Source organism: Anopheles bellator, chromosome 2 (genome assembly GCF_943735745.2).
Source record: "Anopheles bellator chromosome 2, idAnoBellAS_SP24_06.2, whole genome shotgun sequence".
NCBI classification, from domain to species: domain Eukaryota; kingdom Metazoa; phylum Arthropoda; class Insecta; order Diptera; family Culicidae; genus Anopheles; species Anopheles bellator.
Window position 1 is genome coordinate 60,801,739 of NC_071286.1, and position 72,089 is coordinate 60,873,827.

The following is a 72,089-nucleotide window of genomic DNA, read 5'->3' on the forward strand; positions in this document are numbered from 1 at the left end:
TCTATGTTTTAAGGGCTGAGAGGCTTTTGTTTGCAAATATTTAAACAAAAGATAAAAATCATATGGAATAAGGCAAAAAACAGCCTTTTTCTATTATCAACTATTGCTCTCGAAATACACGAGCGATATTTAAAAAAAATAATGAAAGCACGGTTCTGATCAACGAAACTGACTTCGAGCCTTGAAACTAACGACCACTGAAAATCGCGTCACAAAAATAGGCACCAGGAACAACGACACGGCTTCAGTGTGGATCTAATAACCGAGCAAAACATTATTTTCGACTAATAAACGTCATTCCATTGGAGTAAAAAAGCGGGCTAGACTGTAACTAAACTTCCCCGGGGCTTACGCTCCGCCGGCGGGCCCACATCCATAGATCCGGCTTGCTGACAGATTGTATTAACAGCTAAGTGCTCGATAAATTTGTTTGACCGAGCCCGGGCCGGGTTATTGCTTCAGACGCAACGCGGACCGATCGACAACGGCGCACGACTCGGCCCGAGTTATGTGAAATTAATTAACATCACATACACACTGCACACACGGGGGCAGGAGCATAGGTACCCGGAGCCGGACACGATGCTGCCGGCCGGCCAGCCATCGACCTTATTATAATCGCGGCCTCGCGGTGATAATAATTGTGTGATCATTATGAATATCAATCAACAGAATCCGTCCGGCTCCGTCGAATGGCACATTGCGAACCAGGGACGGGTCGGGCAAATTTTACGAAAACAGCGAAAATGCATCCGATGCAGCCTTTTCGGTCGGTTGGTTGGTCGGTGGTTTGTATGTTTTCGTAATTGGACTGAAAATGGCATAATTATGTACCGCCCAGCCCGGTTTGGGGTCAGCACCGGGCGGACCGGACCGAGCCGGGCATCATTATTATCTGATTGACGGGAACAGAACGTGCCATTTTATCGAACGGCCTGGCCTGGCCTGGCAGAATGTTGCTGCGGTGGCAGTTTCGATTTCTATATTATCACTCACATCCATCCGAGGTACGGCCGCCGCCGACAGGTGAAGTGTGTTTGAGTTTAACATATTTTGCGAATGGCGAACCGATGGAGACGCATGGTGACGCGTAGCCCCGGTCGGGACGATTTTTGTGATCGAACTGCTGACCCACCCAGAACCTGCTTTTGCGTGTGCCAATCGCACATCGCAAACAGTAACAATTGGCATTGGGAGCATATTTTTTTGTTTAATGAGCGTAAGTCTCACAGCAAAACGAACCGCGCTCGCCGAATTAACTACTTTGCTAGTGGCCTTCCGGAGGCCTTGCCTTTCGTCGGGCTTCGTGCCTATTGGTTGGTTAGTGCCTCAACTCAACGACTTATTCTCGTTTCTTACTCAGGTGCAAATATGGTGCCGGTGAACGAAGTACTCTAATCTAGGACCGCTACGATTCGTGATGGATTCCTTGCTGTTTGTGGGTCGGGTGCGTGGATGGGCTTTCGTTACGAATATCTTACTCATTACCGGTGCCGGTGCCGGACCGGCCGTCCTTCATCACTGTTCGATCCTTCGATCGATTGTTTCGCTCTCTTTCGTGTGTGCTTCCTTTTACATCATTCGTCTTGGACCATGGCTCGCGTACAAAATCAAAGCCTCCATTTTCCTATCGCAATTTACACTTCCACTACACTATTTACAATGTCACCGAGCACTGAACGGACGGTGTGGGGAAAAAAAACACTCGAAACGCAAAAAACTATCCACAATGGGCGCGGTGCTCTACCAAATATTGCGCCGCGAGACGCGAAAGGACTCGTGCATCCCCGTCCGGTGCATTCGGACGACTGGGCTGGCCTGTTGTCTTACCTTTCCGGTCGTAATCGTTGGCACTACATGCAGATCGATCTCGCGTACACACGCGTACGTACACTCACATATACAAGGCGGGAATTACAGTATCAGTGTCCGCGATTTGTGCAGCACTATTAGCAGCATGTTGAGGCAGATTAGCATAAACCGGAAGCGTAGCTTCAGCGCTAAACTGCTCAGCGCGCTCGCGTGGCACAGCAGGTCCTCGGGGAAGATCTCCAGGAACGGTAACCGCCGCCCGGTCAGTGGATCCGTGCAGGTGCTCTTCTTGGCTCGCTGTGAAGTAGAGAACGGCATTAGTGCATTAGTGACTCGTACGCTATCGGAACGGCTAAGAGGTAAACAGTTACGCCATCGTTTACAACATCACCCATCCATCGCCCCCAGTGACTTAAATCGGGTTGTTGATATGCAAAGTGCACGCTTGACTGGGTTCTCGCATTGATAAGCCAGCAAAGGAACCGTTTAAGATTTGTGGCCCCATTCAGCCTTAGGTACCTTTTCACCAGCCAAGCGTCCGGAACGTCTGTTGTCGTCGTCGGGAGAATGTTGTATCTTCACAACACAAACAGCCGAATGAATGTGACATTTTGTCAAAAGTTTCGGTCAAAGTGACTGGAAAGTTAAACAGTGAAACACCTCGGGACTGGCCGTCCGGATCGCCCTGCCGGATACCTGGCCAAAGGACGATGCCAACATTAGCCTCTTCGATGGCGACACCGCCCGGGGGAGGAACAGGGTTGACGACAACCCGGGGATAGAATATTCTATTTACCGAACTTCTCACTCTTGGCTTTCGGGCTCCTGCCGGGCGCCGGTCTCGAGCGTAAGGCAAACAAACACACGGCGTGCAAACAGGCGAAGGAGCCGTACCTTTTCGCTGCCGCCGATGACGACGATGTCGTCATTCTGTATGCTTGAAAAACTTTCAAAACGCTCTCCCACGTTCGGCCACCGGAAACCGGAGCGCTCGGTCGCGGCTCAGGGGACCGAAATGCTGCCGAGAGTAGTCGAGGGCCGTGTGGCCGGGAACTTTTCCATCGCATTGGACCTAAACAAGTTTGGCCATACTTTTGGGCGGCCCAAAAGAGCAGCGTACCGGCAATGCCTTCTCATCGCACACTCGAGCACCGCCGGGTCTCGGAGAACGTATTCAAACACACTCGACTTCGAGACGGGTTCGGAAGATGTGACTAATTTTCCCGGACCGGAGAAGGCACAAGATTCAAAGGCGCCCGGTGGTGTACGGTGGTGTTTCGATGCCAAAGTATCGCTCAAGTTGTGTGTATGGGTGTGTGTAGGTGGAAATACCTTCGCAGCGCAAGAGCCAACCTAACAACCTCACAAGGACGATGTCGTCGATGAGTTGACAAAGTGAGCTCCAACAAGTTTTTTAGTGCACTTGCCGGGCCGGGCCATTGATTCGGACTTCTTCGGTGGGCGAAGCAAAACAGAGCGGGGGCATTGGAGAGTGCGATTGGATCAGCGTCAAGTTTTCCACTTTAATCCGTTCTAAAATCCTTGAATTCGCAGTGCAACTTTGTGCTCCGCCAATGAATAATTTGCTAGTAAGCTGATAATGCTTTCGATGCAACCGAGCGGTGCTGGATGGACCGATGTTGGCTTCACCTGACTTTGTGGTCTGAGAGAAAGTACGATACAACAAGTCGTAATTTCTTTTATACTGAGCACTACATTCCTGACTTTGACTCCTATTTGTAAGGGTTAAGGGGCATTTTATTTTCCCTTTCCATATCTAAACTCCTAACCTGGTGCATTCTCAAGTAATGTGGTTTATTTTAGGTTGGGTTGTACATTGAACGTTACCAATTATACTTCCAAAAACTCGGGAAAAAGTACAAGTCAATAAAAGAGGGTTGAATTTGTTTTTTCGTTGGACTACTTGTGCGCCTAGAAGTATGCAATACACGTTGCCTCTGAATAGTTTGCGTTACGTTCGAGGATCTCTTGTAAATCTCGTGAAGATTGAGACTCTGGAACTATGGAAAGGTACTTCAGAAGTGTTCGCCACAGTTTGCGAGTGTGTCAACGATAAAGTAGTTCTCAAAATGTTTAAACAAGTATATATCTAGTCCTTGCAAAGAAGAGCCCTGGCAGAGAAAAGCTAGATACAAGGTTAGCAAATTAGCGTGCATTTTTTCATTTGGTTATAAAAATAAAACGGCTCAATAGTTTTCGATGTATAAAATTTTATTTGAAAGGTTTATCTGCACATTTCTTTACGTAACACAATTTTGGTCAAATGTTCACCTCGATTGGCTCTGCAGTAGTTCGTTCGGTCGACATGTTTTGAAGACAAAAATCTACACGATGTGTAGATTTTTGGAGTCTCGAAAACGACAATTATGTTTATTAACATAACCACCGAGGTAAAAACGAGCTTCACTGAAATGTGCTTTCGACGAATGAGTTGACGACCTACACCTTTGGAAATAAATGTTTCATATTTTCCCTTTTTCTGCAACCAAAATTGTATTTTATAAATAAACGATAAGAATCAACCTTTCAAATAAAAGTTCAAACATCCAAAAATGTTCAGATCTTTTTTGTTTATAACCAAATGAAAAAATGCACGCTAATTTGCTCACCCTGTACATGCTGTGGGCTACGATTTCACTATGAACTAACACAATGAACCGCGTACCACAATTGGCGTATAATTACAGTGAACTGCAGCGAATATTGGATGTGCAACCATCACCCGGACAGTCACTCACAGCAAATTAGACACACTCTCCGTCACTGTCACATCCCGCAAACGATGAATGCCATTATCACCGTGGAGCACTTTATTGCTTCCCTTAATTATGATGCAATTTTCCAGCACAATGTCCAATGTCACCGCCCGAACCACCGCCAGTGTGGCTGATGGCAAATCCTTATTATCGCGAAAAAATGAGCGGTGCCCACAACAGCGAAACAATATAACATAGTCAGAGTCTCATCAGCCGGGGCGCACGCCCGTCGAAGGAAAACTTCCCGCTCGGCAGCAGCATAATGATCCGAAAGAGGCGAACGAGAACGGGGAAAAAACCCGCCCGATGTGAAGGAAAGCATCATCACACTGGGCGAGCAGCATAAATTATTAATGTCGTTTCGTATTAATCAATGCCAGAATAAAAGGTTATTTATACTGTGCCGAACCCGGAGCAAGGGAAAAAGTGTTGCTTGGCACCAGATTAGCTTTACATTCGTTGTTCGCTTCGCGGCAGGACCCAGAGCAGGGCGGCATAATCGCTACAAAGTGTGCCCGAAGTTTTTGCCCGGGAAGTTGAGTTGAGTGTTAGTTTTCCGGCGTGTTTCGCAGCGCAGCCTTTTTTGTGTCCCAGTTTTTCGCTCCTTCTCCACGGCCGAGACCGGGCTAGGATGCTAATGAAAACAGCACAGCGAGCACATCATATCGGCGCCAAAGAAGCTGCAGTTGATTGAAGCAGAAAGCGATGCGGTAATTAATCATGTCTCGTTGTCGCCTTTGTAAACAGTTTGATCATGAGCCCCAGTTTTGTATGCCTTGCGTCGCTACACTTTGGCGCCGCACGTTCCCGGAGCGATCGGAAGATGGAGGTACATTATTTGGTGATTGAAACTGGTCGCAATTTTTTTGCGGATAAGTACTAATGGCGCAACGGGTATTTATCAAACTGATCCTTGTTTTTTTTTCCTGAGCGTGAGAAGAATTGGAGACAGTGACTTACCCGGATCATTTGTTTCATCTCGTCCTTGGAGATGAGGTTGACTTGCGCCGTCTCGCGAAGCCATCGGCGTAGCCAGTGGCCTAGCCACACCAGGCCACACTCGCACTGGAGCGGGTTGTTGGACACGTCGAGGCCTCCGAGGACACTGCGCGTCCCCACCGCATCCCACGAACTGGTGTTGGGGTAGAAGCTGTCCGGAGCGAGCGCCGCCAGCAGGTTGTCCGACAGGTCGATACTCAACCTTGGGATGTACTTGAGGGCATAGAAAACCCCCGGAGGCAGATCGTTCACCAGGGTGTTATGGAGCCGCAGCTTCAGCTCGTGATTCCTGGCGAGTCCCTCGAAGGCGTTGCTGGAGATCGACACCAACCGGCGACCGGTGATTTCCACCACATTCAGCTTGGTGTTCGAGTGCATCCGCGACGTGAACAACCCATCACCCAGGTGCTCATCGTACACGGTGACGTACAGCTCCTGGAGACCACGCAGCTTCGAGATGAGATCACTGAAGTTGTGCTGCGCCCCGATCCGGAGCCGTTTCAAATTGTGCAGCTTGATGAACACGTCCGAGTTGGCAATCTTGATGTCCTCTATGAACAGCTCCTCCAGGCGGCGCGAAAGCGCAAAGTCGTGGAACGAGATCTTCCGGATCGGGTTCCGGGACACGTCCAACACCCGCAGCGATGGTGGCAAGTTTCGCAGCAGGTTCGAGATGTTGCTAATCTTGTTCTCCTCAATGCGCAGCTCGCGCAACAGGTACAGTTCCTCCTGCGACTCGATCTCCTGCAGGTTGTTCTCCCCAACATCGAGTGACGCCAGCTGGGGCAAAGCTAACGTCGGCAGACGATAGATGCCGGTCGCGCGCAGACTCAGCACACGCAACCGGGGCACGTTCACGAACAGCTCCCGGAAGTTGACCGGCATCAGCTGGTTGTAGCTGAGATCGAGCACGGTCAAATTGTTCAGATTCGCGAACGAATTTTCCGTGATGGTCTTGATCAGATTGCCGGCCAGGCTGAGCTCCAGCAAAAACTGGGTACTCGTGAACATGTACGGATCCAGAAACTCGAGCAGATTGTTGTCGAACTGAATCGAGCGCAGCGTGAACCCGATGTCGGCGAACGCGGTCGCCTGCCAGGTCGTGAACTGATTGTTCGACAGGTCCAGGTACTCGATGCGCGTGTTCAGGAACGAATCACGAGGGATCGTCCGCAGCCGGTTGTTGTTGAGCTTCAGGAGACGTAGCTTCTTCAGCGGTGAAAACTGCTCGATCTGTAGACTCTCGATCCGGTTGTGGCTCAGATCAAACTCCTGCAAGTTGGCGAGCCCCGCGAAGCTCCGTCGCCTCAGTGAGCTGATGTTGTTGTGGGCCAAGTTCAACACTTCCAGGATCTGGAGATCACCGAACGCGTGGTTCCCGAGCGCCGTTAGGTTGTTCCAGTTGAGATACAGGATACGCAGCGAGAAGGCCAACGCTCGAAAGGCGGCCGTTTCCTGTAGCTGATTGTGGCTGGCATCCAGCGAGTAGACGTACAGCAGCGAGTTGACGTCCCCGTCGAGAAGTTCCATCGCATTGCTGCTAATGTTGAGCCTCATCGGGGTGGTTGCGTTCGATACCTGGCGGAACACCTTGAGCGACAACACCGACAGCTCATTGTGCATCAGATCGACACTCAGCAAACTCGGGAGAAAGCTGAACGCACCCTCACTAACGTTCTGCAGCCCATTGCAGGACATGTCCACGTACGTCAGGTACGGCAGATCGTGGAACGCATTCTTCTGGACCGCCCGGATTTTGTTCGACGACAAGTTGATGATCTGAATCAACTCCAGACTGTCGAACGTGAGACTCGGCAGCTCCTCCAGATGGTTGAACGACAAGTCAATCTCGACCAGGTTTCGGTGGACTTCCGAACGGAACAGTGAGCGCGGGATGGCCACGATCCGGTTGAACGCCAGATTAATGTACGTCAGCTGCCCAAGACTGGCCAGCGCGTCGTCCGGCAGGGACTTCAGGTTGTTGTTGTCCAGCCCGAGCCACATGAGCTCCGTTAGGACGGAGAGTGCCTCACCCGGGTATTCCTGCCGGTAGATGCCGAACGACAGCTCAAGGATTTTGAGCGTCGAGGACACGTTATCGAACACGTTCGGGTGCACGTGGTGGATACCGTTGAAACTGAGGCTGATTTCCTTGATCGTCTCGAGCCCACCGAACGCACCGTACCCGAGGCTGGTGATTTTGTTGTTGCGCAGCAGCAACGTCTGTAGGTTGGCGCCCCAGGCCCCGAATGCGCCCTCCTCGATGTCGGTGATTTTGTTGTAGCCCATGTTCAGGTACGACAGCTCGGTGCAATTAATTAGTCCGTCCGTCGGAATGGCGGTGAAATTGTTGCCACTCAGCGACAGCACCTTCAGCGTGCCGGGGAGCAGTCCGTGCGGACCGTCCGGAACGCTGCTCAGTTCGTTCGATGTCAAGTAGAGGTAGCGCAGCCGGTTCAGAGTGCCGATGGCCGCCGGCACCACCGTCAGCCGGTTCCGCTCCAGGTCCAGGTACTCCAGGCTGTTTTCGAGCGTCGCGAAGGCGAACGCATCGACCGACTCGATGAAATTGAACGCCAGCACCATGTGGACGATGTTCAGCCCCTGGAACGAGTCGGCCGGTAGGTGGCGGATGAAGTTTTTATCGAAATTGATTGCCTTTATCCGCACGCTCCCATTGAACAGCTGCGGCGGCAGCTCCTCGATATGGTTCAGGCTCAGGTCCAGTTTCTCCAGCCTGATCCGCACCGGGCCGGTCGGTTCTAGGCCCGGCCCAGCGCCACCGCCGAGCTTGGCAATTAGATTGTCGCGCAGCGACAGGACGCGCAGATCGTGCAGGTGCTCCAGGAAGGCGGTCGGGAACTGGGTGAGAATGTTCTTGGACAGATCGATCGTTACCAGCGACCTCGGGAACGTGTTCGGGCTGATGTGGGCGATCCGGTTCGAGCTGATGTCGAGCCAGACGAGTTTTTTCAGCTTCGCGAACGGCTTACTGCCCTGCTGCTGCTGCGGCTGTCCCAATCCCAAGCCCGTCCCGGTCGGCTGGGTGGCGGCCGAGAACAGCTTCGCGTTTATCATCGAAGCCTGCGAGTTCGGAGCCGTGTGGTTCTGACGCTTCTCGTCGTGCGTGTAAAACGAAACCTCCGAGATGGAGTTGCCGGAAATGTGCAGGCTGCGCAGGGAGTCCGCCAGCCCGCCCCAGTTCCCGTCCAGGTGGTGGATGTTGTTCCTGGCCATGCGAGTGCAGGGAAGGAGAAGCAAACAATGCGAAATGAGTACGATGGCAGATACAGATTCGGTCGGTTTCGGTATTATCTAGCTGTCTGTCTGTCTCGAGCACGTCAGACCAGTGGTCAGCCCGCTTGTGGAGTTCTGAGTAGCGAAAACAAATTATGAACTTGTTACGTCTACTTCGAAGTGCTCCAAGGCGCTTCGATAAGCGTAGCGACAAAAACCACATTCAAGTAACCGAAATTCGAGAGTCTGAGCTTCGAACAGTGAAGGAAGTGTTATTGTGTTTATTTTAACAAGATTAATTCGGCAGGAGCAATTAGCCTGCGACAAGACTAAATAAACTATTCATCAATGAGATGGCAGGAACATCAAACATCAACAAATAGGAAATAAAAATAGCAATAGTAAACATACGGCATTGTGATTACTTTGCAAATAACTTATCCATTAAAAAGGTCCTAACTGCGAATTCACTCCACCCGATAGATTAACACCACAGAACTTCCGCCGTTTGAGTCGGCTTTCTTTACTTTACGAAACCGAATGTTATTGTTATTTTTTCAAAAGCCACGAAAATGAGCAAAAAAGTCACCATCCAGAAGCCAGGATAACGGTGCTTCCGTCGTCGGTCGCTGGACCGAGCCATATGGTCCGGTGTTGTCGCAGAACCTAACTTACTTACCTCTGGGCTACTAATCGGCTTAGACTGTGGACATTTTTCAGCGAATCCAGCGGCAAGCCCTGCAGTTGATTGTCTGAGAGGTCCAGCGAAACCAGCGAGTGCTGCATGAAGCTGTGGATGGAACCGAAAGAAGAAAAAAAAAAGTCCGAGATCGTAAGCGAAGCTTAGAAGGGATACACACAGCACAGGGCAATCGCTATAAATGGGCGCTTTCCCAAACTAAATGGCCCGCCCGGACAGCACGAGGAAAAAAACCGGGAAGCACAGAAAACGACTTTTAAACCCGCAGCCCGTCCCGCCCGTCCCGCGCAGATTGGTCGGAAAAATAAACTCATCGGCTGGCATTTGCATGTTGACCTTAAGGGCAGAGTTGCTGGAAACAGCTGCAGGCATCCAACTATTGGCGGTCGTCGTCGGGTAGACCACATGGCAAGGAAAAAGTCCCTCCGGCCGAGAGTGGTGGATAAAAATGGCCAAATTGGAAATTGTTTTTCTTACCGAACCGAAAATCAAATTTTCTCAATTTATTTATTTGAATGTGTGCACCGCTTCGACCGAATCGCCAACGCTCGGAAAGCCGCGCACATTCCGAGGTTCGATGGACAGCGAATCCTGAATCCGGCAGCGGCGGCCCACGTTTCGGACGTCTGCGGGCTCGGGCCGTTTGGAGGAATTTTATCTTTCTCACCACTCACCACGGGCCACTGCTGATGCTTAGCCGTGATAAAAAGATGAAGGCTAATTCAATCGCTGGCTCGACGGGCACAATCGACGGAGCTGACGCCGGCCAGGAGAGCACTCAGCCGGCAGCCAGGGGGAGGGTTTGATTTCGAACAGTAGCAGACAAGAATGGAAGATGCTTGTTCGGTTTTTGCTACGAATGCGGATCGTGAAGGACTCTCGAGCCACGGATGATGGTGGCTCGGGGTCCGTCTCGGACGACGGACGGACTCGACGCACGGAGTGACGAGGATTTGCTGTTATATTTATTTCTTGTCGTTGTGCTTTCATCCGGACCATTTCCGAATCTTGTAAACCCCATTGTTGTAAGCACGGCGAGCGCTTATCCGTCAAAATCTCGTCCGGGCGTTTGGGATTTGTGGAATCGCTCAAAGTGCATAAACTTTTACTCACTTTACTTATTTGAAGCACAAACCATTGATAACAGAATAAACTGGATCCACTAGTAATGTTAGAATTTGACGATGCTAGAGTTGAATGAGGCATTTTAAGCGTCCCTGTCTTTCTTTTTGTGGTCTGATGAATGCGGGCATCCCGGTGACGTATTCAGGTTTTCCGGCTTCAAACAATCGTCAGAATCTTTTCCTTCCCAAAAACTCTCACCTGTAGAGTTTGGTTCGATTTGATCAAAAACGACCCGAATTATACTGAATTTTATGTAACGTTTGTATGGGAGCCCCCGCCCTGGAGGCGCGGGAGGATCGGGTTGTCCTACATTCACTGCCCGGTGTCACGAAACTACGCTGTGCAAAATTTCACGTGAATTGGTTTAGTAATTTTTGGAGAAAAATTGATATGAATATCAAAAATAAAAATAAAATGAAAAATTCCCAAATTTGACTAGGGGAGCATGACCTGGTACTTGCATGCGAGATTTGCGTTTCAAAACATGTAAGTAATATTGCATGCTTTGTTATGTGCAATGTTGCACTAAATGTTACATGCAATATTGCATGAAATGTTATATGCAATTGTTACAAAAAGTGGTAACGACTGACAGATTAGCTACGCGAAGCAAGGTGCGGTGTTATAAATAGATGCGCTTGTGAGATGCGAAATAGATGCGAAATATAAAGAGAGTGAAATGCGAGTAAATCGTGGCAATAGAACAAAATAAGTCGGAGAATAAAACGTAAATTTTGTTGCTGCTCCGCTCAGCTTAACTAAAAAATACGAAAGTGACTTCATTCTTTGCCAACACCCGCTAGAAACCGGATTTTCTAAAAGCAATATTACATGCAATGTTGTATGCTAGATTCAGTTTCCGAAACCTGTATGTAATATTCTATGCAATGTTGAATGTAATATTGTACGTAATGTTGCATGCAATATTGCAGGCAAATAATGCAATATTTGCCTACCCAAACATGTACACAATGTTCCGTGCAATGTTGTATGCAATCTTGGTTGCGAAGTGTGCATGGAAAAATTGCGTAATAATATTGCATGATACGGCCAAACAATATTCCAGGCAATATTTCAATATTATTGCTTGTGAAATATTTTAGTGCCATTTTTCGGAGCAAGCTTGCAAGGAAAAATTTAATAATAATATTGTAGGATGATTTCCTTAAACTGAAACACAGTTGACCACCAGAATCTTCCAAAACCGTCAATGGCTCACACCCATAATCATTGTTGGAAATTAGAGGAACGATAAAATGGGAAGAACGTCAAACTGGAGCCTTGTGGGTGAACCACCCAAACACAAATTTGGTTTCCACAATCGATGGTGCCGACTCTCTAGCTGCAAGGCTATTCGGTGACGTGGTTTAAATTGGCTTACCCAGCCCAGCACGTAGCAGGTTCCCGGACCTGGGTACGAATCACAACATCATGACCGTCGCTGCGAACCATCCCGGTTCGCTCTTCTTCGAATCGGTGTAACGTTCGAACGGCAATTGAATTCGAGTCGAGAAATGCGGACGACGCTGAACTGCACAAACAGTCACCCAGCAACATTGTAGTGTGACATTGTAGGTGAAATATTAATATTTCACAACAGTGTTTGGACAATTTGGCAACCGTCGGCCGGTGGACCGGTGGATTTTTGGCTCATGGCTTGGCGCCGCAACCGAACGGCCCCCAAATTCCCTAACGATGGATTGTTGTTGATCATAAATTTTCCATTTCCGAAACTGCCGATACCGATCAGTGGACCGATTGTTTGGTTGCTCCAACGAAGGCTCCAACGATCGGTGGTGTCGTATGCATGAGGGAGAAAGTCAGAAGCCAATGTGGCACGTGTTTGCTGTAAGGCTTTAGTCGTTATCGCCAAAAACTGTGTTGGAAGTTGCATTGATATTTCAACTTTCAGGTAAAATGTTAGCAACAAAGATAGAAATGGTTTCTGGATAATGGGATGGATAATTGATAATTCAGGGAAATGATAAGAAATGTTCGTAAGATTTGTTCCAACAACCAGACTTCAGTTATGCAGTTCAGTAAGTTATCCAGAAATGGTGCCGGATTGTTGAATGGACGATTGCTGTTATTCCTTTGTGTGCCAAATAATTTAAAATTAAAACTTCTTAAACTGTGAAGCATTAGATAATAGAAAGTAATCTTTCGTCTTTACGACAATTCTATCGAAGACGTCAACATCTTTGAGCTGAAACTATCAGATGATTTTGAGTTATGGTTGATTTACTTTAGCCTTTTAAGGATTTAACCATGTTTGGCTCTAGCGTTCTTGTTCTCAATAAACCGGACAAACATCGTCTGGCCTGTCAAGAAAAAGATGCTGATAATCTGTTATGCTTCAGCCACCAAAGCGACTTCAAAAAGGTCCTAAATTCACCAACAATAGCCAGTGGGAACACTTTTCCAAACATTCCCGAGACAAACGACAAGCGAAAATGCGTCACTCTATTCACCACCAGGAACCTCGAACCATTTGCGGAAGGTATTGTCTAATTCATCAACTTACCGCAATCGGCCAAACGTACGATCTGCATTCACAAAATCAGTTTTAATTCCCGGTTCGCTCTCACACTCTCACTCTGTCCATGGGTGTGTGTCATTCGGACTGGAGTCCTTAGCGAGAAGCAATCGGTCGCTCGTTAAGCTGCGACAACCGGATCCTAAGCGTACCGGCGAACGGCGGCTACATCATTCCAGCACGACTCACGGTCCCAAGCCAGCCCAGAACGGGCCCGGCGGCAGCATCAGACGTCGGGCGCCGCCCGGAACACGTTCATCCGTCGACGCCGTCAAGTGGAAAGCGGCTTGCCGATGTTTCCGTTCGATTGTGACACCACCACCGTGGAGCGGGTGGCTCGAAGTACGGTGGCAAAGTGCGAATATCCACTACAAATGGTTTGGCTTTATCCCCGGTCCCGTCGCCGTCGCCGTCGATACTGTCCTGCGCCATCATTCATGCAGCAGGACTCGGCGATGCAGTCATGTAATGGAAATGCAGCACCGTCCGCAATTTGCTGCCCACCGCCCGGGCACCCAGAATGCATCAGCATATCGGGACGGGACCCGCAGCAGCAGGATCGTCCTGTCACTTAGCGTGCGGAACGGCACGGTACGGCCGGGACAGAGGAAGAATAGAGCAAAAACGGAGAATCAGGTTTGATAAATAAACCATCCCATCGAAGGACGATTCCCCGGGGGGCGGGCGGCGCTTTCCCGGGTTAGGGCGACCAGCAGCAGCAACAGCCTCCATTTTCCACAAGACATATTTGAGTATGAAGCATTGCGTTGCGCCGGGACTGGGAAGTGGGGCGGTGAAACGAGCGATAAACGACCGCAAAAGAGCCCGGAACTGTGTCATCCTCGTGCCATACGTGAGCTGGCAAGGCCCTCAACCCCGGGCCCAGAAACCGCACCGCACCGCATAATGTATGCCATCATATCTATTCATGGTTTTTATGCAAATTTAAATTGTATTTTAAATCTCCTTTATTTGATATCCGCCCGGACGTCGGATCCTGCCGGCCGGGATCAACCATCGGAGCATCGGAGGATTTTCGGCAGCTTGGCGTCGCTCTCGCTAGAGAGAAGGAGAGCGAGGAGCGTACACGGTGGACCTCAAATGACCCCAATGGACGGGGCCCGCCGAAGCAGAAGAATTGCGAACGGCCCACAGCCCATAGTTGCCGAGCATGGATGGGAAAATGCGAAATAGGAGACAAATTCTTTCGCTGCGGACCGACGGGCAGAAGCCAAAAGTGGAGTTGTAAATTGACAATCGACGTTCCGTCTAAATGAAATAAACTGAGAGATCGCTTGTCTAAAAAGGCGGCCTCACAGAAGCCAGAAACGGCAAGCGACTGGCGAGTGGCCCACGGCACAGGGATCTTGACTGATTTTAAAGCGATGAGAGAGAAGCCGCAAAAAGGCCCGCTTTGCTTATGATACAAAAATTAGTCTGGCCATTGACCAACGGGATTGACGGGAGGCCCTCTGGTTGATGGCATTCTAGCCAGGAATTCGTTTCGGTGCCATTCAAATTGCGAAAAGGATGAAAGGAACTCGATCAACGAAGCTTATTGTGGAGCAAATAGGTTTATAACATTAACCATCCTCTGGGGATGGCTTTTTTCGTCGCGGCACCTTCTCAAATACTTTCTGTTTGGCAGCTTATTGCCACTGGCGAGGGCCTCCTCTAAAAGGGATGTTGATAGAACTCAGGAATATAATCGAAACGCTCCTTCTTAAGTTAGTGTCCTTTTCTTCACGTTATTCACCAATTACGGGGCCATCGAATGAAATCGATGTTTAAAGGGACGGCAATAAACTATGCTCCCTACCGGTCCCGGCCGGTGACTTCACATGTACCTAATCAGATACTACAACGTGGCCCGGTGCCTTGACCACTGAGGCCCGACCCCACCCGATTGGCTGCATCGTTTGTTCGAAGTTTCGAACAAAAGTTCGAACACTATGTTGCCCCGTTCCTTGCTGGCCGCGGTGGCCCTGGTGGTGACAGACGACCGAAGGAGGAGTCAAACTTTGGGGCTGCAGGCATCGCGCTCTGCTGCACTTCTGTGTACGTGTGAGGGTGTGGTGTGCTGGCCACTCTCAACGAGAGCGTCGGAAACAAAAGGCACTCCGGAGATGTTATCCCATTCCCATGTTCTGGCCCGGCATCGCAGCATCGTTGCCATTTTTTGGGCTCCGGCATTCCGGGAGATGGCCTCCGCCCCGTTTTGGGGTTGTTCGGGGTCACATTTTCCCCGTTTTTTTTTTTTGGTTTGGGATTCTCGACGACTTTCCTCGACGCGGCCCCGGCTTGGGCCTTGCCTGCATTTGCCGCATTGCTTCCGGTTTTGCTCCCATTCCCATGAATGTTCAACTACAATTTCGTTTCGATTCACTCGAGTGACGCTAACTGCGTCAGACTCTGGCCCGAGCTGACCCAGAAAATGGGACGGGAGGATGGCTGCAGTGAAAGAAAAGCCCAGCCCCGGGACGGGAGGGCGGGCAGGAAAATGCATTCCCCCCCGGTGGGAGGCTGGCGTTTTTCGGTTGCAAGGATTTTTCATTTTATTTCTATTTTTTCAATTCCGCAACTTTATCGCCGGGCGCCGGGAAATGCGAACGACCCACGTGGCGTACACAGGGAAAAGTTCATCATTCCCGGGCCTGCCCCAACGCTCCCGTTCGTCCTGTCTGTGTATGTGTGGCCTGCGACCTCCAGTCTCGAGCTCCCGAAGTGGGTGCGCCCGAGAAATCAGAGATTGTACATCTTTATTGCTTTACAATTGAAAAGAAAGTTCGATTGCCTCGCAGAGATAAGATTTATTCGACGCTTTGCTACACTTGCACTACCGGCAGGCCTCGGTTGGCCCTTGAGGACCTCCTGAACTACTGCCGAGGGTCGGGCGAGCGTTGGTGGCGTTGTTTAGTAAGGGTGGCCGTCGGTGGCCTTTACATGTTGTGATCACTCGGCACAACGATCCGTTCGACAAGAGGCCACCCCAAACCAGCAGCGAAATGACAATGAAAACCTTTTTTTTCGGTGTCTTTTGGCGCGCAGATCCGGGAAGGATCTCGACCGATAACGAATGGCACCGAGCGTGCCCGTCTTGCACTGGTTGTTACAGTTCATGTACTCTGCAGCAACGATTGCATTTCGGCTTCCCAGGGAAAATAGTGCTTTTACGCGAATGAAGCACTCTGCCGGAGACGATGGCGTGGTTTAAGTGCACTCCCGTCATCAAAATACTTGAATTTCAAGGCTTAAAATTGGGATTCTTTTGAAAAGCTTTGCGTAAGAGACCAAAAATACAAACCAAGTATTAAAAAGAAGCAGTAAAACAACAGTAGCTGTCTCTTAAGTCTCCTCCTGTCTTATCTCTCAAGTCTCGGTCAAGTCAGTCACGTCAGTCAGTCTCTCAGTCACATCAAGTTTAATTCCACCGAAACAAAACAAGTTGCCTTATATAGAGAAATTGTTTTAAACATAACTATCACCGCTTAAAATGACCATTTAATGTTTGTGATTATTTAAGATTATTAGCAATGGCATTTTTTGTTTTCTTGTCATTCGTAATGTTAAAGAGTGTATATATTTTGATTTTTTTAATAGTTTTTTTCTTTTTGTAATATTGAATGCGTACATTACGCTGATTTGAACGACACTTTCATGTTTTTTGAATATCTATTTTGACAAATTCAATATAATATTTTACTTGTGTCAATGTTTCTTTCCCAATTCTCAAAGAACTTAAAAAAGGCAATAATCAAAAACAAGACAAGACATGCGTCACAAAATAAGTTTTTTAATATTCAACTAAGGGTTTAAAATGGCACAATTTACAGGTATACGTGAAAAACATGATTGTCAACATGAGGACACAACGACGACGACACAAGCAAATAGAAAACCCATAACCAAAAGAAATTCGCATGTCACTAGGCTTTTTGAGCAGCTCTCGTGGATGCTTCACTTCCATATGTAAAAAGGATAAGTTTTGTATTGAAAAATATTATTAGATGCTCTGCTCTTGCTGACTCCTCTTTATTCGGTTCCGCAGCAGTTGTGTCTAATTAGAACCATTTTCTTATTAATGTAAACTCTCGAATGAAAGGGCAGATTACATCCAAACTATTCATCATCAAATAAGATTATGTCATTATGTTTAGTTTTATTGCCTAGAAATCAAACAATTGGCAAGTATTTAGTAATGAAAGCTATGAATAAAATCTATTACTCTTAAGCTACTGCGGATGTTTTAGTACCATCGATTTGCTGCTACGTAACGCTAAACGATGTTACTGAATGTATGCAAAATATTTTTGCGAAATTTAAAGAGATTTTATCCCTATTAGGACCGGAATTCTATTTAAAAATGGGCGCAATTCGAAAGCCACCATTCACATTTTTTTTTCGTCCAATGCTCTTGGTAAGGAACCAACAGTTTTTCGTAACTTCCGCAGCAGATTACGGTACGCCATGGTGCCCGGACCGGGCGTCGCGCGAATGTTGTTGGTGGGGGGCTTTTTTTTGTTGCTTCGAGTTTGTGCTGCACCCGAGTGCAACCAATCACATTGTTCGGTGCAATTCTGTTGAATCCCGGCTTCCCGGGCGAACCGTTGCCGCAACAGGATTTCCGCAATCCGCCACGGTGCACTCGGCGCACAGGTACACATTTTTGCCCGCTGCATGCGCGCTTCATTTATAGTTTACGATGCATTTGCTTTGATTTCCCTCCCCACGGCCTGGCGGTGGCGGTTCTTCGCCTGCCCTTCGCGACCGCATCGAGCTGTGGCGTGCGGTTATGCTGCGTAGCAATAATGTTGCCACCGAAACGGATGTTCAATGTGTAGTTCACCGAGAGACCGGAAGTGTTTGTGCTGCTGGCACACGCCTGTGTGGCGTTCGAACGGAGTGTTACTGGGGCGGTAGAGTGTTGTTTCAAGCGGCGCAGTACACAACTTACGCTGGCGCATGGAATCCTTGCGGCCAACAAAATGCATTAAGAATTTGCAAACTTGCCAGGGCCGCATTGTGGAGCAGCGCGCACTCGCAAATGGATTGAGTGCATTAGCAGCGGTACAAGTCATGTACGTTTCCGTGACAGCTTGACAAAGTTAGTGACTGGCGCGTCAAACATAATAACGTGAAGTGGCTCCAATGAGCTCGTCGTAACTAATTCGGCGAAAAAGGAACAGAAGTGCCCTTCACACGTGAGAGTGGAGATTTCGCGAATCATACGAACTGTGGGTAGATTTCGTATTCATGAACTTGTAATGGATGCATTGAAAAAAACACAAATTTTGCATTGGAGTCAGAATCAGGTATGGAAGTTTTGTTTTAAATTGCTGAATTAGTTGAAAGTAAGGATAATTAGCAGAGACAGTCATTGCAAATGGTAGCTTTTGGGTTGTTCATTGATAGCGTCTTAGAATGGACTCTTCGACAGACTTACCGAGTCATTATAGCTCAAGTTAATCGTCGTCAGCTTCTAACGATCTTCCTTCAATATAACTTAATGCTTAATGCTTACCAAGATGATAGGGACTGTCGATCATATCAGCTCTCGAGACTTGTGTGTAGCATAACACTAGTCTATTGAACGAAGCGTGGTTTAATCCTACAAAGCTCTTTCGAATCAAGCACGGTGATATCTTCCCTTGTACCCATTTGGCTTATGAAATATGAAGCCCATAAGGCTGCATAACGAATGTGCACTCTCTGCACTGTGCACTTTGAGACCCTGATTTAAGCGAACGTTTCCCAGCACCGGCGTCTGGCTTCGGCCTGGGGCCGGTGTCAACAGATCAGGCTGACTATCTGGGGCATTCTTTGTATGAACAGTTGCGCATACGTACAACTTCAATCCAATTTTCCTCGGCAAACATTCTACACACCCACACACGAGCAATATAAGATGTAGTTTCTTGAGGCCATGGCAGTGCTCCAAAGACGCTGCGCGGCTGACGCTATCCGAGCGCACTTTCAAGACCGGAACGCACAATGGAACACTTCGACACTTGCAACATATTTTTATGCCCCACCTCATCCTCCTTCCGCATCATGCCCCGCGTGCGGGGGTGGTACAAAACGTGCGCCAAACGTCGCCGAACAAAAGCCGATTAAAGTATGCAAGAGCAAATAAATCGTGTCAAAGCACGGGATGGCAGCTCTACGTGGCGTTGCACCAGGCGCTACTAGGGAGAAAGGTCAACCGTTTGCTGAGGAGCACCGTCGCCACCGCCACCCGGTGACAGTGACAATAGCAGCGGAGATTTGCAAAGATCTGCTCCGTGTTCCATAGTTTAGAGGGAGGCAATTATGATGCCGGTATTCGTGTATGCTTTCAGACTTTTTAGCTGCTGCCTTCAAACGAGCGATGATGCGTTTTTAATGCAAAACAGTTACGGGATTAGGAAGACGCAAAATGTGGCGAACAATTCAAAGCGGATCGTAAACTGAATCCCGTATGATCTACTCTCTAAAATAAAGGACATTTGCCCCCGAGTGTACCTCTTTGTTTGGATACTGATAGAATGTCGCCTTCGCTCCCCGCATTTGTCGATCGCTGGCGCTAAGTTAATACAAATCCCCAGTCCCATTTGTTGCGCCCCTCGCTGGTACTCCCGAAATAATAATTTAATTTGTTATGGAAGAAATATGCTCCTCTTGCGCCACCAAATTCGTATCAATTGGGCCGGGCCATGTGTCATGATTACTTTGCCCTCCATTTATAACACCACTAATTGAAGACCCTCTGCCGGCGCCAAGACGCGTGCATTATAAATCATCTCGCAGCAAATAAAGCGGCATTTCGTCGTTTCATCGTTCGTGTTCGTGAAAAAAGAAATCGCCACGTGACAAACGCCCGTCCGCCGACGCTTAATTTAAATTTTACATCCTATTCATAACTCATCATCAACCGTCAACGCGACCTTCTCCCTGGCAAACGCAAGCCGGCCCGCCCGGTGAGTCCTTCCGTGCCATGGCTGATTGCTTCCTTGCGTCGCCTTGAGTTTTTCGCCATCCACCCCGCCGCATGGCTCGAAGCGAAGGTTTTCCTTCCGGTTCCTTCGTCGCCGGTGCTCCCGGGGAGTGGTAAATCATTATAAACCAACGATTGAAATTTTCCGTTTCCCGCGCGTGAGTGTGTGGGGATTGCGGTTGTCGGCGGCACTCTCGGCACCAGTTACACTCGGTCATTCATTTTTGCATTACACTTTTTGCTCTCCCCTCAACGCTCACTCGCTGTGTGTGTTTTCTCTGTGTTCTTTTGAACTTCATTTCACCCAAAAAAAAGAGAAAATACTGGACCACCATTTCCACTCCGAAAAGTCTCGACGTTTGGTTTGTTTTTTTTCGTTGAATGCGCGTTATGCAAGTGATGCGGGCGAGAGACCATTACCTGGTGGCTCGCTGGCATGCCTCATAATCGTCGTTCTCATCGTCATCGGTGCGGCCAGCACTAGGAGCTAAGGTAAAAACAAGATTCCCTGTGTGCACAGTGGACTAAAAGTGTGGCCAGTATTTAAAAAAAATTGTTCTCTCCAAATTGCGGTTCTTTGAAAATTGCGGGTATACATATCTAGAAAATATAAATTTCCATCCATTGAAGTCTATTTAAACTAAACATAAGGATTTGAGAGATTTTCTAGTAGAAAAACTATTTGGCAGAGTAGTACGCTCTTGGCATAGACAATTTTGCTTTTATCCTATCGCCAACAGCAATATTAATAGGCTTCGTTAGAAAACGCCTAAACATGGGCAGGCAAAATTTTTTTTTAATAATTGTTACATCATACATATTGTATTTTACAAGCATCAACATCGACGCTTCTTAAAGAAATTAATATAACGCATAATAATTGACTCTAACAATCTTTCAAATGTTTATAAAGTATCACGCCATCGATCATTCTCATTATTTTAAGATTTTATAAGATGTCTTATCGTCTTAGAAATAACGCTATAATCATTTACTAATGTCATGCTCGTCAGCAATTGTTAATCTTCTTTGAATCATATTAATTTTAGTAGATGTTTTGGCGCAGTTGAGACATTCAGCAAGTGCTGTAACGTTCTAGCCAAAATCTTTAAAAATATATCACACATTAAAAAAATATAGTTTTAGCATGAATAAACTAACAGCAATGAACTCATGACAGCGTTTTTACAATCATAGAGAGCGTTTTACTTAAGCGTTTTATATTTACTTAACTTGTGGCAGTTTCTCTGAATCTTAGATTAGTCAGTGTTGAGTCATTATCCCGACAGCAGTAAATTAAAAGCTGACGGAAAATACATCAAACCATTTTTGTCCGATTTCTCTGCGTGGAAGTCCCACTATGCGCAGGTCAGGATGGCGCAAGCTCCCCCAACACACACTCACCGCCGCGGGCAGCGCACACCTTTTGGCGGGGTCGCGGGCACCATCATCAATCAAACCGACCCTGACGTTTGGAGGGCAGTTATGTGCTTCTTTCTAATTTTCCCACACTCGCCCCTCTACTGACCAGCGAGGGGCCCACCGAAAGGAACTGCTGCCGCAGAAAACGGGGGCACCACGACCCGTGGATTGGTAGCCTGGAAGGGACCGCAGGCAGGATTGCGCATAACGGCGCTGAAGGGCAAGAGCAGCACTGCGGAAAAACTGGCAAAACCGTTTGGAAGTTGTCGCACTTTTGCTTTCAATTATCACCCGACGATGAGCGATGACGAATGGTCAGCCAAAGTTTTACTGCTCTCTTTGTGTTTGGCCGCCAGAGGGCCGCCTTTTTCTTTAGGCTCCATTTGCCGTGCGGCTCCTTGAGCCGCTCGCTCGTGTGCCGTTTCGAGAACGGAACGGAAGCGGAAACGGAAGTACCCGACCGCCGTCGTGTTTGCTGAGCTTTACGCCCGGCGTTCGTGGAAAATCATTTTTCTGTTCACTGCACGACGCCAAGTTCCACGAAGCGTGTTCCCCGTGCAGTGACGGCCCTCCGGGGGGTTCTGTTTACTTACTTGAAGCTCTTTTCGGAAATATCCTGTATTTTGTTGTCCACCAGCTTCAGCGACTCGAGCCGCAGCCCCTGGAACGTTTCGTCGTCCACGTTGTGGATGAAGGTGCGTGACATGTCGATGTGCTTTATCGTCCCGTGGAGAAACTCTGCGAAAGTTGAGAGAACGAGAAACACGAACGAGTGTGAGACAGAGAAAATGGAGAAAAAAAACGGAGTCGTTATTGAGTGCCGACGGAAACTGGAAACCCTGCATTAGGCGAATAGACGTTGCTAAATTAATCGAAACATAAATTAGAAAAACAAACCACTGGAAAATGGCACTGGGGCCGCTGCAGGGTTCTCCGGGGTTCTCGGGAACGGAACGATGAACGATTTATGATCGTCACGAAAGCAAAACAAATCCTCGGCGTGCCCTTGTTGGGTTGCCCGCCTTTCGTTGGTGTCGTCTGAATAGGGACCAGCGACATCCCGTGGTCGTAATGTTGTGTCTCGCTCCGTTTTGTTTAATGGTTCTACGAAGTATTCTTGTGAATGATGCAAATTTGTGTTGACAACGTGTTGAACGAAGGTCATACTTTACTATTGGTATGTTAAAACGAGCTAATTGCCTGAGCTTGAGCAATACACGTTCTAATTAACTCACTCACGGCACAGAATGCAGAATTTGTGTTGTTGGGTAGAAAATATGTTACTATTGTCAACCAACGGGTCTATAAAATATGATGTATTCAATGAAAATGAGTGTACTAAAGAAGTTATTAGAGAAGGTTGATCATTGGGCAGAAAAACGCCTGTTATATACTAAGGACTCTTTCGATTCTAACATTCAAGAATTATCCGAGCAAAAGTTTGATAAAAATTAGCAAGTTGTGATGCCAACCAATTTACTCTACTGTACCATAAAACTCCCAATTAAATATAGTCTCACAGTCTGTTCATTTGAGGAGAATAAAGAACTTCAGTGAGTGTTACTGCGTTACAATGAAAAGTATTAGAAAATGATCTTTCAATTAATTTCTTTTTTATCATCTTTAGCCATGTATGGAAGGAAAATTGTGCTACAATTGTTCTGTTTCGCACATGGACTATTTTTGCTATCCTATACCAGGTACTACCTGCTTGAGCAAGGAGAAAAAAATCGTCTCAGAGTCGTGAACGTTGTTAACTAATCGCTTCAAAGCTATTATATGCTTATCGCATTACAGTGTTGTTGTTACGGTGTTTCGGTTCCCGAACGAAAACGTGTTTCGGTTCCCATCAAAAACTAAAATCCATTGTTCCTAGTTTCACTATCGTTCCGACACGACCCGATCCGATAGCGAAACTAATTACACTTCTTTTTATCGTTGACCGCTTCTGTGTAAACATCATTGATGCATCGTCTTTAAAATTTATTTTAGGATTCATCGCGCCTCGCCGAAGAACATGACCTAATCCCGTCCGCCTAATGAGGGGTTAATCCTTGAATGTTTATCCGGAAAAACCCTACGTTCTACGAGGCCCCCCTCCCAGCGAAGAGCAATAATAGTTTCCCGAACCCCTTTTCGTAGGGTTATCAGCATCAGCTTTCGACCCATTGTCGTGCCACTATCAACCTCATTTTAAAGCACCCAAAAGCGGTTCTTCAAAGAAACCCCCGACCGGCCCTGGAAAAGGCTGACCGATTTTCCCATTATCACCTTTCGGGTGCTCTCGATCAACCCCCGAGAGTCGTTCCTTCGAGGCGTTCCTCATGAGGCAGTCACTGCACGTCCTCGGAGCCGTGCTAACGAGCCGTGCGAGCAAAACACGAAGCCTATCGCTGTTCCTTCAGGACGAAGCACCATCTCGGGCCCGGGTCCTCCCGGTTGGGGAAGATTTAATTTTTCATAATCCTTTGAAAGGCTGATCGAAGGTCTGGCCGGCAAGCAATCTGCCGTGTTTTATCGACGAGCAGATGCCGGCGGGATAAGTCGTCGGGCGGACGTCGTTGACGACGACCCTTTGTCCGGGGGAAAAGAATCCTGCGAAGCGAAAATTTAATTTTCACTTCTCCTTCGACCGTCGGGCGGTGCCTACGCCGTGCTGGGTTTCTGGGGAAGGCCGGTGGGTGACAGGGCTCTGGTTGTCAACATCTTCACTGACAATCTTTCATCTTTGACAGCGAGCAAGGAGTGCATTGTGTCGTTCGTCTCCGTAGGGCCAGGGATTTGAGGCCGGCCGAGTTCACGTTGTAGAGTTTCAATCTTCTGTTTCAATTGCGTATTGTGATGATGTTTTTGCTTTCGATTTCGAATTTTCTCAGGAATTCGCTTTCGCCTTGATGATTTGAACAGTGTTCTAATCAGGAATTTAAGCTAATGAATTTACAGTAAATTGAGTACACCCAAAACCAAATCGTAAAAATATTTTAAACGCCTTGACTATGGCTGTTTGTGGCATTCATTTGAACTCCCTTGAAATCTAGCCCCCTAATCGGAGTTTATCAAAAGTACAAGCAAAAGCAAGTCTCGCATTCGTTACATCATTTTGCAACAGATCCATAAACTAGTATCCGGGGAACTCCGAAACAGCTGAACTGGACCATAAATCTCCAAATGCCCCTCTGCCACGCGCCATTTCAATCAAGCGCAATGGCGTAGTTTAATTCTTCGCCCCCGGTGTTTGTTGTTGCCCTCTGTTAGCCGTATCTTTTCGCTGATCGTTGCCTGATTTTCATATCTTATGCAAAGCCGAACCCGAACGCTGCCGCCGCTGGGACCGCTGCTGGGACAATACCCCGGGCGACATTTGCTGCACCCGGGGGTCCTGGGAAGCGCTTTTTGAAGCGAACCGAAAATCCGACAATCGATGTGGAAACCGCTTTGGGCGAACGCCGGCCCCGAAATGGATAGCAGCTGTTCAGCAGATCGTGATTTTCTGGAGTGTTCTCCCTTTTTTGCCCCACGCTGCCCGAAAGGGGTTTTCCGTGGTATTCAAAGCCCCAACGGGTTGAGAAAACAACTTCGCAGTCCGTTTGCCGGACGAAGAATGCATTCGTCGGCGCGCAGAAGGCTCGCCCCGGCACCGGCACTGGCACCGAAAACCGACAAACCGAGATGCTATTCATCTCTTTTATCTCAAGCTGACAGGACACAAACAGCAGGATAGCATTTGGGTGGCTGCGAGTCAAGTCCGTCCAGCTGCTGCTGCTGCTGCCAGAGCGTTGGCTATCCTGGCCCCGGGTGCAGTTCTGTCGAAGAAGAAACGGAAACCCAACATTATGGTCCCCGGGTGTCGTTTATGCTCCGCTTTTTGGCTACGGCGAACGTCGCAAGAAGCAGCTTTCGGACGGTTGACGAGTCTGGAGATTTTAATCCGATTTCATCACCTCGACCGCACCGTAAAATCCGACCCTCGGGGTGGCTGACTCGACTCGGTTCCGGTTGCAGCCCGGCATCAGCGAACCGGGTAGTTACGCTAAATGGTTGGCAGTATTATGATTGAATTTATTTCCAAGAAAACTATAAGACACTCCGGGAAATTTGATAGGCCAATTTGGGCCAAGCTAAGGGAGGGGCCACTCGCCTGGTTGAGTGGCTAATGGGGCCTCGCTTTTGTCAGATGATTACGACATTCATTGTTTAACTCCAACTAATTTTTGGTATTACAGTCGGCATGCTGATTTTAAGGCATGATCCGTCATGACGTCTTAGAAGGAAATGGTGTCTTTCTCCGAATCCAGAACGTCACGTCCTTTCCGGGTGCTTACCGAGGCTTAACGTGACGTCGAATAATTTGTTTCTAGTTTCATCTGATAAACGCGTCGCTGGAGCAGCTGCCCGGTGCGCAATGTGTTAACCAGAGTACGCAACCGGATACCGGAGTGGGTTTATTGCGAGAGCGCACACAACATTCATATATAGTTTCTGGTGGCTGCTAACGACCGATGTACCGACTGTAGGCTAAGAGCCCGCCGTGAAATCTCAAAACACCATTAGGTTGGCAAGAAACGAGTTCCATGTTTTTGGCGCTCGAAGCGTGTCTTCGTCGTCGTCGTCGTGGTGGACTTGCGATCCTATTTACGCTAAATCCTCCGGCTGAAACTTCGTAATGAATTAATGTATTCAGCAGGTTCACTTAGATCAACGAGCGGAAGTGAGACCGGCAGCGGAGCGCCCGCCCGCGCTGGAAGTTACTTTATCTTCAATTAAACTTTTTTTTCCCTGCCCACTCTAAATTCTTCGGCGCCCATCCCCAAGGCTTGGCTTTCCCCGAACCGGAAGCAGGGAAGGTAAAAGTTTCCAAAACCGTGCTCCGGTGAAGGTGAATTCTTACGGGAGCCTGTCGGTGAGATAAGTCCTCATAAAAGCACTGCAAGCTAAAAAGGACAGCCAACTTCCGGCCTGCCTTTCCGCGTCCAGCCCACTGGGTGGCCGGGTGAATCGAGTCGGCGGGTGAGTGGAGAATGTTTGCGGTTAGTGTCTTCGTCCTAGTTCTCGGGTTTGGAGCCCCACGAGTAGCTTGAAAGTAGCTAACGGCGAACCTGAACCAGATTGCGTAAAAGAAATCCTTGTATAAATTCCCTTTCATAAAGTTTCCCGCCTTGCCGGGGGAACCGGCTACAAAAACAAGCCCTCGAAGTCCTCAAACGGACACCGTCGTGGCAGGTGAGCTGGGTGGGAAAAATGTTCCCGACCCCACCGCACCGGCGTAGTTTTGTTGTTCGCCCACGGCACTTTCAAGTCCATGGCCACGGGAACATGCTCACCCACTCGCGTCGTCCTTCGGAGGATCCTTCCAACGATGCGATCGGCAACCGGGAAACCGAACCGGCCGGGTCCGCTTTTTAATGTACTTTTCGAAGTGCAATAAAAATGATGAATAATTAAATTCATCGCCGGAACGCAAATTTCGATAAACCTGGTGCCTGGTGACCCGTGGCGATCAGCTGCAGCCGTTTGGGGTTCGATTGTTTGCCCTAAAACCCGGCGGCCGTTCGATTAATTGCTACTAATGCGCGATTTGTTACGCCACTATGCAACCCGAGCGGGGAGTTCTCGGCTGTGCCAAGATTTATGATGCACTGTAAGCATAATTGTGGTGCATGTTCGACAAGGACAAACGAACGGAGACCGCACCGAGTAGATAGTGGCGAACTATCGATTCTGTAATTGGTTTTAAGCCGTACGCAGGCAACTAAAAACGGCGCGTTTAATCTATATAAAAATCTTCCCGGATATACTAAAAAACCCCGACAGAGTCTTAATTTTAATCCTTTTGATGTGTTTTATAACTTTGTTTCATTAATTGTGTTCCGCGCTTTTGATTTATGTTTGGGTTTTTATTTCATTAAAATAACGAGTTGTCGCTTCAAAGTAGCTAGCCGGATTGCCTAACTTCAGGCGTTTTGTGATGATTAATGAAATGTTGTTCAGTTCTTTAATGTTTACAATTTTAAAACCTCGTTTGAATGTGCTAATTTCTGTAACCTGTGCCAACATTATGTTTCAACTGCAGCGATTTAGATGACCAAACATCGTTAAAATGAAACTATGGCTTGCAAACCATTAATTCACATTTGCATACTTTTGCCCGTTGGCAATGGATTGAAACTTGTTCTGAAGCATCATGACACATTGTTCCATTAGCAATGCGTCGGAATATTTGGAAAATGAAATAATCTCCAGATGCCTCAAAACAACGGTTCGTCCGTCGAGAACGGACAGTGGGGATTCAAGGATCATCCCGAGGTCCGGCAGGAATAATTAAGCATATCGCTACGTTGTTGGCAACAGTTTGTTGCCAGCTGGAGCAGCGCAACCGTCCATTCCATCAGAGCCGTCGCGGGGCCCCGGTGGCTGAACGTGGACCGGTCTCCGTTCTCCACGGTACCACCACTAGCCATGCGAAGTCACGTCGACCACATCCGGGACATGGTTCCGGTGGGTTTGAATCGTCACAAAACAGCCCCATTAGAGCGCCGGGAGTCTAGAGCGCTTCCCGAGTCACTTCTGGGCCGGGTACTATCGGAGCACTTTTCGAGCCGGCCCCACCAACAGCAACATATACATTATTTGCTGTAACATCATGTTAACACGAAAATATCCTTTTCTTCGGCGCCTCGGCGAGAAACACATAGACGCACTTAGGGCTCTTTTTCGGTGGCGGCGGCACCGACAGGTCGACGATGCTGCTACGGTGGTGGTGCTGGCGGAAAAAGATCATTTCGGTATCCTGTGGCCTACCAGTGGGCCCAGGGATTGCTGGCCCACCGGGATTGGAGTTGCCCGCTCCCCGAGGCACGGCTCTTTGGCACGGGTAATGACAGTGCTGCTCTCACCACGCCACGGTTATTCGTGTGCGGCGAAATTAGCTTTTGCCATCCGTTAGTTTTTGGTTTTATGGCCTCTCTTTTTGGAACGCAAATATGTTTACACTTTGTCGTCCATGTTGGTGTGGCTCCACCATCGCCGAAGCGCGCGATGGGAGTTTTCTTCTGCTCCAAGAATGTCGTCTGAAATTTCCTAGCATTTCCAGGGCGGCCAGGCCAGGCAGCCGTGTGAGCAGACGCGTTCCGATTCCTGAGGTGACCTTTGGTGAAAGGAATTTAACGGAGAAAAAAAATGCCACTGCTTAGGGGAAGCGACGAAGCGTGTCAAATTTAACATTTTATGTGAAGCTTAAGGTTAACAAAAGTGTGGTGTGTTAGTAGAGCTTAACTAAGAACGCTAGGAACCGACTAAGCTACTGGCTGTCAGCTATGACACGGTTCAATGAACTGTGGTTTAGCAGTAAAATACTTTTTTACAATACAGCGTGTCGTTGATTTATTCCAAAACAACTATTTCTATAGTAGTTTGGAGCTTCAAGATGTTCGAGTCAGATTGACATCGAATTTGATGTCGGGACAAAAAATATCTGGTGTTTACAAATACATAAGAAAATTGGTCAATTTTATATTTCCAAATAAAATCAGTTATTTAAATAAATTGTACAATGTAAATGCATAATGGCACTTTTTGAATGCTGAAAATAACCGTACAGGAATTGTCTCCCTTCTCCGAAATACCTGCACTGAATGAGTTGTTAAAACATTGATAAATCACGATCTAACAACAACTTGTTGCCAAACAGCTAATAGATAATGTAAGTTCAGTCTTTCTGACAAACTTTGTCCATCAGTAAGGCATTCATGTTGGTTAATATTCGTGGGAGTTTGGGAACATAATTAGCGGATGTTTGCTTATGGACGTTGGTGAAGTGACACAATCTCGTGCAAGCGCCTTAACACACAGCCCCGAGAAGTTAGCAGCGCACCTTAAGCCTCCCGGGCCGGACCGGATCCGAACTACCCGATGCCGAAAACGAAACTTTTCTCCGACCGGTGAGTCCATCGCTTTGCTCCTTTGACAACTGGCCGCACCGACGGATTCTCCGAAGCGCACAATCGGAAATCCATTAGCAATTAATTTCCGAATCTTCTAATTCAATTCAGCTGAAGGTCTAATCTTTCGGCCTCATCTCTCTGCCATGTCGTGGTCGCCTTAGTCGTCCTAGTCGTCGTTGTCGGGCCCCGTCATTCGACGGCAATCATTCCTTATGCTGAAGTTAAGCACTGCGATTGTGGTAACGATCGCCCGTGTGCTGCCCAGCCGAGCCGGAGCGCTGGGTTTCTGGACGCCGATCCTTCCATGCCGATGGGAACCATCGTTCCATTTTGGCCACTCATCTTTGGATGTTTTTCCCGTAGCATTTTTATTCGCCCAGTAAACCGTGGCCCCCGTATCAGCTGCGCGCAGCATAGCAGCACGTGGAAAAAACACAAACAACGGGCCAACCAGCACCACAAACGTCTTTTATGCGCAGCATCGCTTGGGTGCCGGCATCAGGGCGCCGGTGACGGCACGGATCCTTGGAACTCCCCGACACACAACTAAATAAATAAGTAAACAATTCGCTCTAATCTGATTAGTCGAGAGCGCAAACTTCCCTCGCATCTCGCGCGTGTGTGCGGGGTCATATGAGTGTGCTTGTACATACTTAACGATTTTGTGTCCTGGTATCCCTCCGGCCGAGGGCCTGCATGTGATGTTTACTTCCTTTTTTATTTTGTTTGTCACGCAGCGACGCGAAACTTACGACGGACAGCGCCAACTATTGGCGCGTACGGATGATTTTGCAACACAACCGAGGACGTGGCTATCAGTTTATGTGGCCCTTGGTGGCAGATAAAAAAAACGAAATCACCCCTGGATTATGTGTTTGTGCGAGTCTTAATCGAGTTCGGGCGAAAGGTGTCGAGTTATGATGCAATCGAGTGGATGGCTGATGGGTGACAAATTATTTGATTAAGCAGTTCATGGGGTCACCGGTTGATACGGCAATAGGCGAAGTAATTCAGTCAATCGACACAACCTGAGACCAGCAGACATCGTCGGTTAGGTCAACATCGGCATCAAGGAGAACCAGTTGTTGTGCCAATGAAGACATTAAATCAGTCTTACTTTATTGCATTTTGGGCAGGTTTTAGTTAAACGAAAGTATAAGTCTTTCTACCTTGATACTTAATTCGTTTTCAATCTGATGTTTTATTAATTTAAACAAGACTATTGGAAATAAGTGTCTTTTGCTTAAGCAAATTTCTCATTTCTCGGAGCGTAGAGAGAATGGTTCTTCAGAAAATTCGACCTTGAGTGACTAAACCGAAAACAAATATTCGTCATAGACAGTTGATTAGAATGATACAAATGACGCAGTTTCGGTAGACATAACCCCCCCATGATTTTTGCTTCGAACAAACAATTTGATTATGCTTAATGAGCGTTGAGCGTTCTGGTTGCAAACTTTCCATCCGTTTGTTTCAGGTCCAGAAAAAAGGGCCCAAAAACCACGCGGTTCGCGGTGTTCCAAGTTTGTCCTGTTCAAACATCGTCCATGATGACTCGTGGCACCATCGTTGCGTGAATTAAAGTTTTATTTACCAACAACACGCCATTGCCAATGACTCCTTCCGGCGGGCGAGCCAGGTGGTGCCGATGCTTTTGGTGAGCTCGGCAACAAACCGTGTATCGCAAGCTAATCACCATAAATTGGGACCAAAGAGTGAGCATTGAAATTAAGTTAGCTAACAGATGGCCTTTTCCATGTAAAACATGCAAAATTTCCGATTCCCTGCCAACGGTGTTTCATGAACCTTAAGCGACATGAGCTAACAGATCGAATTTAATTTTGAAACACGTTTCCAAGAAGTTACATCAAATAATAGTTTCAAATTGAATTATGTTCAAACAAGGAATTCAAAATTGATTTACAAAGATGCTTACAAATTTATAAACTTTCATTTCCAGTGATAACAACACTACGAAGCCACGCTGTTATTACTGGTAATAAGCTAAACCTCAAAAGTGAAGAAGTTTGCATTGATTTATGCTTCAAAGGGAACCAACTTCGAAAACTCGAAGTCACAACTTCCCGATCAAACATCACCCCCAAAAAGGAGCCGTTCCTCACAACTGTTGCTGTCACCGTCCACTCTCCGGGCGGCCACCGTCGTTACGACCACCGTCAGTATGGTCATCAGCATAAAAGTAAGATTATTGGTATTTAAAGTTCCTCCGACCCATTACGCCGTGAAAGGCACCAGTGTCTAGGTTCGTCCAAATACGGCTGACGAGTAATAAAATTGCTGCTCCATTTAGCTCATTCCCCCCGACTCGGTCGGGAGGTTGCGAAGAGAGTGAAAGTTCTTAAGAAGTCCGATCCACCCTGTGCAAATAGTGACCCCTCACAGTATGTTGGCCATCTTGCTCAGCATATCCCAAAGCTTCTTCTCGTCTTGTGGTCGTTGGCACTCATTGGTCCTTGAGTGAGATGTCGGGAAAAGTTGCTCCTCAAGTAGCTCGGTCGGTGAAATGGACTATCGTCAGTGTTCGGCAACAAGCATTTGTCAGTAGGGCCCGAAGCAGGGCCCGAAGTAGGATTGTCGGTATCCGTAAAAATGTTGCCCTAAGTAAAGGGTAACAAAATTTATGGCTCAAATTAAACTTTGTATCGCTTCCCGCCTCCCGGGCCTCCGGAAGTAATGGGACGGGTGCGCGTGCCCTTCAAAGACACTCGGCAACTCCGTTGAACGTAGGGCCCAACGGAGTAGATAAAATTGTCCCTTGCCACCGATTAAAATCAGTCAACTGTTTTGTGGAAGCTGCAGAGTGCGAAGGTGATCGGGGAGGACGTCGCTGGTGGCTTCGGGCGTCTGCTAAATCAGTTCATTCTAGGGTGGCAAAGTTCCAGGGGTCCCATTGAATCTTGGAAGATTAACTGATGGGCGGATCGTTCCCGTTAGCGACTGGCCTATGCCTTGGGTCACCAGCAAATGGAACCCCCCGCGTCTGGATTTCAGTTTCCTTTTCGACGCGATTTTCAACAGCTCACAGCCCGTGGCACAGTAAATCAATCAACTCGAACACACAAATTTCGGCCCCAATCGCACGGTTTACCAGGCGTCTCCATTAGAAAATAATGATAACATTTCTCGGTGTTCCTGAATTCTCCGCGCGGGAAGTCGATTTGCTTTTCGTGAATAGTTTTGCACTCCGGTGGCATCTTGCACATCGTCACCTGGCCCCAAGACCCTGAGCTCAAGGTGCCACGCAACCGACGCTCGTCGTCGAAGGACCCTTTTTCGTGGCCCTCTGCCCAGCGGTGCTGAAATATTCAACGGCAAGGTGCATGCTTAATTCACTGGCATTTGCCACGCAAACCACAAACACTCTACGGTGCGCGAGCCTGCAGCAGTGCTCGGTACTTCCCTGCCAGGCAGCAAATGGTCCCGCTGTCACCTGCAAAAACGTGTCCATTTTCCGTTCCTTTCCGTGAGCCAACCGAATCCGATTCCGACGAATTTGTCACCAACGCTCGCACGGTCCTGGTGCTCTGGCCGCCGTCGCTTCTATAACAAGTTGGTGATTTAAAGCGCACGTCTATTTCAATTCCACGCCCCGGTTTAATTATCGTGCCATGATGCAATTATACAATCATGCAAATATGCTTCGTCCCGTGCCCATGATACGCCTGCACACACTCAGGAGCGTTCCGAAATCCGTGAACGAATGTCGCTTTTCGCGCCGGTTTTGTCGAGTTGAAAATTCGTCGCTGAACCGCAAAGCTGATGAATTATTTGCTCACCGGGCGCACACCGGGTCTCGGTCGGGGTGGAATTATTTTGCCCGCGATTGGACGGCCCTTCCGATTGGCTCAGCCCGGACTGGCCGGAACTCCGGGCGTCCGCCGGGCGTACCGGTGACTTTGTAGTCACGCACGAAGGACTTCCCGGTGGTACTCTCCTGGGGCGGTTACATATTGCCGGCACTCCGCGTCGTCGTCGTCGTCGCCGTTCGTGACCGAGAGGACGGCACGGCAGATAAAAGTATCTGATAATTATTTTTCATACACCATAATCAAGGCATGTTTTGCAAGGCCCCGGACATCGTTTGCGCTGCGTGAGCCGCGCACTTGGCCGACGCGAGGACGTGGGTAATAAATTGTAAATGAATGTTGCACGCTTTGTCTAAGCCGGTCCACTTCTACCTATTGTAGAGTGAATGATCAGGCCAAATCAGTTTAAAGAACTGTTGCCATGTTTTACACATTTTTTTTCAAAGTTTACCTTACCAATAGGGTGTGTTGGTCATTGCGTGGCTGATAGAATTCGTTTCGAACATATTATCGACCTCTAGTAGAGCCATCATCAGAACGATATTTGGGACGCGTGTATCACCGGCAACATCGGATTATGTTTCTTCACAGGGATGGAATATGGTCATTATCTTGGAAGGTGGATTAGATGATGAAACGCGACACACGCAAACAGAGTCATTAGCGATGGAACAAATGAGAGTTCTCCATTTCAGCAAAGTCGATATCTGCACTCATTTTAACGAACCTCTAAATGGCATCGACGACAGCGACTCAATAATTTTAAATCGTTATTTTTCGCAGTTGTAATTCAATAAACGCTCGTGAAACAAAACCCCGAAACACAAAATTTCATTGAACGCTTAATGAAACGTGTCAAATATCAGGTGTTCTCATTGCAACATACTTTCGCATGGTTAACAACACTCAATCAATTAAACTAGCGACACCACTGACAAGTACCGAATTACATCAATCGTGTACCATTTACGTTTACACATTTTCAAATACTTAGCATTTTACAGAACAAAGCATTTGTTTGGAAAACAAACGGACATAAACTTTCATGTCGCGATCCATTGCTCGCTATTGTTTGTTTGAGGCGGGTACAGTGTCGTTCAAAGGACGAAATGCGATGCACGATGTGTCGGGGCCGCGTATCGATCTGTTTGGGTGCCGCCGGGTGTAACATACTGTAAATAAAGCGACGCCGGTAGCTATATTATCGGAGCTCTGCATTTGTACATTTCCCCAGGCAGACGGGTCGGTTTATGATGGTTTGTTTACATACGCGCCCGTGCCGTTGTTTGGTTTATTTTATTAGCAGTTTGTATCCTATAATAGCTCGAAAATGCTGTCCACTGCAAAACAACATGTCCACTGCAACTAAAACTTGAGTTGTAATATTTGTTTACACAGGAAGCCATAAACAATAGTAGACAATTTTACGAAAGGGCAATCAAAACTCTTGTCGAATATGAGTCCAAGTGTGACATATTTTTTTTCTCCCGTTATTTCACAGGCTCTGGTAAGCGTCAGAGCCGGCTCGTGGCCATGGTGGAAACAGATGAGCCTCGGTGGTAAAAAAAGCAATCCAATTTTACACTTTCTCCGCTCGCTGCACGCACTTTGCGCATGGGGAAAATGTGGCCGCCGGTTACGGCAGCGAGTAATGCCAATAAAATTAGCATGCAACATGTGAGCATGTGGGCCATCGTAACACGGCGCGACGTGCCAAACACTCCCGGCTCATTGTAGCGAGGACGTGGGACAAACAAGGGCAACTTCTAGCCAGTGGCTCCACCGGCACGGATCGCGCGTCCTTGTTGCGGTTCTCCCGGGGCCCCAAACGTCAAGGTGTGTCGGGTGACAATGGGCTCGAGTGAGACGGGGCCGGGCGGGGCTCGGCGGTCACTGGGCGCCGTTTGATAGCGATCATCATTTTCTGCCCCGAGCCTCCCGGGAGCCATTCGGGAGGCGTTATTTATGCACTCCGGGGAAAGTGTGTCACGTTTCTGAGCGGCTCCCGGGCGGCAATCCCGAGATCCCCTCGATACCGTGGTGCCGGTAGCCTTTGTATCCTTTTTTGCTACCACCTACCATGTGTCATTGCTGGTGGAGGCCCATTTTCGTGTGACGATTAGTGTGGCCGGCTCTAAGTGGCCAGAGTCACGGCCCTGGAATACTTAACGGGAATACGTACAAATTATAGGTGTTAGCAGCAAGCACGACTCGTGTGCGGTATCCTGTGCCTCCGGGGGCCGCCACGAGTGGGATGCTCGAATCAACTAATGGCACACTCTGGGTGATTAAATATTTGCATGAGTAATATGGGGAGCCTTCGAGGCATGTGAACATTTATTTAAAACCCTTTCTCCGTTACAATTGCTTCCCTAATGAAATTTTAATAAGCTCAATCGGGACAAGTAACTAGCCTATAATGTATTCCAACAAAATATGTATCCAATTTTACAACAACATGGAGTGAGCAGTTTTTAAAACAGTTAAGTGAAAGAACATAGGCTGTGGCCACCTTCTCGGATATGCTGCGCGGTTCCTTGCCGGATATAAGGACAAGCTCATATAATTAGTTTCATAGTGGAAGTGCTTAGTTTTACTTACAACAATTCCTCTTCACTTTCTTTGATGACTTTGTGCCTTTTAGTCGGTATCGCAATGTACAGGGTGTTCTATTAACGATGCATGATTTCATTTGGTTATAAAAAATAAACGGCTTAATATTTTCCAATTGTATGAAAGGTTCATTCATGATATTTATGTAGAAAATATAATTCTGGTTGCAGAAAGTTGGGAAATATGAAAAATTTATTTCCAAAGTGGTAGGACGCCAAACCAGTCGTCAGAAGCACAACTTGGACGGCGTTTGGTTTGAGCAGGACGGCGCTACGTGCCACACAGTGACAGCCACAATAAAAATTTAAGTTATGCCAACATTGCAGCAGCTATTGACAACCTTAAGACCCAAATTCAAGTTGCTATTGACGAAATAGGACCAAAATACAATAAAAAATGTACTCAAAAATAGGTCGAGCGAATGAGCTACTGCCAAGTCAATTGCAGTGAACATTATACCAAAATTGTTTTACATAAAAAATATCAACAATTAACCGTTCAAATAAAAGTTCAAGCATCGAAAAATATTCAGCCGATTTTGTTTTATAACCAAATGAAAAAGGTGCATCGTTAAAGAAACACCCTGTATCATCAGTTCTTACATCGATTACCTGGATTTGCTTTGAGGGTCGATTACCTGTATTTTCGTCCCGTCAAATTACATCACGTATTCTATTGATTTAAGGTTTGGTGGTATACACCCCGGCCATGCATCCCGTTGGTAGCAGTTTTTGCGCAATAAAAGCTGCACTCACCCTATCAGATGGGCGAGCGTGTTCGTAACACGCTGCCAGCTCTTGTGCTCTTAATTTGTAATCGGAAAAAATCATTCCAAAAATTCGTCAAAACTTCATTGCATACAACATTACATGCAACACCCGGGATTTTCTCATGTCTACATTTATATCAATTTTTCTCCAAATCTACTGAACCAATCCGTGAAGTTTGTGACGCCGGACAGTGAATCAATCACCGATTTCTGCAGTTGTTAAAATGTTAAAAATGCACCTCTCACAGGTAGACCCATTAACGAAAGTGTCGATAAAGTTACAGAACGGTTAAAACTGTTCAATGGTTAATCGTTACCACCTGGGCGATGCTAACATGCCGATCAACTTTGGTTATTTCTATGATTTTGTCGACATTTTCGATAACGGGTCTGCCTGTGCGAAGCGCATCTTTAATATCAAAAATAACCGAACTTTAAACTTTAAATTGTACAATTGATACTTCACGAGATATCGATCACTAGAGCCATCTACCGAAAAAATCATGGATTACTTTTTCCCCAACGTAATATACTAGATATCGCTGGAGCCGATCTTCTTTCGAGAGGATCTTCTTTCCACGCAGCTGTCGATTCGAAAGTAACCCAAATATATAAATAAATAAATAAAAGAAAAACTAAATAAGTGTTCCAGTTCAGCGTGGAATCGAAATAGTGTACGCTCCTTGACAATACCTAACCCACTTTAGTATGGTTCCCTTTTGTTGTACGTTGGCAGATGCTGTGTGCGCCGGCAACCGAACTCGTGAATGCTCGCATAACTACTTTGAAGCTGTGCGACGGCCATTCGTGTGTAAATCTTCTGGCATGTTGAAGCTCAAGCCGATCAAGCACCGTCAGGCAAACAGCTCATGCTCAGCCGCCAACAGAGTGACCTAATTAAATTTGCCATCTCAGCTATTTTGCATGCCTCTCGGGCTGTGGTCGGAAAATTATAGCTTCCCTAAAAGCGAAGGCATGCCGTTGCTTCAATGGCGGAATGGGGCATCGCCCTGCAGCTCCGGAGGGTTTCGGAGTGCCGCGCGTTCCGAAAGCACCAACTGGCGGGACTAGATTTGCCGCCGTGTTTCATTACCACCACCGAGAAGGGATGAGCATACGTTTAGCCAAACACAAATACATGTTTCCTGCCGACGGCCGGCGCTCGTCTTCTAGCGAAGCACACTCCAGACGGTAGTGGGCAAAGATAAAGAGCGAGAAATTAAAGAAAAATATTTTCGCAAATGAACAAAGATGATTGTTCCACAAAACGTCGCCGTCCGTAGGGAAGAAACTAGATATGCAGCCCTCGGGGCAGGTGGCAGCTTTGCCTGGCAAAACGATCGGCGAACGTAGCGAAAGGGAAACGATTCAAGGCATTCGGTGACGATTATATCGTCTGCGTCTGCGTTGCTGCAATATTAATGGCATTATTTGCCACACTAATTAATGCTGCTCGCAGTGCTGCAGAACGCGTTTTCAGTAGAGTTGGTGTGTGGCCAGCGATCTCTAGCTACTAACGAGAGCAACTGGCATAGTTTAACGCATCAGAAACGGTACAACCGATGATGGGTAATTTTTAATTAGAAAATTCGAAACAAATATTGAACAGCTAGCACTCTACTGTGAACCCCTGTTGTTCGTAATGGCATCCAACCAGTTCATCAGATTTTTTTTCAAATCGATCGAAAATATATACATTAAAAGCACCGTTTCCATCGTTTTTCCTCGTTTATATACGCGCCTTGTCTGATCGACCATCCATTCTGCTTATTTCAATTTATCATCACGATTCACCTTATCGTGCTCGTGAAAGCGCAGCCATCTCGCCGCTCGTTCGGTCGCATTTTATCGTTTCATTACTCGCATTATTCTCCACCACTTTACAGCTCCAAACGTCGGGCTGTATCATTCCCTGCGAAAAAAAAAATGTTGATCAAGAATGGGAACGATGGTACCCCCGCGATCACTTACCATTCCCGCTTGCGTTTGATTACCGACACTTGATTGCACTGTTTAACTTCCCGTGTGCCATTTTTATCGACTGACTCGGTGGCCATTTTTGCATCCAATTTCCCTCGGCCATCGCTGCGACAACCTGTAGCGGCAACACGGCTCCCCGAGGTCGGGGGCACGTTGCTGCAACGACGTTGATGATGATTTTCCATTTCCCCAGACCCGGTACACCGTGTGCCGCACTAGCCTTTTCCAGTCGTTTATTGACATTCCGTACAAGGAAATTGTTTTACGGTGGGGTTGTGCACCAAGCACACCAAGCACTGTTGCTGTTTATATTGGCATTTCTATTCGGTGGAATTGTTTTCCGTTTATCAGGAGCGAAACTGAAAAGCAACTCAATTGCAACGCCGAGCTACGCCGAGGACGAGGCCCCTACGATTCCTGCAAATGCAATATTCTCGTTTCGCAATACTCCTTAATCCTCGAGCCAACATTATCATAATGGTGTTCTAAGTTTAGCATGCAAACACTTGTTTCTATTGCTCGACACAGTGCAAACGATTTGCGTTCACTCGAAACAATCTCCACTTTCCTTCCGCGGTCGGCCGTGAGGACCGAATATTCTCAATGTCACTCAATCAACACTGATTGTAGATTGAATTTTGCCAACAACAATAAACAGAAATAGACCGGCGCCAACCGCGGGAAATATCGTTTATCAAAAAAGAAAAGATGGAGAGAGCGCGAGCGGCAGGTCGTAATCGCCACGGTTCGAGTCCTCCGAGGACAGACCATGGAAAGGCAAATTGAACCTCAGCTCAGAAGTGGCGCACCTTGCGGCCCGGCCTAACCGAAAGGGTACTGAAATCGCTCCCAAAACCTAGCCTCAAGGATACGAATCCTTTCTGGTGCCAGCGTCGAGAACTATGTCAAGCGCTCGGTTCCGGTCACAGTGCCCCCGGTGAAGGCGAGCCCTCTAAATCCTCGCTGAGTGCGGTGAGCCTCAACCGGAGTGTCTCGGCGATGGCCCTACTCGGGGTAGCAGAACGGACATTCAGCGTGCCGGACCGAAGCGAATGACCCACGATGACAGGACACACGAAACAAAGAACGTCGGTCGGTCGGTCTCGGTCTAGTAAAATTTACCGGAATCTTTGGCGCAAATGCTGCCCCTCTGAAGGACACCGCGTGAGCGAGTGAGAAAAGGTTAGGGGTCGGTTTTTGCTTCCGAATTTGCCACCTCCCACGGGACAGACAGGCCGAAGCGAACGAGGTCGTTGATTAAATGATGAATGATCGAGCCTTTTTGTGTGGCCACCGGCGCGACCTGAGACATCCTATTTCGCCTCGCCTCGCCGCTTTTCGTCGGACATCATCAGCAGCAGTAGCAGCAGCATTAACAGAGTGACAACCGGAAAAAGGGTTCCGACGGGAGACGGGTCCCAAATCGAGGCCCGACCTCTGTCGTCGACTCTTCACACCCGTCAGGTGGCACGAGTCCTTTAGGCGACTCAATTTAATCCTCCGACCTGTCGGAGCGGGGCCGAAATGATATTTGTGGATCCCGCCCGCCGGACAACTGTTTACCCAGTCAGGAGCAAGGCGCGTGAGAATACTTTAAAATATCAATCACGGGTTTCGCCCGAGAGTGGCACTCTGTTACACTCTGATTGAAATTAATGAAATTCCTATTGGGCGACACTTGGGCGCTAAGTGTAAATTAAGTAAATTCAATATTGACCGTACCATTTTGCTGTTGCTCCTCTCGGCGATTGGAAGACCCAAGAATCGTATCTTGAACACATCTTGAGCTTGAGTAAGCGCTCTCCAATGCTCGCGGCGTTGAATGAGCTGTAGCTTCCGAAAATTCCATTCAATCAGAAATTGTTGCGATGTAAATTTTTGTTAGAACATTCTTCGAATTCCAATCAATATTGTCGAGCACAGGACCTCAGTTGGAAGATGATGCAGAAGCCCAACTCGAAGCCTTCACTAATCGCCAACGTGCCGATGCTTGCGTAACGGATTTAACGTAGCTATCGCTCCTCCTTTCGGTGAAATCCCCATACATTATGAAACATAATACGTTTATCAACTGTTGGTCACAAACAGCATTCAGCGGCAGGTTCAGCGATTTTTTGCTCCGATGCCCAATGTCCCGAGTATAATCGCGCGAAATGCGGTTCCCACTGCTAAGCCTACCGACTACTAAGTTGTGTAACAGGCCGGCCGGCGCATTACATGCGTGTGGTTTGCGATCGAGCCTCAGCGTTTGGTGCCGTAGAAAACTCCACAAAATATGGCCGCCAACAACAACAACAATGACAATATCGAACGCGTCGCACATTCGTCCTTTTAATCCTGCTTTAGCGCTTTCGAATCCATGCCAAGACACGGGCGGCGTGGTCTCCCCCACTGGGGGAGAGGATTTAATTCTGCGTGAGCCACACGGTGACAAGAAAACAACAAAAAAATGGCGGAAACCTGCTTTGTGGCAACAGCTGAGTGCGATATGGAGCGTGTCGGCGTCGGGGATGCTTCACACACCACAATTCGACATTTATATTGATCAATGCGTCGGATAATGCCCCGCTCCCCCCCAAGGCCGGTCTGGTCTGCGCCGATGATAAACGTTCTGTTTTTGTGTCAATTATACGCACTTCGGGCGAACGGAGCATGGAGCAAAAACAGACAGCAAAAAAATGGAGGCAAAACACGCGGCTCGTGAAAATGCGATGATGGAAATGAAGGCATTATTGAAAAAAAGCAATCCTTCGCTATCATCGGTCCGCCTCGACATGCAACCACAAACCAAACCCGGCTGGCCGCGTTTTGGGGGTGGCAACATAACGGGCTGCCACGGCTGGTGGTATCTGTTGAAACCACCTTTCACGCTTCAGCGGATAGTGTCGAAGACATCGCGGCACGGTGCTTGGTGCGATCGGTGCAACAATCAAAAACGATTCACGCGATTCCGGACCAATGTATTCTGGGAAGCTTCCAGACCAATATCCTTCGTCTGCGAAAGTATGCTCAATGCAAGGGGATTACGCGTTGCGGGCGAAGAAACTCTCCACACAAAGGGATTGCATTGGCCTTTAGAATCGAAAATCGTTATGTTTTGGTTTGTTTACATGTTACCCTATGTTTTACATACCATACCTCATAGCTTGGCTTGGGGCAATAAAGCGTGCACTCTGTCTAAGATAATTGTAAACATTGATTGCTTCAAACAATGGTGAAGCATTATCTCAGGAACACTGAGAACCCCTTCAGCTAGCATGGCGACGAAACGCTTGGTAGGTTTTCATCCATAATCTTATTTATCACCGAACTAGTTTTGTTATATTTGATTTTTAATAGAACCCGCTGAACACGCCCAACAATAAAATTAAACTACCTCCAAACTAAAAACAACTTAGGTTGCAGTGTTTAGTTCAAGAGGCCCAGTCTCTCACGCTTGACTGGCAATTTTTCCATTATCATAATGTCCAAGCAAAACAGCTGTCAAAAATTGGCTGATTACTCAAAATGGCTGAACTTTTCACCATAAGTCACTGACATGTGTAGCAATCCCAACGCCTCAAAAAATTGGACATACATAGACCGCGGAAATGTTAGAAGTTGCAAAAATTTTAGAACACACCTCGTATGTTTAAAAATATATCTCTAAATTACAAGCCTTTTTATAAATAAGGTTCCCAGCGGAAGAAATCTACATTGCAACCCATAAATCAAGATTATAGTTTAATAATCTGTTATCAATACCATCGACCGCCGACGAAATTTTGCTACCTATCGTAGGTGCAAAGAAATAATAATAAATATTATACACAGTTTCCAATTGTGTGGACCCAATTCATTCATTCCATTCCGTGTTGGTTTATTGTTCTGCGCGTACGACTTTAAAACCACGACTCCACCATGGGACACGATGCTTTGGTATGTTAAGCAGCGGAATGCAATTTATCTGCCAAAAGTCCACCAACAGCGGCTATCCGCTATATCGATCAGTGCTGAATCGTGGTTCATTTTTATTTAAAAACCCCATGTGTGGCCGATGCGTCTAGCCGATTCGCTCGTCGGTACGCTTTCTGTGTTGTCTGTACAGCCTGTGGCTTGATCTGCGTTTAAATCATCGATTATTTAAGCAGCCGCCCCAAACCAAAGCGCCAACGAAATCGCGAAACGCAAACCACCAACAAACGCCGGCCGCCAGAAGCGCGTAGCCAGCTGGCCGGTCGGTCTAAATCTGGCGGAGCTGAGCGGCGAAAATATTCCAAAATGTCATGCAAATATTTTCGCTTCTTTATACATATTTATAAATGTTCACGTTGTTTGTTTATTTATATGTGTTCATGTGCCCAAGCCACCCGCGAGCCTCGACGACGGGCGATTCGGCGTCCTGTACGTGTGTACGCCGGTCCTCGCATTTTTGTCATACCCCCGGCCACTCAGCCATTGAGGCCGCAGGATGGGGACACTCGAGGATGATGGTGAACTGGCGTACATGTTTATGTACACTTGGTATTGCTTTTTTGCCTCACACCGATGCTTTGTTGTTTCATTCACGAGCATCATTTGCTCGGCACGCAGATCAGCGGTGGTCCCTTTTTTTTGGCTGTTGTTCCGGAACATAAGCCCGTTCCAGGCTCGTGCACAGAGTCTAGTCCACGCTGAAGGTCCTCGAGCGCATCAGGCAAACCTTGCTGGCGCAAAAAAAAAGGTTGCGCCCTGTAGGTGGCCTCGGAGCGCGCTCTGAAGCATTCCGGAAGAAAAACGAACATCACGCACGCACATCTGACACATAGCGGTCGATTGATAATCTTAATTTTGCGACTTTTCACTTTTCACCGTTGCTCTGTCGTTTTGCCGGTGGCAGGGAATCTCCCAAAAAGGGGTTGCTGCAATGGTGGAAAAGCGCGGGCCTTTTCCGGCGTTTCCGGGGTTTTGTTTATTTTTCTGTTACGCATTCGGGCGATGGTGGTCGATGCACTCTAGTCAATGCACCACTCGGCCGGGGATGGAGCAGATAGTGGCCGAAGTGGCGAATGGTTTTTTACACTATTTTCTCTGCAAGAACCCGGAAACCGGAGTCCCGGAGAAGCTCCCACTGGCCAGGCGTATGCAGCACCATACATTGTTTGCCCGGGCTTCTGTTTGTTTCCCCTTGGCGGATTATGTTGATGCTCGGTGCGGGCACTGAACCGCAGCGGAATACTTTGTTGGCCGGCGGTGTTTGGTCGATTCGGAGTGAAGTCACTTGACTTCCGTCGGGAACCGGGGTTCATGCCTTGGCTTATCTACTCTGTTGACTACTCAAACGGAGATAATACCGCAGTTAAGTACACATACAGCAACAGATTAACGCACCCCGTCAACACTTGCGGCGGTACAGTACGAATCGGCGGTGCCTTCATTTTGTGTGCTGAGCCGAGCGTCGTGACGAGCCCTGTTAAGAGGTCAGCTAAATTTCTCTTCTTGCTGGGATATCTTGAAAACCAAGATGGGTTTGAAGATATCTTATTTATTTGGTTATTTTTTGGTTTGGTTACCATTTGGTTTATATATATACATTTTTTTTTTATTTCGTTGGTCTCTGCGTCGAGAATCAGACTTTTTTTAATACACAAAACGGTTTTTTTTAAATTTTATGCAAATTTCTATTTTTTTAAAGTAAGTGCCATCGCTAGCTATACATTCCTCCTATCTCTCTGCTAAATCATGGATTCCCAGAGTAAAGAATTCTACGACTTTTCCACCCTTTCGACTTCCTCGTAAAAAACAAAGTGCTGCTCAGCCAATATGTGTCCCTTCGATGAAAAAGAGTGAATGGTGAATAACGTATGGAGGGATAGCAGCTCTCATCCAAGTGATTTGATACTATCCTGAAACAGTTTTTCTTTTTGGGTCTTGATCTTTTCAATTTGATCTTTTTTTGTCAGTCGCGATCTGAATTAACTTTTTCATCGGAATTTAGGAGCTTGTGATGCATCACACCTTTCTGTCCCATCAGAAAGTTCGTTTTCTTGAGCCCACCGATGTTCTTTCTTTGTTCGCCATTTAGAAAATTTTTAATCCTCTGAAATCACTGCGATATTCCAAAAACATCTTTCAACAAGCACTTGGTGCAATTCCGAAGCAGTTTTCTTCAAGAGGTAGCAGAAAAATAATAATCCCCGCAAAACGTCATTTTGATATGGTCTAACCCTTTCGTTTCGACCTGAACTCATTTACCAGATGTCGAAACAATGTAATGATGAATAAACAGCAAAACTAGGAAGTCCAAATCGGCAGGTAGATCCAGTTTTTTAACAGTCCGATTCTCAACGCATAGAGTATTGAGAAATTGTTGTACGTTCGACATAGAGTAATTAGCGGGACATTATTATTGAAATTTAGCCCAACAAATCATCAAATGAAACTTTTTCTTCAAGTTAATACTAAACATGTACGGTACCCTTCCAATACCCACAAAGGATGCCACTCCACCAATTTTGTACAGCAACGAAGCATCTCGTCGAAACAAATTCACCCCATAAAACCTCGTTTTTGAATCGTTCAAGTAAACTTTTCCATGCACAACCTGCAAGATAAAATTTTCCTTTTCGGTTGAACACACAACTTCCCCTTTCATGGCGGTGCTGTTGTTGTGTCATTTTTGGCAGCAATTCCAACAATAAACCCCCTGAGGCCACTCATATCAAAGAGTCCACAAACTATCCCGAAAGGCAAATCTTCGATCATGCATGAAATTGAACTTTGTCGGAAGCAGCAGGAAACGCTCGGTGTGTCGCTTGGAGAACAATAGGTAGTAATATTTCTCGAACTTTGATATTTGATGCTTGTTGAAAATACATGAGCGGCGCAAGTGAAGTAATACAACTGATTCATGCCAACTACATGCAATCATAGAAATGTAGAAAAATGTAGCATGTTGTAGCTACTCATTGCAGCTGACTGTGTAAATAAACCAAAAGAATTCACTGTGTACAACACATCTGAGCGTTTGTGTTTTTGGTTTAAACATCACCGGGACGATGATCGTAAGGAGCTGCTGCATCAGGAGCGTCCTGCCGTTGGAACAGGCCTGCCAGGTGGAACAGGTGTGAAAACCTCAAGCAAACGTATTTTCTTACGCATCCACAGACCAAACAACGCTCACCTTGTGGCGGAAACTCGACAAAGGCGCTAGTCAAAACACTCAACACCAATCGACTGTACAGGTAGGGGGCCAATGATTGAGAGGCCAGGGTACGAAGCACCGAAGACAATGTGCTCGTTACTCCATTCCGTTCCGTCTCCCACCCGAAATTGCCGGGGGTTGGTTCAGTTTTTTTTTTGTGTTTTGAAAATGAGTTAAGAGCCGCAAGTGCCGACCCGAAAAAAGACCCGTCCGCTACCGAAAGATGTCTATTTCTCGCGTCGACAGCCTGCTTTCCTATTGTTTTGCGCTTTTTTGCCACATTTCGCTTCCAAGAAACCGGCGCCTCGACCCAACATACTTATATGCCAAATATTGTGACACCGTGGGGCAGCCCCACCGTGAAAGCTTCGTCCTTCCGAGCATTCGCTTCTTTTCGGGCCCGGAACCGCCCATCGGGCCCGGAACTGGGCCGCTTTCTACCGTGCCGAGAAAGGTGGGCAGCTGGTGGGTCGAGATCCGGGGCCATCCGATCCTGGCACATCCTATCTGGCTGGCTGGCTGGCTGGGAACTGGGGGTTTCTATCTCGTACCCAGGCACCGTTTGAAGTCCACGGCCACCTCCACGGGTGGAAACCGAGAGACGCATTCCGGGCGAGTGGCGAAGGCATCATGCCAAGGCCGAGTGTCGGGGGTCGAGCGGGCGAACGGGCGGAAAAACTGTTGGCTTTGTTTTGGCTCGACACTAAAAGCGCACAACAATCCCGTGGCACCCTGCTTCACCCGTGTTTCCGGGCCGGATGCTTCCGGGGCCGACCCCTTCCGGCTTAGGGTCCCGCGGCCCTCGCCTGCCTGGCTGCTTATGTTTGTGTTTTCCTTTCGAGTTTTCCACTGTTTTCTAACCATTCGAGGCAAGGCGCTATTCGTTTGATGTTGCCGGGGTGGAAAAGAACAGCGCGCCCGAGATAAGCAGGTGGCATCGCCAGGATTCTTGTGTTGTTTTTGGGATTCGTTTTTTTACGGTTCATTTTTCTTTTCCCTTGCCTGCCTGGCGTGCTGGCCCCTCTGGTGGATTAGGTTTCCGCTACCCAATGACAATACCTGACAGCTTGCGGCAGAGGCACTTTCGGTCGTGCGGGCGCCAAACGGGGCCAATAGAACAGATATCCGATGCTGTAACTGCACATTACATAAATTTTCTTTTATTTCTCTCTTGTTGTGGAACCCCGAGGACGAACATCCTTCGGCTGGGTGCCAGACGTTTCGGTTGCTTTCTCGCTAGACTACCATCGATCAGGGCGAGTTTCCAAGAATGCCGGGTTTCTAGTGCCGAGAGAAAAGTGCAACCTCCCACCGTTGGCCAGCATGGAAAAGTTCGAAGAAGCGTCAAAGCGACGGGCTGTCGACACCGATGGCTTCCCTTTGCATGAAGGTGTCTTTTTTTTCATCGGAACGGTCGTATTTTACTCTTCGCTTCAGTACACCGGCGGGTCCGCCCGAAACGTGCCCGTGATCCGAATCACCTTCTTTACGGTGCATTTCAATATTTCATTGGTCATATTTTACCGGTTTTTACCGCGACTCCGGGAAGGAAAGTCACGAGCCGTGACCTGGCCGCGAACGGAACGCGAACCCACTGCCACCCGTCGGCTATAATGTGTGGTTGTGGTGGCCACTGGCCCATGACAGGTGGGGGGAGAGCTTTTATTTGATGGCACTTTTGGCTGATGGAGGCGCCTGGTGATGCTTTCCGGGAAGTAATGAAGGCACGGAAAACAAAAAAAAAACTCAGCGTCCCCGACGAAGTGGCCCCGCGTCGGACCGGACCGAAATGAAGCTACTAAAAGTTTATTTTTGTTGAACTGGATGAGTTTCCACCACACGGGTACACGCTGTGTACTTTCGCCCGATGGTAAAGTTATGCTCGCCGCCCGATGGTTGCTTTCGCGCGGCCAAGGATGGGTGGTCCGGTTTGATGGCCTGTTCCACTTCGCTCTGGTTAATTTTTATACTCTCAATAATATTTTGCAAGTGGCTCGTTTTGTTTAACGGTCTCTCGTACGAAATCACGATGTAACAACAACGGACCACGGGGAACAATGGAACGATGGACGGCCAGAAAAAGTGAGGTTCGCGTATAGGCTGGAAGCTCGTGGACATGAGCCACGGCCGCACGCATGATAAGGATAATCTAAAACAATCGCGACAAAGATTGTGAAAGGAATAAACGGCTCTTTCGGGGAAAGCATAAACATAAACGTGCGATGTTCAAAATGTCCTCCGTATCGTGGGAATGTGGGGAACACAATTTATCTTGCGTCTATGTAGAAAACTGGTGCTTTATGTGAATCAGAAGTTAGTTGACTATTTTTTATACGATTTACAGTGCCTAACATGGTTGTTTTTCAATTTAACAAATGGATACGGTACCATTCGCAATCACTTATCTATACTACTGTGGGCAAAATATAATGGAAATTTGTTTAGAGCTCAAAAAATCTTTATTTTGAATCTATGCCATATGTCATCTTTAGTTTATTTTCTGCTCTATGCAATAACCTTCAACAGATTCTTCCTAACGGCTTTTGTCTCCACTGATCGACTTTAACCCGGCGTCCACACTATGAGAAATTTGGCAAAAATGTATGGTAGGTTAAGAAATTATTAACCTTTCGCTAGAGTTCCGTGAGTTTATTTGAGTTGCTTTTGAGCGCGTTATGTTAATGGATTATTTTTCCGATTCGGAATATTTTTTTTCAATTCGACAATTTACGCTAAATTTCGGCAAGTTTTTTGCTAATCAAAAATTTGGATAGTTTTTCGACAGCGGATCAAATTTTGACAAAGATAGCAATAGAAAGAAAGGAAAGGAAACTGAAAAGTCAAAGCATAAACAAATGAACTGTCATTTCACTTACAAGAGCTTAAGGAAGTTTTCGCGCAAAAGCTGCTAGTGTGGACGATAGCAAAGGAAAAACCCTGTAGAAAAACTCATAGTGTGGACGAGGCGTAAAAGTGTCCACGAAAAGGTCTCTTGAGTTATAGCGAATATCCGGATCCGGAATATCCTTAAATCCCATCTTAAATGACACAAACCACGTTTAACGCTCAAATAGTATCCTTTGTAGACAGTTTGGGCGGTTGGAAGCGATTCATAATGCACAACACCGCAGAAATCGATAAAACTGTTTCCCGTTTGTTTTTGGTTACAATAAATTAAAAGGCTGGATTGCTTTCAACTACATTTTGACCATTGTCCTATTGAAGTCTTAGTTATATAAAAAACAAGTTTCTAAAGTTTTCATATACCTTAAGATTTATGTATATATTCTGTGTTGGCCTAACCCATCAAAACGTATGCTTATCGATCCAAAACAAACCCTCTGTGACGAGCATTAAAGTTCATCCACTTGTCTGGTGTAAAGGTGTCATCAAATGACATGTTTGGCACACATCATGCTGGACACCTAAACTACTGCACACTCGAACTCGGGTTCGCCTTTGCCGACAAAGAAGGAAAACCCCGTTTTTGCGAGCAATTACAAAATTAATCTCAGCTGTGTGCGAATTAAACGAAACATCCCCGCAGCATCCAATCACTTTCCCATTTTGTCGGTATTTTGTCCGGAACCGTGATTCTTCGTGATTGATTTTTCAAACCATGCTCCCGTTTTTCTTGCTTAGCTCAGCGGAGAGCCAAGGAAGAGACCGAGTCCGAGGTTGGCCAAGTTTTGGCCGAGATTTCCCAATGGCCCCCAGCGCAAGAGAGAGAGAGAGAGAGAGAGCGTGACGGCCACCCTGTCCACACAATGGCGTTCTCTGCTTGAATAAGGCCCCGTTTTTCTTTCGTGCCATTTTTCCCGTTTTTCATTTAGAGCCAAGTATAAATGGCCAATTTATTTTCCCCGGGCCAGTTCACCGGTACCGACAACCCGGGGTCCGGGCTTACGGGGCCCTTTTCACTCCGAAGCCGATTTCTAGATCCACTTTGAGCATTAACAAATAAAAAGCAAACCCGCCAAGGGAAGAGCGCCCACTCCGGAGCTGCCCGAGCACATCGATCAATGCCCCGATGAGCCTCTTGAAAAGGATTTGAAGAAACGAGAAAAAAACACGGCAAAACCCGCTAACGTGGGTCGCATAATAACACACACGACGCTGGCCGCAAGTAAACAAATGTCCCGAAAAAGCTTCTCGGAGTGAGTGAGTGTGCGTGGAATAACGAGTTGTCACCACTCGAAAAACACGCTTTGGTTTGCGCAAATTGCGGTTTTCTATTTGGCCACTTCGACATATTGATCGTAATGATGCGCCATTTCGGTACAAAGCCGTGCGCCGGGTAACATCCCGTTCCCTGCGATGACTGTCAGTTCTGCTCCTCCGGCCGCCTCGGTCTCGGCTGAGTGGCTTCTTGGGCCAACTCATGCTGACTGTTAACCGAGAATAATTTGATTTCTCAGCAAAACTACGCCACTCCGTTCCTGTTTCGGTCGTTCGATGACTCGATTCACTCGAAGGATGCTCCCGAACTACTACCACTACACACTGCTAACAAGGAAACTCCGGCCAGAGGAACCCACCTGCGAAGATGGTCAAAGTTTTTTCTTTCCCTCTTTTATTCCCACGAAGGTAACTACCAAGAACCGCCCTTCGATGGCACGGTGCCTTCCCCACAGGCGCGGCGCTCGGGGCTCGGAAAAAATAAGCCCGAACAGAAAGATGCAACATTACAAAATGTCAAAATAAACAATCGCAATCCTCTTATTTGTAGTGTTAGTGTAGAAGTTGAATGAAGGAACACCAGGGAACCGGCGCCGGTGGCTGAAACAGGGTACATGCGCCGAAGGGTAGGGACCATTCGTGCTTAAAAGTGTCCTTAGCCCCGAATAAGCCCTGAAAGCCCGCCCCGCCCGGCAGGAGCCGTGACTTACGGAACCTTCCGTCCTTCGTAAACCCGGGTCGTTCCTTGAAGCGCACACCAGTGGACCGTGAAGTGGATACTCTGGCACCTGGGCGACACACCACCGGGGTGGCTGGCCTGGACGCCGCAGGATACACCGTTGGCTGGGGTGTCGCCGGAGCGCTACCGGGAACGGCCAAAAGGGCACTCTCTCGCTCTCTCCGGTCAGGCTCTCCGGTAAAGGACGCGATTGAAGTGCGACTAGCTTGTTAGTGATATTTGCTTAAGGTTGTTTGGTGAACTAGACTCTGCACGGTAAAAACGAAAGGCCGGTCCGTCGGAAGGATCGGGCCAGCTCACGCGAACACGCTTTGAATGCGCAACAAGAAAGCGGAAAAGGTCCTCGTCTCGAACCGGGGGCGGCGAGCAAGAAAAGAAAGTGTCCGGGACTTCTGTTTCGTGCGAAGGACGAATGGAGCGTGTCGAGGGTTTCGGGCCTAAATTGAAAAAAATACGGTCCGTCGGATAACACCCGGGCCTATCATCGGTCGGTCGGAGGCGATCGGAATTTAAATTCACCACGTGCCCCAACACCGGGCCATGTTCCGGCAGATTATCACCGGTCCTTCGCGTGGCCCAACCGGTACGTGTAAGGTCCGTGCGTCCTTACAGGGCGAAGGAGCGCAGCAGAAGAGCAGAAGAAGAAGAGGTATTAGTCAACCGTAGTGCGATTCTGGCGGCGGATTCGGACGGTGCACCCGAAAGGTCAATATTGATCCTTCAATGAAGGCCCGGCCCCTCCCAGATACGCACTGGTGCCGATGGTGGGCCGTGTCGAATCGATTATGCTCCATTTCGTCCTCCCGGGGCCGACGGGTCCCGGGTTGCTCCATGAATAAAGATGGGCCCTCGAGGGCGCGAAGACGGGTGTTTGTTTGCATGCAAACCGTTATCTTAGCACCGTTAAAACTTGGCCCTGGAACCACTTACCTGGAAATTTGTACAGCGACACCTCGTTGCAGTTGATCTCCAGCAGGGCCGTCTGGTTGGGGAGGCTCGCGCACCGGCACATGGTGTTGGTGGGGCACTCGTACGAGATGTCCTGGTTGGTGTAGAGGATGTTGCGGTTGTCCAGCTTCCAGCTCCCGACCGTGCCCGGCTGTATCACCGTGAGCAGCAGTATGCTGACGACGTCGGCGACGGTCCGTACGAATTGTGTCGCCATCTTGTCTGCCTTCGAATCGAATCACGATTTAAAGGACCCCGCGGCAGAATAAGCCTTTCGCGGAGACCTAACGCTGGAGAAGAAAGACGAAGTGACGAAAACGCGGCGTTAGTGGCGTATTTGAGATTGAGACGGATCCGAATCCGAGATTACCATCGATGGATGGCTGTCAAATGGCGGCGGCGGCGAAAGAAGAAAGGGAAGAAATCCAAGCCAATAAAAGCACCCGGCTGGCCACTTTGGAGGATGATACAATCGCACAGAAATTTGGTTCTTCTTTCTCGCTCTCTCGTCTCGAAAAAAGGCAAGACAGCAGACGAAGGCAGTAGCGATAGTCTGCGGCGAATCTGGTATCTTCGCACGCCACTACATGGATGTGGACTACATGATAAATTTGGCCCATTTATCATGCCAACGGTGGAAAGTTGCGCCAAAAGCAAGGGTGAGGCAAAAATAAATTCTACGCGTTACGTTTCGTGGTTTCGTGCAGCTTTGCGTGCTCGAAGCATCTTCGGTTTCGCCGAGGGCGTAGCCGACCCAAGATGGAACTGCAGCACAGAGCCTGGATGACGATGATGATGATGATGATGTAGCCAACAGATTAGAATTGTAACCGAAAAGTTTTCGATCAGACATTTTAAAACTCGATAGAACTTGGAATAGCTTCATGCTGTCGGATCGTGCTCTCGGCACTCGGCACTATTAGTCATCCCGTTATCGGCGCGTATTCTTCGACTTCTGGTCTGGTTCGACAAACTTTTAAAAGGTGTACGCAAAAACCCTGGTATTGGTTTTGTTCAACATGCCAACGAGTTAAAACTTTGCCAACGCGAACGTGTGCAAGCTGTCAGGAATCGGGATGTAATAGAAGTTCGGACATATAAATTGATATTTAAACATTGTTTAACGAAATAATATGAATTCGAGCATTTCGAAATCTCCATGAATATTTTTGTGGCATTATTTGGCACCATTCGTATTAAGTATTTAATTTTTGCAGCCGTTGTGGTCAAACAACATATGATTAATGTAAAGATTATTTTTGTAAAATAATTGATTAAAAGGTTTTTCAAACTATTTACCATACACACTTTTACAGTTTCAAATCGTTGAAGCGTTGATCTCATTCTAAGACCGAAACCTACTTTTATGATTAATTTTTAGTCTCATCGCAAGTTGACTTAACGGTAAAATATCTGTGCCCGTGCATCAAACCGTCGGGATCGGGAGATAAACATTAAAATAAATTTGCTCAGTGGAAAGTTTAGTAAAGTTCTTCGGCCGAAACACCAGCGTTCCACGAATGTGGCAGTGAACCCTTCTCCAGTAAACCAACGGAAAACGGATACGTCAATATGAAAAGTTCAGTTAAAAGATAAAGTGGGTTTTCGTTTGGGCATCAAAACGGGAAACTAAAAATAGGGCTTCTTGGCATAGTGACTACTGGTGAACAGCGGTGAAAGAATATCCCCCGTGACGGGCCCTCGGTTCCCGACCCGACTGGAACACCGGGAACCGAAACGATCAATGTACTGGCGCTCTGCTGCTGCGCTGCGTTGTATCCCCGTCGGCTATGTTCTAGCTACTTCAACAATCATTAATATAGAAGACCTTCACCACGGCACGATGGCCAGAGCGAGGCAAAAAAGTCAAACCTAGAATCCGGTGGGCTCCACCAGTCCCCACCGGCAGCCCACAACTTCACGGAACATCCGGTTGTTTTGGGCAGGGAACCGGTTTTTCGTTCTCCGCTTCGGCGATCCGAAACCGAGGGTCGATTGCTCCGCTGAACTGAGAAACCCTAACATGCGAGGTAATTAAAAAAGAATTTCCCGAGTGAAATATACCGAGAGGTACAAGGGAGGTTGGGCCCGAGGCTCAGCAAACAACCGGAACCGATCAGAAACTGGCCGTCTCACCGGCTGCTCCCGGGACCGGGTAGTGTGAACGAAACGAACGGTCGAAAATTGGTAGGAAATGTTTAAATAGTTTCCATTCGCGGCAGTAAATCGAAAGCGGCGGGACCGCATAGCGCACAGACGGAACGGCCAAGGATCCCGGCGGGGATTCGAGGGGAATGTTCGAGGGACGAGCATACGTTCGATTTTTCGTTTGCCCGGAACGGAACCCTGTGCCCGTCTGATGTTCTGTCTCGGGGACTGCATCAGACCGTTTCTCGGCTGCGGAGGCCGACGACGACTGCAGCGAATCGAAACGAACTGTTCGGAAGGCTCGGTTCAGGAATTCAGGCTTCCCTAATTGTGCGGCCGTCCTTCCCCCCCTGGCACCTGGCACCGATCTCGAATCTCCAACGGGGACTCCGCCGGGACGTCGGCTCCGGTCAGCCAGAAAGCCTCGTCGTGCCGGATTTCGGGCTGCGAGGGAAATTGTTTAAATATTTATTATCTCTGGCCACCATCGCCGACGACGGCGGCGACGGAGCTTCCGGGAGGCACGAAAAATCAAACCGGTCCACACAGGCCGGGTGGAAAAGCGGAGCACGAAAAGCGAACCAAACACGGAATGAATTTCAAATTAATGAAAACCCGCTCGTTGGGGAATTTCCCAAGATGAACCTCGGCGAACCGGGGGATAAATTTGATATATTGCATGCTAATTTCGATGGTCCCGGCCCCGGGTTGCTCGTTGCCACCTGGACGCGAGCGACCAACGAGGCCGGGAGCTAGAGTCGACGCTGTTTAAGGAAATCCGTATCGTGCTGGCTCCCGTGAAAGGAGTGGCTATAATAGATTTAACGAGGACGGCGAGAGCGTAAGCCAACAAATTATCTCTGGCAGCATTTTATTGAAAAGTTGGAGCCGGGTTCCTTCACTCACCCGAATGGGGGCATAATTAGCACAGCATTAGTGCTTATCTGGTTTAGATAATTAGCGCGAATTTATGCACACTCCCGAGTCTACGTCGAATGCCCTGGAGACTCTATGTTGGGAACGGGCTTGGAAAGGAAAGTCACGAATGGTCCACAGTATTCTTTGTAAGCTCGAGCAAACTTTAGGAATAGAGTTCCCATCTATTGATTCTCAACTTAAGGGATATGTCACTGTGAAGTAAGTAGTTTCTTGTTGGGGTCTTACTGGTGATTAGGCTTCTGACTTTCTTTGCATTGACGTATTTTGAGGATCGTTAATGGCGTTAATGAGGATCAAAGCAAGCATCGAAAAGCTGTTAAAAAGAAGGAATCAAAACGCAAGTCCTCGTTTCCAACTGCCAATCGGATTAACTGCTGACATTTGTATCGTTTCAAAATAACTAACTAACGATAACTTTGCTCTCAACTGATTTCTCACCAATCAAATACTACGCCATCAATCAAACTAGTCAACAAATGGTTAAACTTTACCCACCATTATTGATGGGGAAAATAGAAACAAGGCACCGTGCTTAAGGTCCGGCAAACGAACTCATGGCCCGAACTCAAATTCACGATGCGTTTAATGACCCCCAAACACCATCGAAACAGCAACCTTGTAACAAATTGAACATAACTTTCAAACGACTTTTAAAGGATCCGCTTCGGCGGCACGAACTTCACAAGAAATCTTACCACGTCCTGGCGCTCGCAATCCCGCTGGCTTTCGTCTTAATTCTGACATAACCTACACCACCACCGTAGCCATCGACGAGCCCTGCGTCGCCGTCGTCATTTAATAATATGGCCCCAGTGGAACAGGCTCTCTAGCGTCGTCCACGAAGTCGCGTGCTTCAACGCGGCTTCAGTCGCGCGGCGAAGCGAAGCTCACACCATCGCCGCCATTCGGAAAGCAATAAATCACGTCCGACAATACTTCAAGCACGTAACATCCAATCGGAATGGCCCCTAATGCTGCGTGTGTATGTGTGTGTTTGACTTTTGAGGAAGACTCTGCGTCCCGACCCTGGAGCAGCGATTCCGGCGTGGCTGGAGTGCCTCTTGGACGGTGAACATGATAAATCCCTGTCAGTATTATCCCCTTTTCCGATAGCGCCGGATTTTGCCATGTTTCCCGGGTCGTTGGCCGGAAAAGCTAGGCGGGCTTGACTCGGGAAAAGGGACCGCGAGCCCGTGGCGTGCCCGAGCTTATACATCATCATCGGATCAAATCTCTCATCATGGTTATTATTCGCGTCTACTTTGTTCGGCTCACTTGTGGGCTGCGCTGCGTCAACTATGTGAGCCACAGTGCACGGGGACCAACCCGGAAAAGCCCATTCTTTGCCCTGAGGGACGAAGCGTTTTTCAACGAGTCTCGAGCTCCTGCGGAAAAAACAGAATATTATCGTGCCATCACCTTATCCATCGGAAGCCCACAAGCTGCTCAGGGCCCAGAGTGGTGTGCAGTGATAATAATCACTCAAATCGCATCGCTAGTTGCCGGAAGTCGACGAACAAGTCAGAGGCGAACATGCGGTAGCAATGAGTAGCACTTCAAGTGGATGCGCTTCATTGGGGTTAGCTTTTGGAGGTCCAGAACCGCGGACGACATCACGCACGCCATTTCAAGAGGCCCTAGAAGGCAGACACACCACTCGATGGCTTTGTAACTGTAACTAGCTTCTCGTTGACGCTTCATCGTTCAGTGCCTTCAGCGAGGAGCGACAAAAACAAGACTGATTCTAGGTTGAGCCAGGAGAGCTTTATAGCCAATGTACGCATCCTTCTGGTGCTTTTGTTATGCACAACCTCTAGGTGTAATGTTTTTTTTTCTTTCAAACATGCAAACTAATCTTCGAAGAACAATCAGTCATTTTAAATTTGTCTCCTTATGTTAACAGATTTCTGAAATTGTTAATAAAATTTAGGTTCGCGTAATTTCCATAGTTGCTGATTTATCTACTAAAGAAAATGTAGCTTAACTCGGCTTCCAGCCATAGATTTAATTGTTAGCTTATCGCATATAACACCAATTGCAACGCGAATAATCATGATTGTGTACAACAAAACAAAATCATCGTTATGAAATACTTTCTATTTTCACATTTTTTTGACAGCCCAAACTTTCTGTGGATTTTTTGTACTGTTTCCAGAAATGTCTACCAACATCGGCCGCGACGATTGGCGGCCATCGGCAACCAATCACAAATGCTTCAAGTTGAGTGAATTGTAGCATAAAAGTAGAGAACAAGCATATTGCTGATTTCTGAAGCACCATCATCCGAGTTCCGTGCCACTTTCGGCATCATCATTCTGATGCGTAACACACACATATACACTTACATACAAACGATCCCTTGAAGGAGCATCACCACCCGCTGCTGGGCGTAGTGGCCGCATCCGCAAGTGATGTGATAACGTCATATCGACAGCAGCCGACGCCTGCGAAGCGAACGGGCGTAAGAATGGCGCAGCGCCAGTCCTTTCATGTCCGGCATGTAATGCTGCCGTTTGCAGCATTTCTATCCCCCCTCTCCCCCCACCCCTTTCAGTTCACCCGTCGGGTGCGGTGTACCGGAAATCGTTACGGATTCGTAAGCAATCGAGAGTCGATCGAAGCGATATTTGTCACTACTTCCGGAGTGAGACGACTGAAGGGGGAAGCGAAGCGCCCGGCGGGTCTCGATTTATGTCGAACAACAATTTCGGTCCCGATGGCGTGCTGCTGTTGATGGGCTCTGGGTTGATCGGAACGGGTGGGCAGCCAGGCAGCGCAACAGTTGTTTGCGTTCGGTTTGTTTCGTGAATATTGTCACATTAAATTATAAACACACTTCTATTGAGCCATTCACAGCACTCTTTCCGGCACGAGCCCCGTTCTCCGGCTAATGCGCCGAGTTCAATCCAATAATGGTAGGCCGCTTTGCGCTGATCCCTGGAGCACCTCGTGCACGGTCGTGCACATTATTAATGAGACAGAAAAATCGATTCCTTCCATCGATCAGAGAACCGAGAGCGTTCGGGTGCACCTATCCAATCACAGGTGGTTTTGCAAGGAGACGGCCGTTCGCGCTGGCAATATGCCAACCCGCGGACCCACGGGAACTTTTCTCAACGCACGCACGCCTCGGTGCCAGGTTGGAAATGGTTTTTTAATTGAATTCAATCGATTAACTTCACCAGCACCGTGGACCTCGAAGGACGTTCGACTGGGCTGTGGTCGGTGTTTCGCTGTTTATTTCCACTTACTGTTGTAGTCGATTTTGCCTGCACCCGGTGGCTCGCAAACTACTCATTATATTGCTGCCTGGGGCATAAAGGAAAGAAGGAAAGTGCGTCGTCACCGAGCTGTAATGGGCCACAGCTTGTAGCAATCAAAGTCATCAGCCTGTGTGCCGTGACCCGATAATTGCAGGCTACTGGTCTTTTGATTGAGAGGCCGTGTGGTTGTGACACTTGAGTGTCACAGGAGTCGTCGACGAAGCGTGAAACGGTTAGCAACATAATTGGACACATCAAAGTTTTCGACCGGCACCGGCGGAAGTATCGACACAGTGAACAAATAGTCTACTTCGAGTGGATTACACTCCGACTTTGACTCCGATATTGACCGACGCCGGCCGGCCAGTGTGGGAAAATTATTAGAGATTAATTTGCTGTGTAGTAGTGTGTCATTATTGGTGGTCGAGCATTTCATTTTTCCTTCGCCACGCTTGATCAAACGCATAAATGATTCTCCATTTGTCTGCGCGCCGCAATCGGGCCGCTGGGCGCGCCGGGTAATTGATTCGTTGATCGATGGCTACACAACCGAACCAATCAAAACCATTTACTGTACGCCGTGCTCATGAAGGTGTACCTAATTCATTTATTATTGAAGCTTGGAAAGCATTTCTACTACGGGCTACGGACCATGTTTTAATAGGATTTGCCTTTGCCGGTGTGGATAGTGAATTGAAATGTATTGCTTCTCTGAATCGAAGCTTTACAAATGAATTAATTGCGATTTTACATTAAACATAGCATTAGGAACATCATCGTTATTGATGTTTTTGGTATCAGTACTAAACTTGTGACCATGTTTTTAACAGCTATCCTTTCAAAAAAATTTATTCAGTCACTTAAGGGGCCTTCATACTCCAAATGAATTAATTGAATTTGCAACAACAAAAAATAAATGGAAACTATTCAAACTTGTTACGTTGCTCAATGATACGTTTATGGTCAAAAATGTTCATTTTCATGCTAGTAGACTAACTCTTAGTATATTACCACGCTACATAGTGTTATTGGCCGAAATGGTAAAATGCCAATCACTTTGTTGCCTCCTTAATATTTGCTGCTACATTAATCAATCAAACGCAAACTTTCATCGCTCATGGCATTTCGTGGGCATGCTACATAAGATGTATTTTTTTTAAATCCATCTCCATCTTATGCGGCTTAACGCAGTAAAACTCTTCACCTGAAATCGATGCTGTAACATCCCGCCGTGACCTATGACGCTGAGAGCCTTTTGCGGAGGCAGCAATTCCCCAACAGGGCCGCAATAACCGTTTCGTGGCGTAAGTAAGAAAAGTCAACGACTTCCGCCACTGGGGCACGGAATTCATTCATTCGATCCATTTTTACTGGCCGCCCGTCCGCTCGGAATGTTAAATTAATTTTTCGGCCCACCCGGTCGAGCGTCAATTAAACGGTCGGGCATCATAAAAAATTCAAATATTTATATCCCGGCCCAACAAATGGTGCGGGCTAGTGTTTGGTCGAAAAACCAGTGCCAAAAGCGTACTCTGTTTGTGCCCAATAAAGGTTAGCGCTAGGAAAACGAGTCCACGTGGTATGTTGGGCCGTGGCACGTGGTTCATTTTTCCCGTTTCGACGCTGGCGAATGCGTTCGAAAAGGACCGACAGATAGAATCGTTCGTTCCGTCAACCGTTTTTTTTATTTTCACGACCCCACTCCGAAGCGAAAAGTCGCCGGAAAATCGTCCCGGCAAAATTGCATTTCCAACAGGCGTGGGGCGAAGGCAGAGGGCAGGACACCCGGCCGGCGGGACGGCGGACCGGTGGGAATCAAAGGCTTTTCCGAGCCGCGCTGTCAAACGCTTCGCCGAAGTAACGAAGGGCTGCTGAGCAAACCGAAATGGTCTCTCTTTACTTAGGGTTTGCCGGGGTTTTACGGTATTACGGAGCTTTTCCGTGGGACAGAGAATGGGCTCACGGTGCCAAAAATGTGCAAACATCGAACCCGACGGTGCGCCGGCCCGTCGATGGGCTTTCGCCCGGTGGCAGGCGCCTTAAGATAGGAACGCGGAGGATCGAGGGCTGGCGACGTATCGAAAAATTTAACGAGACCTCCCAACAACGCTACCTTTGCCCTCGTTTTGGTCTATGCCCAAGGTGTTCGTATCGCAGGTGCGAGAGACAACGCAAAAAAGTGTGCATTTTAATGAGCGATCGTTTGGCCTTCGCCTAGAGCGATTTATGTTGACCGGGAACACCCCGGGTTTATGCTACGTCGGTGCACCTTAAGCAAGGTTATAAAATGAAAGAAAATTACTAGGAAATAATATTCATCCATTTCGGGAAATATCTGACAGCAAAACCGACATTCACAGCATACCAAGAGGTGATTGTTGAAAAAGTCTAAACAACAAATCAGCCATTTTCGGCTTGATTTGATTTGACATTTGATACGATAAAACTAAAAATTTGGCAAAACATTGGTTTCTTGTCATTTACGTTCGTTTCCTTCGTTTCCATATGTTTGGAAAGACCTTTTTCTCGGCTCATTTCAACAGTCTCTTTATTCATTTGGCGCGCCGTAAAACCGGATCAACTAGTGAAACAAAATACGGCTATTTACTTTTATCCCAAAGAACTGTAACTGATAATCCCAGCACATTCCCGAACCCGGAGACGCTCGTTAAAGGAACGAGAAGCGCAACAAGAAAACTATGCTTATGAATGTACTTTTCTATGTTATTATCCAGCATAAACACAAACACGCAAATAGTGTGGCCGATCGGAGCGATCTAGTGAAACGGTGAGCCACCAAACCTAATTCCGAGTGCAGCAGCATCACCGGATTCGCTTCGGTCGTCCAACCATCGACATCAACCGAACGGAGCCACCCTGGGAACGAACCACGGGCAGCTCGCCCGTTCTCGGTTGTTGGCGAGCTCATAAAACCTTCATTGTGAGACGCAGCATAAGTACGCCGCAAACTTTCATGATCCTTTTATCGTTTTCAGAAATTTCATTGCCTCAGTTCGGGGCCCGTCCTGGCCGTCCGAAGGTCCTCTGGCCGGCCCAAGAAACGGCAGGACAATTATCTTGAAATACATGAAACACTCCGGATGTAGCCTATTACGGGGCCGGGGACGAAACGGAATTCGGGAACGCGGCGACGGCGGCCCGTTCGGTGCTCGGGTGCTCGGGTTTTATTGCCTTATTTACACTTCATGGTCAAGATGCTTCCATCCAAGGGCGGGTTCTGTTGGCCATCCCGAGCGAACCCCGAGCCGTGGAACAATGCGACCCCGGGCTGTGAGTAGTGGTTGTCTTGGGAAAATCCGATAAGACCCCCGGTGACGGTCGCAGCCGCAGGACCCACCGGAAAATGCAGCTTCCTCCGGCCGAAGGCAAAGATCCGCTTCTCAGCGGTTTCCTGCAATCGCCCACTGCAACCCTGCAGGCAAACCAACTAAATCCTCTCTCTCTCTGTCGCTCTCGCTCTGGGAGAGGCCGGTCCGACGAGCCGACACGAGATAATGAGAGTAAACAAACGTATAATAGCTCTGTAATGGTCCGTTATCTCGCTCATATCTAATTTTCCGCTACATTGCATCCACAATCTTGGGCACGGCAATCGTGGCCACTGTGCCGAGTGCTGAGTGCTCTAATTAGAGCCGATACGAGCGCCACTCGATTCCGCAGTCTGACTACGGGGTTCAAACGTCGCATTAGTCGGGTGCTCGTCCTTGCTCTGGGGTTGCTCTCGGTGCAGGCTTAGGGAGCGTAAGTGCCTGGAGTGCCCGAGAGTGGTGGCGTTATCATAAAACTCATTAGCCTGCCGGAGGCCTTCCGACACACACAGCTAAAGATTGAACCAAACGGCCGCCACATTCCGAGAAACCCAGGTCACAGGGTGGCCCATGACACCGAACCGGGAGCCGGGAGCCTCAGGGTTTTATCTCACGCGTCACCGGGTGCCGTCCCGAGCCGTGTGCGATAATGGTGTACGTTAATGGTGGAACGATCGACTCGAACAGGTGCATCGAGGCCGACCCCACAGCGACAGCCGATGATTTGGGTGGACCGGTTTTAATCAAATATTAACCACGCGTCTCGTCGTCGTTATCGCTCCGACATCCGAACCGACATCGGTTGCCGTCCGGGGTCCGGGATTTAATTGATAATGTTTTCTGCGGTAACATTATGTCAGTGTGCGGTGCGCGGTCAGTCAGTGCCGCCATTTTCGCTACGCCCGAATGCTCCTCTCGGCCACTCGGGTTAGACCGTGTTGCGGTCGCGCTGACTTAGTGACTGCTAATTTCGCTCTCGGAGCGGACGATGCGCAGGATATGCGGTGGATTTTGCACAGATTTATGATTATTTGATGTTTGCTCAATATCTGCGTTCGGGAGCATAAGCATTTCCATCACTCCTTTCGTAACAAAACCATCCAATTCGTGAATATTTAACCAGCCGATACGCGAACGTTTGCCCTGTGATCTTTTGATTCGGGGGTCGCTGCAATCGTTGCCGACACAAAATTCCCATTGAGTGTAACGAAAACAAAGGCTTAAAAGATTGACTTCACGGCACGCTGGCCGTTTGTGATGAGAGGTAAACGGCAAACACTTCATCAAAAGGCTCTAGGCATCAAAGTATCAACGCCCGAGCATCGATCGATCAATGTTGGTTGTTTGAATACTTTCCTCCAACTGGATAATCGAATTATGCTTCTAAAGCCCCAATCGATGTTTTCCCACAATTGTCCGTTCACTTAATGGGCTTGTTTTCGAAGCTCAAAATGCACGTGATTTATTGCTCTCAAAGCACAGCGGGTACCGTGCTAAGTGCATGCTCGACATGGCGGGAAATTTCCTGGTTAAATACTGGGCGGAAATAGGTCTTAGAATTTTCAATGTCTTGCCGCAGTCTTCCAGACACACACACAAAGTCCTGCAAACCTACTCTGGTAACGGGGGCCGGGCAGTCAAAAATCAGCTGAATAATAGATGACTTTCGGGATCCAATGGGATCTGCGGCTGATCCCAGGCTCCCAGCGGCAAACCCGGCGGGCCCTCGTTGAAAAATGAAAATGCATTATTTGCATACAAATTTGCACTCTTGTTGCAAACAACAGCCGACGGCCACCAGCGGATGGCGGATTGTCGCACCAGCCGCCGAGTCCAGCGCCAGCACTCGCCGAGCCGCTGCCTACCGGAGCGGCTGTGGGAGCGAATTCGTCACCAATGCGCGATGGCAACACCGCATCCACGGAAAATAGCCATCTCGCTTCCCGAACACCGGTCAGCTGTGTGCGTGGCGCCCTGGTCGCCGAAATAACCAGCCGACGATCGGGGTGACGACCGGACGGCCAAGAGAAAAGAGTCGAAAAAGATACGCGAAGCTAGACGGATTCTTTTTAAACCCTCACCCTCTGTTAATCAAGAGAAAATAAAGTGTGTTCTAAAAAGCCGTCCGGATTAATTATTAGTTGCACCGTGCAACAACTCTCTTTCCCTCGCTGTGTGGGTCTTCCGGAACACTGCCGGAGACTATCTATCGTTTCCGTTGCTGCTGCAGCTGGTGCAATGGTGAGCAGAGCGAAAAGGAAGAAAAAAAAACCCCGACACCGAAATAGGATTCTCGGGATCAGCCTGGGACGCCAGCCGGGCGGTGGTGAAACTTTGGCGGCACGGGAGAAAAATGGAGCCCACCGGAGTCCAGAGAGGCCCACGGGTGTGCTTCATCTACGACAAGGACCGACCGACGACGACGACGACGACGAGGAGCAAACTGTTGGGCCATGTGGCGATAGCTTCCCCGAAATTCCACCAGCAGATGGTTCACATCGCTGCAAACAAAATGCATTCCTAGTGTCGGCCGGCCCCGGCCGTTACTGCCGACGGCGCAGGAGTAATGTGCTGCAAAACGAGCACACCCGTTCGCTGCCGTTCCCATCCTGCGGAGGTCCTTCGCTTTTTGGCCGACTCCAGCGACTTTTTGCCCCGCCGTGGTGAAATATTGAGCTATTTATTTCCATTTATTTGAAATAATTTTTAAACCGATCGACCGGTTCGCTCACCTCGCCACGCCCGCCCGCCTTAAACGGTTCCCACCAAAGCGGCAACCGGTTATCGGTTATTACCGGAAGATAGATTTTTATAAACTGCCGACCGAGCGTGTGCGGCGTGCAACAGAACCATTCTTCGCCGGCCTCTCCGGATCCGGTAGGAGAGTCTATCGTTCTGCCGGAAAAACAATCAGCCAGAGGATTATGAAAATTGGAAATAGCCAGCGATCGAACCCGAAGGGGGACCGAAGGGACCGAGCTCACGAGGTGGCCTTGTTTGGTACACGGGTTCCCAGCGGAACTTTTCGGAACGGCACCGGATATTCGGTTCGCCGCTCCGTCCCGACAAAGCCGTCCCGAGCCAGCGCCAGGAAGGAGAGCGAAGTATTTATGAAGTCCTTTTGCAAATGTCGCACATGCACGAGCGAGCGCGCCTGCGGGAGGTGGGTGCGGCCCGGAATGCGCTAAACCGATTATGTTGCCTACTTTTATTGTGTTGCGGAAATGTTTCGAAAAACCCGGAAACTTCTCCGGGAGCGCCGGGGAGATATGAAAAACGAGGCTCGATACGACGGCATTCCCCGTGTGCGGCTAACTATTTTAACCGTCGCCGCTTGCCGAGGGTCGGAAGGACCTCCCGCCGCCTGCGTCACTACCACGGAGTCTCAGTACTTAACTCGGGCCTCGAAGGAGGAGATCGAGCGTCAGCTGGGTCTGCCGTGGGTTGTCGGGTCGGCCGGACAGGCCTTTTTGGAAAATAGAAAATTTATTTACATTATGACACGTAGTTTTGTTAATAATTATGTGCATAAATTTATTGCCTCTTCCCGCCCCCGGGCATCGGAGTGTTTCGGTGGCATATTATGCAAATTTCGGTGGCAAATCCGATGCGGTCCGGTAGACAGCTGGTATTCGCCTCCGTCCGACCGCAAAAGATGATGGGCGGTTACACGGGCGGTCCAGGTTTGAGCAGCAAGTGCCGGAAACGGGAATACGTTGCCCATGGGAAAGAGCGCGCCACGGCACACCGGAGACCTAAATCAGTCTCGAGAGTGGTGCTTTGGTGCTCGAATTCTGCTAGTTCTAAGCACAGGACCTGAGCCCTTCTTCGCCAGTTACTCATACGCAGAGGCGTTCTAAGTGGCTTACGGCTTCGTCATACGAGCAGGCACCATGCAAGGCGTCATGTTCGATAAGTTACGACGGGTTTTTGAATGTTTTCTACCCTTAGAAAGTTTTAATAACTGTCAACTACACACGCCGAATATGCAGGCACATTTCCAATGTTTTTGATTTATTAGGGAGGCTCTTAGTGGTTGGTTTTTTGGTCAAATTCCTTTCATCGTTACATGACGCGTTTCAGGCTAAATGTCTCAATACGTAAATGGTGCATTGTGACGACTCAACTAAACGAATATTAATCAAGTTCAAGAATGGATATTTTTAATAGACGATATAATATAATAATAATATAATATTAAATACTATTGTGATTAAAACATATGGGAAATTGTGTTAATAATTCAAAAATTCTTTTTTTATTCATCTAAATGTTTACCGAAATGTTAGAAGGTGCATTACCGTGATGAAGATCCATGAATTATCTCTCTACAAATCCGATTGTCACACATCAACATGAATTCAGAGATTGTTTTTGTTGTAAATCAAACGTCGCTTCAAAGGCGGTAGTCATTGTATCCATTTAAAATGGATCTTTTCTTTGATTTTGGATCTTCATTTCTTGTAAAAATAATCAAATCAATCGTATAAAATCGTATAGTAATGATTGAAAAGCTTGACTCTCACATTATGTCACGTGAAATCGTATCAAAACATTGATGGCAAACAATTTAAAAATTAGCCATTTCCAAATGATCTTTTGTCGAAACACAAATTCGCTCCTGTGCTACATTTCAATGCATCAGTACGCTGTAAGTTCGGTTGTGATCAAAGCAAAGGACTAATTCATTCGAAAGCACGAACCGATTTTTCCGAACCCACTGCCAAGACGCTATTTTTATCACTTTCTCTAATGGAATAATCGAAAGACGGTGATTTACCAACCCACTGCAAGCGCCACAACGAGTTGAAAGTTCGCCGATAAAAGGATTAACCGTTTCTCTGCCTCCGGCTCTCTTCCAAGAATTCAATCTCTTTCGCCGGCAGCGATCGTGCCGTGCCGCCGTGGGACAATCCGGGTTCGAATCGTTGAGAGTGATGAAGATAATTTATTGAGTTTATTCCAAAGTTGGGCGCCTCTGGCTCGGGTCCGTGCGTTCTGGTGAATCCGCAGTCGACCCGCGACGCAATCGGGAGACATTTGAAACGAAAGGTTGTGCACAAATTGTGTTAATTTCACTAAATGCTTTCCTCGCGAGTGGCCCGACCCCTGGTATCGGCCCGGCCAGACACGGCCAGTGGAGAAGAAGGCGACGATGTCTCTCGGGACGATCGTGGCCAAGGTCTGGCTGGGTGGCGCGTTGGCCGCTATTTTTCGCAATGACGGCGCAACAACAAACGGTCAGCAGAAAAGGAGTAAAGCGCAAAAAGGGCACCATGCAATTACTCGCCGTTGGAGTAATTTAAAATATAGAGCATCACGTGCCTGGTTCCATTTACATAATTACATTTAACATGGGTGCCCTTTGGAGGCTCCGGCCACCACTCGAAGGTGAAGGTGCGTGGCTGGTGTCGTTCGAATCACACCGCAGGGCGGCGCGCGAGCCTCACTTTAGGGGCCCGGAACCAGCGAGCCGCCAGCGAGCTGGCGATCCTTTCGGTGTCCAGTTCCATTAGTATTTTGTCCTTCATTTCCGTTCTCGCCTTCCACGTTCGTTCGCCGTCTGCTTACGGCCAGCGGCATGTGTACCTTAAATCTCACCGAACACGAGCGCTTACCTGCATAGTGCATATTGTAAGAAAAAAAAGGACCCGCGAAGGATCTGCAAAAGCTGCTGGGCTTGGCACTCGCCGCTGTACAGAAGTTGCTCCAATTTATTTGATTACATTTGGTGTTCTTGTTTCTTTTTTGTTCCACCGTCAGTGTTGGGTTCGTGCCTCCAACATTAGCCTTTATCATCGTGTAGTGGATAGAAACATACGGCAACATAATACGGACAGTGAAATAAAATGTTTAATGGTGAACAAAAAAACAGAAATTAAACCGAACGAGCAGTCAAATTGGTCCAATAAAACTTCAAATTCAATGGAAGCGTTCCATTTTTTTGTTCTATCGGTCCTCAATTTTTCGAACAATCACACAGATTAAACACTGGAACAATGGCATTCCTTTTGCCGGTGCACAAATTGGCGTGATATAATGTACAAAAAGGGGCCATCCTGTCAGCATCATGCTTAAGCTGTTAAGCATTGTGCATTCGACGCCACACACATGTAAATGTGCCATTTTTCAAAGAATTATACGATCATCGCTCATTCATTTGCACCCTAAACCGACGGCTGGCTGGCCGCGATTTACGGTTTAAATTAATTTCTCTATCTGCTTGCGGCTGATAAGCTGCGCGAATGTGGTGTAATTGAAAGCCCCCGTCGATATGTGCAAAAGCGCGGAAGCACCAACCAAACCACCCGAGTGCCATCAGCACCAGGGACCAGTATCAATATTGACACAGCCATTTTGTTTGCCCGTAATGGATTTTACTTTTGTTTTTCCACAACACACCGGCACGGTGTTTGTGGGCCTAAGCTGTTTTGGAATCCGTGAACACGGAACCGGATGGCTGGTTCCGGCTGCCCGGCCGGCTGGCTGGCTGGTGACAAGGACTTTTTTGCGCGTGAGTTTCAATCTGCACAAAATAGGCACATATTGGAACGCCAAAGTCCACAGCTGGCAAGAACACAAAAAAACGAAACTAAACCCCACGCAAAAAGTTGGCACCATCGGCCCAGCGACCCACATACGCGCTTACGCTTACAATGCCCGGTACAATTAGTGTGCCCGGGGAGGCATTTTTGAGATATGTTGTAAAAAAAACTGCAAAAACCAAACTGGCCAGAAAGCGGGCGGGCGTCCTAATATGGTGTTGTAAAATGGTTTGTTTAAGCGATTTTGCTTCATTTTTTGTTTTCGGTACACACTCGCAGTTAGCAGGAGGTCTGTCCTTTGTCCTTCCGGGGACGCGGCCATTTTTTAATTTAGTTTGGAATTTATCATCCAACAAGGCAAACAAAGGGAGGCAAAATAAAACGCCGTGGTCAGCGCGTGCAGTGCCACACGTACAGAAAGCCCGGCCTGGCAATCGTAGGCACGGAACCGGCCATGTGGGGCAAGTTCCTTTTTTTCTTTCCGGGCTCCCGCTTTGCGATCTTCTGTGCCTAGCCGCCGCACTTGTTTTCTAGGATCTGTACACACCCGGAGAGCATATTTAATTTGCGAAACGAGCACGAGGCTAGTGCTTGCTCAACGTGTTTAACTTCCTCACAAAAGCGAAGTGATTGCGTTACTGGCCACTCTCGGTTTCGCCGTTTTTATTTTAACGATTTTTAGAAATAAAAGTAGTTTTCGAATGGCGGCTCCGTGCCGCCTTTCGTTGCGTTTAATGAGCTCCTGTATTTAATTAAAATTAGATTACACCACATCCGACCGACCGGCAGTACCGACTCATTGTGAAAGCTCGCATCGAGCACTAGAAATGAGTCAGTAAAGTGCTTTATGACGGTTTCGACATAAAAATCTGTGGATCCTTTTTGCTTCTAATTGATTGTTTTTTGTAGAAATAATACCACAGCCACTTTAGAGCCTCTGGCAAGTGTAGGTGAAGGGGCAAGGACATGCAAATGACTCACCAAGCCCACCGAAAAGCCGCATCAAAGGAAAGTACGCAAAACGTGCCCAGCGAATGGGTGGCGAAGTGCGCGCGATCGTATAAATAACCGACTTGCCAATACCCGGGACATGACATACGGGGTTGCTGATGTCACAAGACAAACACCGCCTTAGACCAGCCAGGGACGACCAAATCATTATCGACCAAATCGCGTTCCCAAGGCCCGTAGAGCGTATGCAATGACCGAAAGGGGCACCATTTCACGGCGGCCCGTCCCGACCCAAAGTTTAAAGCTTTTGGGACCACTCGTTGAGCAGCTCGTAATGTGGGATACATGCTTTTTTCGCTGCTGCTTGAACTTTGCGCACCAACAACTTACTTCAAACCCGCGGCGAAGTGGTCACTGACCGACCGACCGAGTCAATGTTTAGTATGCTGATGGTTGTGCCAAACAGCGGCAACAAAACCGCGGCCAGAATGTGCCAAAAAATACGCGTTCATTGCGGCAGTCAGGTGGAAAGGCCCAGGCGGAAGTACCGCCATAAAACATTATGGTAATATTTCCCTTAAAACATCCACAATAAACACAAACACACGTGTGCGCACTCGTGCGCGCCCTCAAGGAACTCTGTCGTTGAACGGAATTGTTCGCGACAAGCGTGATGGTGGTAACCGCACACAAACACACAAGCGTCTACTGAAATGATTCACCACATCCGGCGCAAGGTACGCGGTGGAGGCGCCTAGTGCTTTTCCGGTTGTATTCGGTGGTGCGTCAAGCGGTTCAGACTCGACCGCCGTTCCCGGGGGTGTAGAAAACTGTGGAGCTGTAAATAATTGTGGTCAAACCGAAAGCGGTGTGATGGATCCAGGACATTGGAACGACGTCGAAGTGAAGTGGTCAGAAATCAAACGCAAGTAGGACTATGCGTTGAGAACTGGAGTGTTACAAAGATAGCTGTGCCTGCCGATTGAGACTTCCTAGTTTTGCTGTTCATTCGTTAATACCTCGTTCTGACTTCTGGTAAATAAGTTCAGGTCGAAACAAAAAATAAATCCGTTTTCAACCGTTCTTTGGAAGGGTTGGATCATATAATTTTTTGCCTGAAAATGACGTTTTACGGGGATTATTGTTTTCTTGCTAACTCTTGAAGAAAACTGCTTCAGAATAGCACCAAATACTTGTCGTAATACTGTTTTGTGAATATCGCAGTGCTTTGAGTGGTTTAAAAATTTCAAAACGGCATTTTTGGCATAACAACGAAAGAGCATCGGAGGACTCCAAAAACGGACTTTCTGATGGGACAGAAAGGTGTGATGCTTTTCAAGCTCCTAAAACCTGATGAAGACTTAGATTGCTACTGACACCGAATGCTCAATTTTAACCATGCATTGAGCGAAAACGACCAAAATGACCTTTCTAGTATTCCTAAATGGAGGCGCCTGGTGCCCCATGACCTGGCGCTTCTATAACTCTATTTGGAATGGATTTCATTAGTTTATGTGAGAGAAATTTAAAGGCACTATGCAATTGAAAACTCTTCTTCTTACGGCATTTTCCTACTGTAGGCCATACTGACAACGCAACAATCCTGGATCCCGCCACGAACCCAAAACTAACCAGCATGCAACGCCCAGTGTTTGATCGGCGCATAGCCGAAAAGGGTACATTTTGGAGGGGTTCCGTTCACCCGAAGGTCACACCCATCAGCTGCCCGACGACTAGAGAAATAAAATAAATAAACCTCGAGCCAAATATTTCGTGTAATGGCGTTATGTGCCGAGCCCTCTGCTATGTGCCTCATTATGCCGCGCCGGGTCTGCGTTCCTCCGGGAAAGCTGTACGTTGAACTTGAAAGACTTCGATCCACGTGGAATTATGCCGCCTGTCGGTCCGGGGTGGTTCGAATGCGTGAAGGTAACATTCTGAGAATTGATTTGCGTGTTGTGTAAAAGAGTTGCTCCGAAATCGTGTTTGGCTCGGATTCGATACCACAATTCATGCGCATGTCGAACAGACGGACGGCCAAAGCGAATTAAATGGAAATAAAACACACAAAAGACCCTATTATTTGCTTGAAATTTCTTTGCAAACCGATAGCTGTACTTTAGTTTTACGATCAACTGCTGGGCCTCATTATTGCGTTGTGCGCAATGTATGATTTGTGTGCCAACTTTCCGTGCTCTACGCAGCTGAAATTGCTCTTGAGCAGGAGTTTCCACCCCTTCAAAAGCTTCATCAGCTTCGAATTTATGAAATTATTGTAACCCAGAGCATCATAATTTACTAACTTTCTAAGCCTGTGATAGCTCGTTTCGTTGACTTTTCCCACTTGCGATATTACGTAGAGTTGCCAAATTTCTGTCAAAAGCACCACAAATAATCTTTTCCGCGATGTGATTGTGAAAAGTTTTTTGAGCAGCGTATTCCCCTTTTGCTGTCAGCTGACGGAGGGAAAAGTGTGTCGTCAATCGACAACCGGGTGCCTTTTCGGCTGCCAATCCAGCCGGATACGATGGGTTGCCGCTCCCCGGCAGAAGCCCGACATCGCAACAAAGCCGCCCGACATGTCAACTCAGGGAATGGGGAAAAAATGTAAAATTGGTTTCGGCTTCACCTGACACCGTTTACGACACAGCCGCTTTATTGCCCATACGACCGACCGACCGGGCGCAGCGAGCGAGTCCCTCCGAGCGCCCCTACATATGCTCGATGCTCCTGTTGAGAGATTTATAGGATTCCTTACGATTTTGGGGTTTATAAATTTTATGCATGCACTCAAATTTATGGACACTGGTAAGCGTCTCCTTCACATGTGCGCGCTCTGCCAAGGGTCCTGTGCCAACGGGCATCATTCCCTGTTCGGTTGGGGGCCGAATTTTATGACACATGCTGAAGTTTCGGGCCAACCGATAGTCTTACATTTATACGACCCCAAATGAACACTTACGTGCGCGCTCGGTGCGCGTATATTTGGTGAACGAAAGCGCTTCTAAATAGAACGACATGTATGCTAAACTACAAACGATAATAGGTGAGCCATTTTCGTCCTTTGCCCTGGCAGCCAAATCGGGAGCCAAACTGACCTTCCGTGCCCGACGAAAGACGAGAGAGACGAAAAAGTGTGCTGCGTGCGAGTGCTTTTTGATACCGAAAACAGCTGT

General features: G+C 47.8%; 1 protein-coding gene across 1 annotated transcript; it reads right to left on the reverse strand.

Annotated features, from left to right (window-relative positions):
- Positions 1-1,914: 1,914 nt before the first annotated feature.
- Positions 1,915-51,955, reverse strand: LOC131209368 (chaoptin). The gene is made up of 5 exons (XM_058202422.1): positions 51,721-51,955; positions 22,175-22,319; positions 9,505-9,615; positions 5,550-8,817; positions 1,915-2,109 (listed from the first exon to the last, which is right to left on the reverse strand). Exons 1-5 carry the CDS (start codon positions 51,953-51,955, stop codon positions 1,915-1,917), a joined length of 3,954 nt encoding a protein of 1,317 aa, XP_058058405.1.
- Positions 51,956-72,089: the final 20,134 nt, after the last annotated feature.

What these genes read in the sequence shown, in the direction of transcription:
- LOC131209368 (XM_058202422.1), bottom strand. Translation starts at nt 51,955, where the DNA reads ATGGCGACACAATTCGTACGGACCGTCGCCGACGTCGTCAGCATACTG. An exon ending in GTCGCTGTACAAATTTCCAG is followed by an intron (nt 22,320 to 51,720) that starts GTAAGTGGTTCC and finishes CAACTTTCGCAG; the next exon opens with AGTTTCTCCACGGGACGATA. An exon ending in ATTTCCGAAAAGAGCTTCAA is followed by an intron (nt 9,616 to 22,174) that starts GTAAGTAAACAG and finishes TTCCATCCACAG; the next exon opens with CTTCATGCAGCACTCGCTGG.